General features: G+C 41.9%; 4 protein-coding genes across 7 annotated transcripts in view; 3 read left to right on the top strand and 1 right to left on the bottom strand.

Annotated features, from left to right (window-relative positions):
* Nucleotides 1-8450, bottom strand: part of LOC120058466 (amyloid-beta A4 protein-like) — a 48069-nt gene extending 39619 nt beyond the window's left edge. For both annotated transcript variants that reach the window (XM_039007141.1, XM_039007142.1), the window contains exon 1: nt 8272-8450. In XM_039007141.1, the coding sequence (XP_038863069.1) occupies nt 8272-8331 (60 nt within the window). In that variant the 5' untranslated portion in view covers nt 8332-8450. The remainder of the gene's footprint in view (nt 1-8271) is intronic.
* A 9124-nt stretch (nt 8451-17574) lies between these two features.
* Nucleotides 17575-36135, top strand: LOC120057977 (butyrophilin subfamily 2 member A2-like). 2 transcript variants are annotated; one of them, XM_039006463.1, is made up of 6 exons: nt 17575-17669; nt 24609-24667; nt 33152-33238; nt 33395-33706; nt 34359-34504; nt 34770-36135. In XM_039006463.1, exons 1-6 carry the CDS (start codon nt 17656-17658, stop codon nt 34824-34826), a joined length of 675 nt encoding a protein of 224 aa, XP_038862391.1. In that variant the 5' UTR covers nt 17575-17655; the 3' UTR covers nt 34827-36135. The 2 variants fall into 2 exon arrangements, with proteins under 2 accessions (XP_038862391.1, XP_038862389.1); XM_039006461.1 differs by having other exon boundaries at nt 32927-33238.
* A 16719-nt stretch (nt 36136-52854) lies between these two features.
* Nucleotides 52855-57208, top strand: piga (phosphatidylinositol glycan anchor biosynthesis, class A). Of its 2 annotated transcripts, none has more exons than XM_039006460.1 (7): nt 52855-52935; nt 53324-53837; nt 54085-54355; nt 54506-54638; nt 54722-54854; nt 55950-56156; nt 56314-57208. In XM_039006460.1, the coding sequence occupies exons 2-7, from the start codon at nt 53391-53393 to the stop codon at nt 56605-56607; spliced, it is 1485 nt and encodes a 494-aa protein (XP_038862388.1). In that variant the 5' UTR covers nt 52855-52935; nt 53324-53390; the 3' UTR covers nt 56608-57208. The 2 variants fall into 2 exon arrangements, with proteins under 2 accessions (XP_038862388.1, XP_038862387.1); XM_039006459.1 differs by having other exon boundaries at nt 52868-52979.
* Nucleotides 57209-63862: 6654 nt separating this feature from the next.
* asb11 (ankyrin repeat and SOCS box containing 11) lies at nt 63863-65678 on the top strand. Its single transcript, XM_039006458.1, has 5 exons — nt 63863-64129; nt 64244-64351; nt 64481-64631; nt 64739-65062; nt 65340-65678. The coding sequence occupies exons 1-5, from the start codon at nt 64028-64030 to the stop codon at nt 65462-65464; spliced, it is 810 nt and encodes a 269-aa protein (XP_038862386.1). The 5' UTR covers nt 63863-64027; the 3' UTR covers nt 65465-65678.
* The last annotated feature ends 6411 nt before the right edge of the window (nt 65679-72089 follow it).

The raw sequence follows: 72089 nt of genomic DNA, 5'->3' as shown, positions 1-72089 counted from the left end.
ATGTAAAACAAACTATAGTTTTGGCAAGTCGGTTAGGACATTATTTGTGCATGACACAAGTCATTTTTCCAACAATTGTTTACAGACAGATTATTTCACTGTATCACAATTCCAGTGGGTCAGAGGTTTGCATACACTAAGTTGACTGTGCCTTTAAACAGCTTGGAAAATTTCAGAAAATGATATCATGGCTTTAGAAGCTTCTGATAGGCTAATTGACATCATTTGAGTCAATTGGAGGTGTACCTGTGGATGTATTTCAAGGCCTACCTTCAAACTCAGTGCCTCTTTGCTTGACATCATGGGAAAATCAAAAGAAATCAGCCAAGACCTCAGAAAGAAAATTATAGACGTCCACAAGTCTGCTTCATCCTTGGGAGCAATTTCCAAACGCCTGAAGGTACCACGTTCATCTGTACAAACAATAGTATGCATGTATAAACACCATGGGACCACGCAGCCGTCATACCGCTCAGGAAGGAGACGCGCTCTGTCTCCTAGAGATGAACGTACTTTGGGGTGAAAAGTGCAAATCAATCCCAGAACAACAGCAAATGACCTTACGAAGATGCTGGAGGAAACAGTTACAAAAGTATCTATATCCACAGTAAAACAAGTCCTATGTTGATATAACCTGAAAGGCCGCTCAGCAAGGAAGAAGCCACTGCTCCAAAACCGCCATAAAAAGCCAGACTACGGTTTGCAACTGCACATGGGGACAAAGATCATACTTTCTGGAGAAATGTCCTCTGGTCTGATGAAACAAAAATAGAACTGTTTGACCATAATGACCATCATTATGTTTGGAGGAAAAAGGGGGAGGCTTGCAAGCCAGAGAACACCATCACAACCGTGAAGCACGGGGGTGGCAGCATCATGTTGTGGGGGTGCTTTGCTGCAGGAGGGACTGATGCACTTCACAAAATAGATGGCATCATGAGAAAGGAAAATTATGTGGATATATTGAAGAAACATCAGGAAAGCTTGGTTGCAAATGGGTCTTCCAAAAATGGACAATGACCCCAAGCATACTTCCAAAGTTGTGGTAAAATGGCTTAAGGATAACAAAGTCAAGGTATTTGAGTGGCCATCACAAAGCTCTGACCTCAATCCTATAGAACATTTGTGGGCAGAACTGAAGAAGTGTTTGCGAGCAAGGAAGCCTACAAACCTGACTCAGTTACACCAGCTCTGTCAGGAGGAATGGGCCAAAATTCACCCAACTTATTGTGGGAAGGTTGTGGAAGGCTACCAGAAACGTTTGACCCAAGTTAAACAATTTAAAAAAGGCAATGTTACCAAATAATAATTGAGTGTATGTAAACTTCTGAACCACTGGGAATGTGACGAAAGAAATATAAGCAGAACTAAATCACTCTATTATTATTCTGACATTTCACATTCTAAAAATAAAGTGGTGCTCCTAACTGACCTAAAACAGGGAATTTTTACTGGGATTAAATCAGGAATTGTGAAAAACTGAGTTTAAATGTATTTGGCTACGGTGTATGTAAACTTCCGACATCAACTGTACATTGAGGAGGCTTAATCAAGCGAGTCGTCTAGCCTTCGCGCTGACACCAAAAGGAAAAAATAAAAAATAAAAAAACTTTTGAAAGGGGGCAGAACACAGTCGAACCATCAACTAATTGGCATCCACATTAATTTCCATGTGGGCGAGGATATTGGAAATGTAATCAAAGCCTACTAGATGACGACCTGTTTTTAACCTAGACAAAAGATTCTAAATAACTTTTTCCTGCATAACATACAGTGCATTCAGAATGTATTCAGACCTTGACTTTTTCCACAGTTACGTAACAGTCTTATTCTAAAATGGATTAAATAGTTTTTTTCCCCTCATCAATCTACACACCATGCCCAATAATGACAAAGCAAAAACAGGTTTTTAGAAATTCTGCAAATGTATTAAAAATAAAACTGAACAATCACATTTACATAGGTATTCAGACACTTTACTCAGTACTTTGTTGAAGCACCTTTGGCAGCAATTATAGCCTTGAGTAGTCTTGGGTATAACACTACAAGCTTGGCACACCTGTATTTGAGGAGTTTCTCAGATTGTTCTCTGTAGCTCCTCTCAAGCTTTATCTGGTTGGATGGAGTGTCGCTGCACAGCTATTTTCAGGTCTCTCCAGAGATGTTTGATCGGGTTTAAGTCCAGGCTCTGGCTGGGCCACTCCTGCGTTGTCCAGAAGCCACTCCTGCGTTGTCTTGGCTGTGTGCTTAGGGTCATTGTCCTGTTGGAAGGTGAACCGTCACCCCAGTCTGGAGGTTCTGAGCGCTCTGGAGCAGGTTTTCCATCAAGGATCTCGCTGTACTTGGCTCCGTTCATATTTCACCCGATCCTGACTAGTCTCCCAGTCCCTGATGCTGAAAAACATTCCCACAGCATGATGCTGCTACCACCATGCTTCACCGTAGGAATGGTGCCAGGTTTCCTCAAGACGTGGTGCTTGGCATTCAGGCCAAAGAGTTCAATCTTGGTTTCATCAGACCAGAGAATCTTGTTTCTCATGGTCTGAAAGTCCTTTAGGCAAACTCCAAGCGGGCTGTCATGTGCCTTTTACTGAGGAGTGGATTCGTCTGGCCACCCTACTATAAAGGCCTGATTGGTGGAGTGCTGCAAAGATGGTTGTAGTTCTGGAAGGTTCTCCAATCTCCACAGAGGAACTCTGGAGGGGTTCTTGGTCACCTCCCTGACCAATTGCTTCGACCTCATGGCTTGGTTTTTACTCTGACATGCAATGTCAACTGTAGACCTTAAATACACAGGTGTGTGCCTTTCCAAATCATGTCCAATCAATTGAATTTACCACAGGTGGACTCCAATCAAGTTGTAGAAACATCAAGGATGATCAATGGAAACAAGATGCACCTGACCTCAATTTCGAGTCTCATAGCATAGGGTCTGAATTGTTAGGTAAATAAGGTATCTATTTATATAGAATAAAATGTGCAAAAATGTTGCTTAGTCATTATGGGGTATCTGAGAACGGTGCCGAAGGAGATCGCTGCCGTTTTACAATCCCGTAACCAATTGTGCATGTTTTTTTGCGTTATTTGTAACTTATTTTGTACATAATGTTTCTGCCACCGTGTCTTATGAACGAAAAGAGCTTATAGATATCAAGACAACGATTACTCACCCCGTACTGGAGGAATACTTGTTCTTCAATGAGTCGGACGGGAAGGATTTACTTCAGACGCCCGACAACGCCCTCATCCCCGTAATTCAAATGAGAAAGAGACGGAGATATCGAGGACGAAGGTCCGGGTGCCTTGTAAGTATCCGTTGCCGAGAGGGTAATCTACCATCGGTCCTACTAGCCAACGTACAATCAATCGATAATAAAATAGACGAACTACAATCACATATATCCTACCAACGGGACATTCAAAACTGTAATATCTTATGTTTCATCGAGTCGTGGCTGAACGACGACTAACATACAGCTGGCGGGTTTTAAGCTTTTTCGGCAGGATAGAACAGCGGCCTCTGGTAAGACAAGGGGTGGCGGTCTATGTATATTTGTAAACAACAGCTTGTGCATGAAATCTAAGAAAGTCTCAAGTTTTGCTCGCCTGAGGTAGAGTATCTCATGATAAGCTGTAGACCACACTATTTACCAAGAGAGTTTATATCTGTATTTTTCATAGCTGCCTATATACCACCACAAACCAATGCTGGCACTAAGACCACACTCAATGAACTGTATACGGCCATAAGCAAACAGGAAAACACTCATCCAAAGGCGGCGCTCCTAGTGGCCGGGGACTTTAATGCAAGGAAACTGAAATCCATTTTTACCACCTTTACTCCACACACAGAGACATGTACAAAGCTCTCCCTCACCCTTTATTTGGCAAATCTGACCATAATTCTATCCTCCTGATTCCTGCTTACAAGCTAAAACTAAAGCAGGAAGCACCAGTAACTCAGACAATAAGAAAGTGGTCAGATTTTTCTTTTTCTTCATAAAAATAATATAATAATTCACCTTTATTTAACCAGGTAGGCCAGTTGAGAAAAAGTTCTCATTTACAACTGCGACCTGGCCAAGATAAAGCAAAGCAGTGCGACAAAAACAGAGTTACACATGGGATAAACAAACGTACAGTCAATAACACAATAGAAAAATCTATGTACAGTGTGTGCAAATGTAGCAAAATTAGGGAGGTAAGGCAATAAATAGGCCATAGTGGCGAAATAATTACAACTTAGCATTAACACTGGAGTGATAAATGTGCAGATGATGATGTGCAAGTAGAGATACTGGGGTGCAAAATAGCAACAACAAAAAATAATATGGGGATGAGGTAGTTGGGTGTGCTATTTACAGATGGGCTGTGTACAGGTACAGTGATCGGTAAGCTGCTCTGACAGCTGATGCTTAAAGTTAGAAAGGGAGATATAGGTCTCCAGCTTCAGTGATTTTTGCAATTCGTTCCAGTCATTGGCAGCAGAGAACTGGAAGGAAAGACGGCTAAAGGAAGTGTTGGCTTTGGGGATGACCAGTGAAATATACCTGCTGGAGCGCATGCTACAGGTGGGTGTTGCTATGGTGACCAGTGAGCTGAGGTAAGGCGGGGCTTTACCTAGCAAAGACTTATAGATGACCTGGACCCAGTGGGTTTGGTGACGAATATGTAGCGAGAGCCAGCCAATGTTAAACAAGGTTGGAATGTAAATCAATGAAATGGGGTATCAGTCTACTCTGTGACACCCACAGAACACAACTGTGAAGAGTTTACGCAAATATTAGCGTTGTAGCTGTTATCGCAAGACTGTGACATCACCTCCCCAGTCAACCTATTGTGTGTATTGACATTCATATTGCACTGTACAGTTTTACCTAAGGATTGGGGATCAATGAAATGGGGTAACAGTCTACTCAAAACCCAATATATTTTTTCCCAACGTCCTCCTCAGAGTTTTCAGACTCCAAAACATCCACTCAGTATTGATTTTCCTCAGGAATAGTGTCAATACACACAGGTTGACAATAAATGTGGCTCAATTCACAGTTGTTTCAGAGTCCCGCAATAAGAGCTACGACGCTAATCTTCTCTGGGTGTCACTGTGTAGACTGATACCCCATGTCATTGATCCACAGGTAAGGCTGTACAGTGAAATAAGTATGCCCCCAACGCAATTCTAAAGTATTATACATCCAGTGTGATTTCAACAGATTTGTCAAATTAACAAATTATTGTCTTTAGTTGCTTTTATATAACATTCCAACCTCATTTAGCATGATCTATTCAATTATAGCATAATGCTACTATTTGTATTAATTTGCCTCACTGTCAAAGACATACTTTTATTTTGAAGGCCAACCGCAAAGTCCACTACTGTGGCTAATCCTTATTGTGGCTAGCTTCACATAGATGGGTCCGACCACCATTAATCAAATAAGAACTGTCTTATGAATTCGGGTTATTTTAGATGATGACATCTAGCTAACTATAGCTACTGAAACAGATTGTCGTTTTGCTATGTTTTTGGGGAAGAACATTGTTTGCATCCATGAGCTAGCTAGCTCTTTTTATGACCAGCACTGTAGGTGTGCGAGACAACTACAGTCCCTGGTAATGGGGATGTACGTAAATGGCAACAAAATAACTTTGTGGTCAGTGTGTGTTTGTGTAACCTTTATGTAATTAGGCAAGTCAGAACAAATTCTTATTTAGAATGACGGCCAAACCCGGACAACGCTGGGCCAATTGTGCGCCGCTATATGGGACTTCCGGTCACGGCCGGTTGTGACACAGCCTGGGATCGAACCGCAGGCTATAGTGATGCAGTGCCTTAGACCGCTGCGCCACTCAGGAGGCTAGATTGGGTTTTTATTTGTGATGTTGCTAATGATTAGGCTACTTGGTCTGGCCAGTAAAATGTGCCTACAGTTGTGCTTTTCTTTCTCTATCAGTTACAGGTACACAAAACAAACAGACATATGTACGAACACACACATACACACTGCAACCAAAGTAGACCATTATTTCCCTAAACACCTTCAAAATGATATAAAGATAAGAAAAAATAATAAGTTTAAAGTTATGTTCCTAATAGAGCAGCTGTCAAAGAGAGACTTGCCCATGTCTTTTAGCATGTCGGGGTTGACCAACTGTTCTGGTATGCACACTTTGTTTACTAGTTTACGGTGCAATTATCCGGTTGGTTTTATGCTTACAGTCAAGGCATCAAGGAATGGCGTAAAACAGTCTAGATGCAACATAAGCTACTACTATTGACCCAGGCCCATTTTGAGGCTTTACTCACGAACATAGACAATTTGATGCTGTGTCATAACTCTTAAATCGAATAATGCACTGTTAAAAACAGCAACCTCCTCAGTGCCGTCTAGCCACCGTGTATCTCAGCACTGCAGCACTGACGCCATCTTGCTTGTGTCAAGCTTCACTCTTTTCCATTCTCCACTCCACATAACCCACCAGCATCCACTGGCCGGTTATGTGGCAAATGCAACATTGTATCATGTTAATGTGTTCAATAAGTATCCATATGCACAGCAGTTCCATATTTCCTTGTATCAGAAAAGCAACAATGTATCCTCACTCAAAAGGAGTAGGCTAACACAAACTGATTTATAGACTAAATTAAACCCTGCTATGTGAATCTAACATAGAGATTTGAAAGTGGGTCACAGCATTTATAGTAACCCAGTGAGCAAAATTATGTTGAAAAGACTTTGAAATCGAATCCAACATACAAAGATTATAAACGGGTGTATTTTGGGCTCTGAACGAAAGATGAAACAACGTCGTTTCTGGACGTTGAAAATACGCATTTACTGTACTGAACTATTACTCTGCTATGCTCTACTGTACTGTGCTGTCCAAACTTGTGAAACAAATCTATTGTTGTCAGAACCAAATCATAAATGTCTATGTTTGGGACAAATCGAAGCCGGTCTGGGCCGGACGTCTGTGGACATTGAACACATTTTTACAACTTTTCAATGTCTATGGACATCAGGTGTCGGACGTGCTCACTGGGAGGCCCTACGCTAGTTAAGGCTAAAGTGTAAATGCCCAAAGGATGTAACCTGTAGGTCCTTCATTTGATGTTGATAAGCAGATAGCCTATCATTGCAATAGAATGGCATTTTCATGGTTCATTGCGACTTTAATGGTAGGTTAATTTTAGGCACCGATTTTTGGGGGGGATAATGATATCCCCATTGATAAGCCATGGGTTGCAGCGTCGCTTGCAGTTGAACCGGTTGACCACCTTAAAATGATAGACTGCTTTATGGTCCTTAGGCCTAATTATGTCGTTTATCAGGTCTAAACGCGTGTCTAGCCTAATCTGTTCAATATTCCTGAAAAGGATCACACACCCTTGAAAAATACAAAATGCGGAGTGTATTCATTAGTCAGATTCCGTTGCAAAACATTTTGCAAAGGAAATTGTTTACTCCAAACGGAAAACGTTTTGCAACGGAAGCTATACTTTCTATTGGACAAAATCTGGTATGTCCCTCCCCGTTTTTTTTTGCTCTGTTTGCTTCCGTTTGGTTCCTAGAGTAAATGGTCAATTGTTTCCGTTGCAAAACGTTTTTTAACAGACGAAAGGTTTTGCAACGGAATCAAACTAATTAATACACGCCAGCATACGTTTACCACCATTGAAACAACGCAATCCCACAATATAGCTAGGCCCTAACATTTTCGCATATAGGCTAAATGAGTAGTCTGTCAGTAGAGAAACAGACCAATACTTTAGTTTGTCATTCCAGGTCCCTGTAATCTAGTGCCAAACTGTCAAGCCAGTGTCGTTGACAACGGTAGGGCAATTATAGGCCTAAAAAGAAATATGGAATGTTTTTGCTTTACGCATTTGGATATTCCACTCCATAGTTAGTTAAGGCTACGAGAGTGATAAAAACAAGCTATTCTCGACACTACTACGCAGGCTGCAATTAGCAGAAAGATGGAGTGGTTGGAACAAGATGAGAAATGTAGCCTAGTAATCGCATTAAAACCTATGGTGTTTAACGTATAGTGTCTTAAAAACATTGTAGAATTTTGTAATTTAGTAACATTTCTTTCTGCCTCCAAATGCAATCTTGATTCACCGTGGGTCTGAATTCCGTTATTTTCACTCCTCCTGCCTTCAGTTCACCCTTATCCTCCGCTGCTACAGGGACGGGAACTAGCTTATGGAGGTTCGTGCTTTTCCCGATACACGAAGAACGCTGACCTGTTCTCCCCTTTTCTTACCTCAGATGCCAGCGTCAAGGTCGCAACCCATAACAGCAGAAATGCCGTTCGCTCGCCCATGCCGTTGACCCTAAATCAGTTTTGTCCAATATCTGAAAAATATTCCGATAAATCCGATGCTCTATCCCGTTCCCGTGCACTCCCAGTTGGCGATGGCGTGTTTAATGATGGAAAGCGAGAACGAGGCTGGCCAGCTTCCCCAAAGCCTGTCACCTGACCGGGCCAATAGTGTGTGATTGCGGCCCGAGAGAATAGGCTAGCCTATGGGAAGAAACTTGAGGGAGGCAGGACTGCAGCCAGCTCCGATTTTGGGATATAGGCCGAAAGGTGAGCAGATGTTTAACACACTTAGTCATACACTTTATAGAGAAAGATCTATTTCCCCCCCTCTGTCTCCTACAAACATGAAGGTTTCCTCATGTTTAATCTGCTCTCATTCATTCTTTGTTTATGAAATGTCCCTATAGGCTAGTTCTGATGATACACACACACACAAAGACATACATACCACTAAAACCTAATTTCACAATCCTAAAAGAATTAGGCAATCCCAAAATGCAGCAGTTTTTAACGCAATATCAAATCATTATATATATTTTTTAATTGTTTAATTTAACCTTTATTTAACTAGGCAAGTCAGTTAAGGACAAATTATTATTTACAATGACAGCCTATTTCTGGGTAACATTTAATATTAAGTACCTTACTGTTATTTTTTTTCAATTAAAATTGTCAAAAATGAACAGAGATACACTATATACACAAAAGTATGTGGACACCACTTCAAATTAGTGGATTTGGCTATTTCAGCCATACCCTTTGCTGAGAGGTGTATAAAATTGAGCGCAAAACCATGCCGTTTCCATAGACAAACATTGGCAGGAGAATGGCCTTACTGAAGAGCTCAGGGACTTTCAACGTGGCACCGTCATAGGATGACACCTTTCTAACAAGTCAGTTAGTCAAATATCTGCCCTGCTAGAGCTGCCCTGGTCTACTGAAAGTGCTGTTATTGTTAAGTGGAGTCTAGCAGCAACAACGGCTCAGCCACAAAGTGGTAGGCCACACAAGCTCACAGAACGGGACCACCGAGTGCTGAAGCGCGTAATGCATAAAAACATCTGTCCTCGGTTGCAACACTCACTACCGAGTTCCAAACTGCCTCTGGAAGCAACGTCAGAACAAGAACTGTTCGTCGTGAGCTTCATGAAATGGGTTTCCATGGCCGAGCAGGCGCACACAAGCCTAAGATCACCATGCGCGTGCAATGCCACGTGTCAGCTGGAGTGGTGTAAAGCACAACACCATTGGATTCTGGAGCAGTGGAAACGCATTCTCTGGAGTGATTAATCACGCTTCATCATCTGGCAGTCCGAAAGACAAATCTGGGTTTGGCTGATGCAGGAGAACGCTACCTGCCCCAATGCTTAGTGCCAACTGTAAAGTTTGGTGGAGGAGGAATAATGGTCTGGGGCTATTTTTCATGGTTCGGGCTAGGCCCCTTATTTCCAGTGAAGGGAAATATTAAAGCTATAGCATACAATGACATTCTACGATTCTGTGCTTCCAAACTTTGTGGCAACAGTTTGGGGAAGGCCCTTTCCTGTTTCAGCATGACAATGCCCCCGTGCACAAAGCACGGTATGGAATAACTTGACTGGCCTGCACAGTGCCATGACCTCAACCCCATCAGACACTTTTGGGATGAATTGGAACGCCGACTGCGAGCCAGGCCTAATCGCCCAACATCAGCGCCCGACCTCACTAATGCTCGTGGCTGAATGGAAGCAAGTCCCCGCAGCAATGTTCCAACATCTAGTGGAAAGCCCCCCTTTTCTGCCATCTGGGAAGGACCAACTCCATATTAATTTCCATGATTTTGGAATGAGATATTCAACAAGCAGGTGACCAAATAATTTTAGTCATATAGTGTAGCTTCTTAGCAAAGAGTAATTTCGCAAGCAAGAACTTTGCTAGGACTGTCTATAAGTGGTCTGAGTAAGGGGCCTAATTGGATGAGCCTAATGGGAAAACTAGCTGTTATTGGCAGAGAGGTTTGAAACAATTTTTGTTATTGGTCTATTAATTTATACCGCCAGGTGATGTCGCCAGGCAGGCCAAAACTCCATCCCACCAAAACAGGCTGAAATTTGACAGTCTATTCAAACAGTTCTTGCACGAAAACAGCATTATCGTCATTTTCACAATTACACAGTATTATTCCAACCTCAGTCTGAAAATATATAACACAGGAAAATCACTTTTTGACGTAATGTACTTTATTATTCCAAAGAAACGTGTGAATCTGAAAATAACTGATCTGAAACTGTTTCTTTACCTTACTTTTTAGCCTCACAGTGGCCAGATGGACAGAGGAGAGGTTCCTTCTGCCAAAGAAATCAAATGTTATTTGTCACATGCGCTAAATACCGTGAAATGCTTACTTACAGTAGCTTGCGAAAGTATTCACATTTTGCATTTTTCCTATTTTGTTGCCTTATAACCTGGAATTAAAATAGATTTGGGGGGTTTTGTATCATTTGATTTATACAACATGCCTACCACTTTGAAGATGCAAAATATTTTTGGGAGTGAAACAAACAAGAAATAACACAAAAAACAGAACTTGAGCTTGCATAACTATTCACCCCCCAAAGTCAATACTTTGTAGAGCCACCTTTTGCAGCAATTACAGCTGCAAGTCTCTTGGGGTATGTCTCTATAAGCTTGGCACATCTAGCCACTGGGATTTTTGCCCGTTCTTCAAGGCAAAACTGCTCTAGCTCCTTCAAGTTGGATGGGTTCCGCTGGTGTACAGCAATCTTTAAGTCATACCACAGATTCTCAATTTGATTGAGGTCTGGGCTTTGACTAGGCCATTCCAAGACATTTAAATGTTTCCCCTTAAACCACTCGAGTGTTGCTTTATCAGTGTGCTTAGGGTCATTGTCCTGCTGGAAGGTGAATCTCTGTCCCAGTCTCAAATCTCTGGAAGACTGAAACAGGTTCCCTCAAGAATTTCCCTGTATTTAGCGCCATCCATCATTCCTTCAATTCTGACCAGTTTCCCAGTCCCTGCCGATGAAAAACAACCCCACAGCATGATGCTGTCACTGTGACGATGGTGTTCTCGGGGTGATGAGAGGTGTTGGGTTTGCGCTAGACATAGCGTTTTCCTTGATGGCCAAAAAGCTACATTTTAGTCTCATCTGACCAGAGTACCTCCTTCCATATGTTTGGGGAGTCTCCCACATGCCTTTTGGCAAACACCAAATGTGTTGGCTTATTTTTTTCTGGCCACTCTTCCGTAAACCCCAGCTCTGTGGAGTGTACGGCTTAAAGTGGTCCTATGGACAGATACTCCAATCTCTGCTGTGGAGCTTTGCAGCTCCTTCAGGTTATCTTTGTTCTCTTTGTTGCATGTCTGATTAATGCCCTCCTTGCCTGGTCTGTGTGTTTTGGTGGGCAGGCCTCTCTTGGCAGGTTTGTTGTGGTGTCATATTCTTTCCATTTTTTTATAATGGATTTAATGGTGCTCCATTAAAAGTTTCTGATATTTTTTTATAACCCAACCCTGATCTGTACTTCTCCACAACTTTGTCCCTGACCTGTTTGGAGAGCTCCTTGGTCTTCATGGTGCCCCTTCCTTAGTGGTGTTGCAGACTCTGGGGCCTTTCGGAACAGGTGTATATATACTGAGATCATGTGACACTTAGATTGCACACAGGTGGAATTTATTTAACTAATTATGTGACTTCTGAAGGCAATTGGTTGCACCAGATCTTATTTAGGGGCTTCATAGCAAAGAGGGTGAATACATATGCATGCACCACTTTCACATTTTGAATTTTTTTGAAACAAGTTTATTTTTTTTCATTTCACTTCACCAATTTGGACTATTTTGTGTATGTACATTACATGAAATTCAAATAAAATGTAATTTAAATTACAGGTTGTAATGCAACAAAATAGGAAAAACGCCAAGGGGGATGAATACTTTTGCAAGGCACTGTACAAGTCCTTAACCAACAATGTAGTTAAGAATAAGAGATAAGAAAATATTGATTAAATAAACTCAAGTTTTTTTTAAAGTAACAATAAAATGAAAATAACAAGGCAATATACAGGGAGTACCGGTACCGAGTCAATGTGTGGGGGTACAGGTTAGTCGAGGTAATTGAGGTAATATGTACATGTAGGTAGGGGTAAAGTGACTATGCATAGATAATAAACAGCAAGTAGCAGCAGTGTAAAAAAAAAAGGGGGGGGGGGGGGGGGGGGGGGGTTCAAGGAAAATAGTCTGGGTAGCCATTTGATTAATTGTTCAGCAGTCTTATAGCTTGGGGGTAGGAGCTGTTAAGGAGCCTTTTGGACCTAGACTTGGCGCTCCGGTACCGCTTGCCTTGCAGTAGCAGAGAGAACATACTATGACTAGGGTGGCAGGGGTCTTTGACAATTTTTGGGGCCTTCCTCTAACACCGCCTGGTATTGAGATCCTAGATGGCAGGAAGTGATGTACTCTGTAGCGCTCTTCAGTCGGAAAGTTAACAAGAATATGTGATCCACTTGACAGGAGGAATATAATGGTCAATATCAACTTAATTAGGTATAATACAACTTTGTGTAATTTAATTTAAATGTGTTGTTCGGATTTCAAGGAAAATATAGTGTTTTGTTTGAACACTGTCCCAAGCAATGGTTCTATAATCCTGAGTTTTGGTTCTGGGTTGAGGCAATGTTGACCTTTCTGATGTAGATGTACTGCCCTCTGGTGGCATGTGCGTTAAGGCTCATTTCTGTCAGTGCAAGTATTACTGTACCAATTTATTAGGCTCATGAGCAAAAGACAAGGATGTCTGGATGGCCGATGGAGTTGATGTAGGCTATTCCATCAGATTCCACAGTTATACTGCCAGATACATTTGAAACCGAAGAGATTAACACCTGCAGCATCTCTAGCTATAGCCAACGAAAACGATATGAGGGGAAAACGTCGGTCACTCACCCACTCCTCCATTGACATTACATCCTTCCAGCAGCTAGCTTGCTAAATAAATAGCTAGTTACATAAATTGAGTTTGACACCCTGGGCTAGCCTATCAGAAAAACAATGACATCGCGGCTATTTGTTTTGACAATAAACCGTCCCAACTACGACCCAAACTGGACATATTTTTTCAAATAAAACAAGGTCCCTTTATAACGTTCACTTACACTGAACAAACACATAAACGCAACATGTAGTGTTGGTCCCTTTTTTCATGAGCTGAAATAAAAGATCCCAGAAATGTTTAATATGGACTAAAAGCTTATTTCTCTCAAATGTTGTACAGAAATGTGTTTACATCCCTGTTAGTGAGCATTTCTCCTTTGCCAATATATTAAATCCACCCGACAGGTGTGGCATATCAAGAAGCTGATTAAACACCATAATCATGACACAGACTCAAATCACTGGCCACTTAAAAAATTGATTTAATAATGGTATCACAAGTCACTTTAAATAATGCCACTTCAATAATGTTTACATATTCTACATTACTCATCTCATATGTATATACTGTATTTTATACCATCTATTGCATCTTGCCTATGCCGCACGGCCATCACACATCCATATATTTATATGTACATATTCTTATTCCATCCCCTTACATTGTGTGTATGAGGTAGTCGTTGTGAATTTGTTAGATTACTTGTTAGATATTACTGATATAAATGACGTAAATGTACTGCACTGTCGGAACTAGAAGCACAAGCATTTCGCTACACTCACATTAACATCTGCTAACCATGTCTATGTGACCAATAAGATTTGATTTGACAGGTGCACCTTGTGCTGGGGACAACAAAAGTGTGCTGTTTTGTCATACAACACAATGCCACAGATGTCTCAAGTTTTGAGGGAGTGTGTAATTGGCATGCTGACTGTAGGAATGTCCACCAAAGCTGTTGCCAGAAAATGTAATGTTCATTTCTCTACCATAAAACGTAGTTTTAGAGAATTTGGCAGTACCTCCAACAGCCTCATAACCGCAGACCACGTGTAACTACGACAGCCCAGGACCTCCACATCCGGCTTTTTCACCTGCAGGATCATCTGAGACCAGCCAACTGCACAGCTGATGAAACTGTGGTTTTGCCCAACTGAATCATTTCTGTACAAAATGTCAGAAGTCGTTTTAGGGAAGCTCATCTGCGTGCTCGTCGTCCTCACAGGATCTTGACCCGACTTCAGGTGTCAAAAGTTCACTTTTGCCAGTTTCAACTGTACCTGGTAGATGGCAGACGTGTGGGTGAGCGGTTTGCTGATGTAAATTTTGTGAACAGAACCGAGGTAAAGACAGTTTCAGATTGGATATTCGACGGATATTCGTGCTTTCAAACCTCAATAGCTTTCAAACTACTTGAGCCACAGACTCCAAATAAGTGTCATGATGTTGGAAAAATTGTGCACAACATTGCACAGGTCTTAATTTCAAGATTTGGACATTAATTTGTTTTGTAAAACTAATAAACGTGGAAATGTGCGCAGCATTGTGTATTCCTAGTTGAATAAGTTTGGGAGAGTAAACAAAGTACAAACTTTTTTTTACATTTGAATTTCAATAGCTCCTTGGTCATGTGACCTACTGACTTCAAACAAGGTTTAGAATGTACACTCAAGGGGCCTACACATTGCACACCCTTTAGTTTGTCCATTTATCTCACAATTTTACATTAATTTATGTTTTTCAATGTTTCTAATTTCAATAGCTCCTTGGTCGTGTGACCTACTGGACTCAAACAAGGTTCAGAATATCCACTGACTAAACTTCTATATTGCACACCCTTTAGTTTGTCCCTTTTCATCTCACACGATTTTACATTAATTTTTTATTTTTTTTAAATTTCAATAGCTCCTTGATCATGTGACCTACTGACTTCAAACAAGGTTCAGAATGTGCAGTGAGTGGGCCTACACATTGCACACCCTTTAGTTTGTCCATTTTCATCTCACACGTTTTTACATAAATTTTTCAAACGTTCAAATTTCAATATCTCCTTGGTCATGTGACCTACTGACTTCAAACAAGGTTCAGAATGTACACTCAAGAGGCCTACACATTGCACACCCTTTAGTTTGTCCATTTATCTCACAATTCTACATGAATTTTCTATGTTTTTCAATGTTTCTAATTTCAATAGCTCCTTGGTCATGTGACCTACTGGACTCAAACAAGGTTCAGAATGTCCACTGACTACCACTGAGTGCCCCATGGTGGCAGTGGGGTTTTGGTATGGGCAGGCATACGCTACGGACAACAACACAATTGCATTTTATCGATGGCAATTTGAATGCTCAGAGATACCGTGACGAGATCCTGAGGCCCATTGTATTGCCATTCGCTCCCCTCACCTCATGTTTCAGCATGATAATGCATGGCCCCATCGCAAGGATCTGTACACAATTCCTGGAAGCTGAAAATGTCCCAGTTCTTCCATGGCCTGCATACCCACCAGACATATCACCCATTGAGCATGTTTGGGATGCTCTTGATCGACGTGTACGACAGCGTGTTCCAGTTCCCGCCAATATCCAGCATCTTCGCACAGCCATTGAAGAGGAGTCGGACAACATTCCACAGTCAACAGCCTGATCACCTCTATGAGAAGGAGATGTGTCGCGCTGCATGAGGCAAATGGTGGGCCCACCAGATACAGACATTTGGTTTTAAGGTAACTGTGACCATATCTGAATTCCTAGTCATGTGATACTCAGATTGTGGCCTTATTTATTTAAATTGACTGATTTCCTAAACTGTAACTCAATAAAATATTTTAAATTGTTGCGTTTATATTGTTCTGCGTATGTACGTAGGATGCTGTATATAGCATTTTCATATATTAAAACAAAAGCGACAAATAATATTTGTCCATCCTTTGCTGCTATGTATTGTAGTTGAGTAGCCAAGGCTACTTGTAACGATGTGCGCTCAGAGTCAGGAAGCAAGTTCAGGGAGTGAGTGTTTTAATAAATGAAACGTAATACAAAACAAGAAACACGAACAATGCACAGACAGGAAACTGAAACAATGAGGCATGGGGAAGTAACCAAAGGGAGTGACATATATAGGGCAGGTAGTCAAGGATTTGATGGAGTTCAGGTGAGTGTCGTTATGCGCTGATGTGCGTAATGATGGTGACAGGTGTGCGCCATAACGAGCAGCCTGGTGACCTAGAGGCCAGAGAGGGAGCACACGTGACACTACTGCTCAAATGTTGCTGTAATAGGCCAACATGTTTCTCTTTTGCATGGTGTTTTGTTGCAGGTTTTGTTGTTCGGTTATTCATTGTCAAGCTTTAAAACCCGAAGCCAGACTGCAACATTTAGTAGCCTAGCTATGACGGTGGCATTTGTACACTTTCTCTCTGCTGCTTGCTGAATATGCCAGCGCATCAGGCTGTAGTTTCACAAAGTAGATGACTCAACTGTTGACTCGTTTATGTGTCCTATTCGGCATGCGGGCCTTGTTTGACACGTGCGCTAGGCTATTGGACACGTTATGACTGACTTGTGATCTTTGCCCTTGCTTGTTTGCTTCTATTGACATTCCCCAGCCTTAGTTAGCTTCTCAGAGTTACCATCTCAGTTTTTGTTCAAAATATTGAGTCATTACTGAAACGGTGTATCGCGAATGGGTGGGGGCAGCAAATGTAACAGTATAGCTTCCATCCCTCTCCTCGCCCCTACCAGGGCTCGAACCAGGGACCCTCTGCACACATCGACAACATCTACCCTCAAGCATCGTTACCCATCGCTCCACAAAAGCCGTGGCCTTTGCAGAGCAAGGGGAATAAATACTTCAAGGTCTCAGAGCTAGTAACACAAACAATGTACCAGGCAGCTGTGATTTACAACCTGATAGCAATATTTTTTGGGACTACCAAGAAATGTATTAGTGAATTATATGAATCATGGATTGAACTGCATCCATCTATTCTGCCAACAATGCCTTACTGTATGTCATGGAATTATGTGTAAAATATAACTTATTTTTAAAACCTCGTGTAAAGGTGTGTTCTTAAGAGCAATGCTCTGGGCGTTAGTTAATTCAGAGCGTTATCAGATTGTCCGGTCATAAATTCTGAGCGTTTCGCTCTTGGAGCATTCAGTGAGTGCACACTGGAAACTAGCTGAGGAGTAGGAATGATCCGAGCGTTCTGATCTCAACGGCAGTTAAATACACAAGCTAATTGCCCAATTTCTGGAACCGTGACGTCAAAGGAAAAAAATTCGACAGTTGACACTGCTGACTTTCACTCTTTCCACGTTTGCCGTCCATCGCGGATTCACGCCAAACTTTGATCTCCTGCTTACATTCATTATAATTTCTTCAGAAAATGGAAAACTATAGGTAAGTTAATGATAATATGTTCATGCAATATACTTTGACTAGAACGGTAGTAAGAAATGGAAGTGAATTTAATGTATTATGTGTGGGCGGAGGGAATTAAGCTATGATTCATATTTCACATCACAAAACATTATTCACTTCATTTTAAGGGGTCTTTATTACAGTGTGAATACACGTCTTGTAGTTAATTGTCATTACAACATGTAACTAACTGGTGTTAATTGCAGTGTGTAATTACAGGGGTTTTAACAACAAATGTTTGTTACCATGCTTGTCACAAATTCACAGATTTAGTGTTTAGTTTCATAACTGCATCCGATTAATTAATAACTGTCACAAGCTTTTAATATCATGTGGACAGATACACTGGGTGTCCAATATTACAAGGGTTGGGGGGTCAATAGGCTCTAATTACCTACCAGTGAATGTGCACTCTTCAAAATCTCTTCAAAGTCGTTGCTAGCACATGCCCCCAAAAAGTGTACCATGTGGGTTAACTTGGTTGTTACATTACAACCTTATTATAAATTGGATTTTTTTTTTTAAATCCCCCTCATCAATCTACACACAATACCCCATAATGACAAAGCAAAAACAGGTTTTTAGACATTTTGGAAGAAGAAAAACAAAACTATGAAATATCACATTTACATAAGTATTCAGACCATTTACTCAGTACTTTGAAGCACCTTTGACAGTGATTACAGCCTTGAGTCTTCTTGGGTATGCAGCATTGTTGCACAGCTTTTTTCAAGTCTCTCCAGAGATGTTCAATCGGGTTCATGTCCGGGCTCTGACTGGGCCACTCAAGGAGAGAGAGACTTGTCCCGAAGCCACTCCTGAGTTGTCTTAGATGTGTGCTTAGGGTTGTTGTCCTAATGGAAGGTGAACCTTTGCCCCAGTCTGAGGTCCTCAAAGCAGGTTTTCATCAAGGATCTCTCTGTACTTTGCTCCGTTCATCTTTCCTTCGATCCTGACTTGTCTCCCAGTCCCTGCCAATGAAAAACATCCTTCACCATAGGGATGGTGCCAGGTTTCCTCCAGATGTGACGCTTGGCATTCAGGCCAAAGAGTTCAATCTTGGTTTCATCAGACCATAGAATGTTGTTTAGGTGCCTTATAGGAAACCAAATGGGCTGTCATGTGCCTTTTACTGAGGAGTGGCTTCCGTCTGGCTACTCTACCATAATGGCTTGATTGGTGGAGTGCTGCACAGATGATTGTCCTTCTGTAAGGTTCTTCCATCTTCACAGAGGAACTCGGGAGCTCTGTCAGAGTGGCCATCTGGTTCTTGGTCACTTCCCTGATCAAGGCCCTTCTCCCCAGATTTCTCAGTTTGGCCGGGCGGCCAGCCAGTTCAAGGAAGACTTGGTGGTTCCAAACTTCTTCCATTTAAGAATGATGGAGGCCACTGTGTTCTTGAGGACCTTCAATGCTTCAGACATTTTTTGGTACCCTTCCCCAGATCTGTGCCTCGACAAAATCCTGTCTCGTAGCTCTATGGACAATTCCTTCGACCTCATGGCTTGGTTTTTGCTCTGACATGCACTGTCAACTGTGGGACCTTATGGTGTGTGTGCCTTTCCAAATCATGTCCAATCAATTGAATTTACCCCAGGTGGACTCCAATCAAGTTGAAGAAACATCTCAAGGATGATTGATGGAAACAGGATGCACCTGAGCTCAATTTTGAGTCTCATAGCAAAGGTTTGGAATATTTATGAAAATAATGTATATTTTTTATAAATTTGCTAAAATCTCTAAAAACCTGTTTTCGCTTTGTCATTATGTGTGTAGCTTGATGAGGAAAACAATTAATTTAAGAATTTAAAATAAGGCTGCAACGTAACAAAATGTGGAAAAAGGGAAGGGGTCTGTAGACTTTCCGATTGCACTGTAGATGCCCTCACCCACTAGTGACATAATGCTGACTTTACTTTGGTCTGACCCCGCTACAGGCTTTCCAGCAAGAACCAGGCAGATGTGTCCATATTCAGAGGTTTATTCTCTAGTTCACCACCACACATTAGCACACACACACAGAAGTGATTTTTGTGTGGTTCTAAGGAAAGGCAGAATAAACCATCATTAGGATCCATATACAAGAGGCTAATGAAATATACATACAATAGTAAAGAGATTACGTGATATATATGGCATGCTGTTCTAACAGTGGATGTTATAGTATAACATGCAAACACTTGGATATTCACACAGCAGGAATATAGAAGTACCCAGAGAGAGAAATAGAAGGTCTAGGCACTTAAGATTTATGTCCCTCTCTCAGGCCTGGCTACAGATCTTATCTGATCTTAGAAGGCACTGTTACTAGGCTCCTAGGTCATTAATCAAAGTGCACATGCAAATAGTATTTGTCCCTTCTGGAACCTCTAGAAACTCTGCAATGTTGCCCTCTGATACAGCAGTATCATCTCTAGGCTATACATTGCAGCGGTAACATACAAACAATATAAACCTTGCTGATACACATACTGAGTATTCAGCAATGATAATGACCTTAACACTTATTACAAATGTAGTAATGATAACCACACTAAACCGAGGTAGCATGCACGGGATACACACAAACAATGCTATCATTAGCTGGAAGCTATCAAAATAATATTACTTATCTACAAATATCTAGCGCAGGGCAGCTATAAACAACAAAACGCCTGGAGTGCGTCCAAGCGCACTGATTGGTTGGATGAACAGAGGCGTGAAGGGTCTGAAGGCCATTCAGATTGAGAGGGCCGGCTTTTTTCTTTTTACAGCCGCCCCTGGATTTCTGGTGGATATCCACACATCTTAAAAGGCCTCAATGCGGACTTAGTCCTGAAAGGGCCTAGTTCTATCCAGCAGGACAGGTAGGGCAGAGGGGCAGAACAGCGAAGGGACCAGACAAGGCCGGGTCCTGTCCTAGTGTGCATCTGGCCGAACTAGAAGGGCAGCTGATCACTTTAGAGGACCATGCGGGCCAGTAGGGTACTGGCTCCTGTGTGCATAAGGGTCTTAGGGGCCGCCCCGTGAAGAAGGTGCATGGAGACGCAGGGACAGTCCTGGGCCACTCCATGGAATACCACGGGTGTGGCGGAGGATCCTCTGACTCAGTTGTTGCAGGGCAGCTGGGGCCCATCCGTGAGCACTGAGTACAATGCTGGAGGCTGGCTACAGCTGGAGGAGGTAGCTCGCCTATTGCCGTGACGAAATGTGGCATTTCGGCCACAGCTGTCGTTTGCAGCTCACTGGTTGGTGACTCTCTCCCCACTGCTGAAGACGATGGCTCCCATGGTGGAGCAGGTGGGGACCCCTGGGTGAGGCTTATCAGGGATCTGGAGGCAGGTAATGGCTGGGCTCCAGAGACGAGGTCAGGTGGTCTCTCGTGTGGCAAGGGCTGAGGGTCGTCCAAGTCAGGGGGCTGAGGGCCTAGCAGGGCAAGAAACTCAGGGCCTGACAGGGCAGGGGACTTGGAACCTATTACTGAGACTGGGGACTACAACCCAGGTATGGAGGGAAGCTGCAAGCCTAGCTGAGCAGGGAACTTTTAGCCTAGCGCTAGTGTAAGTGAATGGGCGCCGGCTGAGGTTGGGGGCTACGAACTGGCTAGGGACAGACTGCATATCTAGAGAAGCAGATAACTCTGAGCCCAGCGGGACAGGAAACCCATGGCCTAGAACAAGGGCAGATGGTTTGGCGTGTAGCACTGAGGGAGCTGACTGCTTGCTGAATGAGGCTGCAGACCAACTGAGGTCAGAGAACCTATTGCCTAGCGGAGCAGTGGACTGAAGGCCGACTAGAGCTGGAGACAGCAAAACTAGAACGGCTGAAGGCTGGGAGCCTAGTGCTGATAGCGTTGGGCCTGACAGGGAAACTGACTCTGGACCTGACATGGTCAACGACTGAGGGCTAGTAGAGCTGGAGAAACTGGTACCTTTGAACCTAGCGGGTCAGGAGCCTGATAACCAACCTGGGCTAGGGACTGAGGGCCGACTAATGCTGGAGATAGCTGACCTAATGCAGCTGGAGACAGGACCTAGTGCTATGGACTGAGGGCTGAGGACTGAGAACACAACACATGTAACTTGTGGTTTAGCAGGGCAGAAGGCTGTAAGCCTCACGGTCTAGGTGTCTGTGGACTGACTGTTTCTGGAGACAGCGAGGCTAGTGTAGCGAACTTGGGGCCTAGTAAGGCAGGAGGCTTTAAACCTGGTGGGATAGGCAACTGCCTGCCAACTAATGCAGGGGGCTGCGATCTGAGCAGGGCAGGAGACTGCAGACCTGAAGATGGGGCAGATAACTTAGGGCCTAGCATGGCAGGGGGCTTTAAGCCTGGTGGAATAGGATGCTGCATACCCAATAAGGAGGGGTTTGCGGTCCATGCAGGGCAGGATACTTAGGGCCTGGCAGAGCAACAAACGTAGGGGCTACTAGTGCAGGGAACTGTAAACCTAGAGACGGCAGAGGACTGGGGTCTAGCACTATGGCATGAGTCAGAACAATGTGAACCTGCAACTAGGGCCAGAAACTGAAGGCCAGGTACTGGCAGAAACTGAGAACTTACCAAGGGGGCAGGATAGACTGGACCTACCGGGAAGGTAGGGAGCTCTAGACTTACTTGAGAGGCAGGAAACTTAAACCCTACAAGAGAAGTAGGGAACTCTAAACCTGACTTTCCCAGGAAGGAGAGTTCCCTTCCCTGACCCTACCGGGATGGAAGGGAACTCTGACCCTGTCCAGGAAGGAATGGAACTCTGACACTACCAGGAAGGAAGGGAACTCTGACCCCCCGGGGGAGGCAGGGAACTGGACAACTAGCTCAGGGGGACATCAGGGGTGACTTCTGATGGGTCACCTGCAGTGATGTCTAGCGGGTCCCCTGAGGCAAGGTCTGAAGGTAGCAGGACCCTCTGGGCTGGAACTAGCACGGTGTTGGCAGGCGGGGCTGGAGAGGCCCCAACTTCCTGGCTGCACTTGACATCTGCAATAGCTGCAGGCTGTGGCACTATTCTAGGAGCGGGTGAAGAATCCACTGCGGGCTTGGGCCTGGAGCAGGGAGGGGCTCCTGAGGGAGAGCAGGTGGAATCTTTGTGGCTGAAGGTTCCAGGGTAGCAGACAGTCGAACCTCGAGCACCAGAGTGTCTGTCTCGGCCAGCAGGGGGCCCCCACTGGAAGGAGAGGACAACTCTGCAACTGCAGCCAGAACAGGCCCCATGGCAGCGGCTGGCTGTGTCTCCACGACTGGAGCAGGAGTCTACTCAACTGTGGCTAGTCGAGAAGCTGGCTGAGGGGGGGGGGGGTGCAGACATAGGTGTCATGGACTGTGCACTCTGGAGTTGCCTTTATCTGATGGGGAGCTGGGCCGCCCTGGACAGCAGAAGCGGACCTGGCGATCTGTTGGGTTGGGAGGACCTAACAGGACGTCGGTCAAAATAACCTTTTTGTGCAGCTCATGAAACATAGGACCAACACTTTTTATGTGGTGTTTATATTTTTCTTCGGTATATGGCATGCTGTTCTAACAATGGATGCTATAGTATAACATGCAAACACTTGGATATTCACACAGCAGGAATATATACAGTATGTAGCCAGAGAGAGAAATAGAAGGCCTAGGCACTTAAGATGTATGGCCTTCAAGCCTCCCGAGTGGCGCTGCGGTCTAAGGCACTGCGTCACTACAGATCCTGGTTCAATCCCAGGCTGTGTTGTAGCCGGCCGCGATCGGGAGACCCATGAGGCGGCGCACAATTGGCCCAGCGTCGTCCGGGTTAGGGGAGGGTTTCGCCGGCTGGATTGTCCTTGTCCCATCACGATCTAGCGACTCCTGTGGTGGGCCGGGCACAATGCACGCTGACACGGTCGCCAGGTGTACGGTGTTTCCTCCGACACATTGGTGCAGCTGGCTTCCGGGTTAAGCGAGCATTGTGTCAAGAAGCAGTGCGGTTTGGCGGCGGCGTGTTTTGGAGGACGCACGGCTCTGTTTTAGAGGACGCATGGGACAAGAATGTAACTACCAATTGGGGAGAAAAAGGGGTACAAATCAAATTTAAATAAATAATATTAATAAAAAAATATTTAAAAAATACTCAAATTAAAAATAACAACAAAAAATAAATATTTATGGCCCTCTCTTAGGCCTGACTACAGATCTTATCCGATCTAAAAAAGCACTGTTACTAGGCTCCTAGGCCGTAAATCAAAGTGCACATGCAGATGGGATTTGGCCATTCTAGAACCTCTAGAAACTCTGCAATGTTGCCCTTTAATACAGCAGTATCATCTAAGGCTATACATTGCAGCGGTAACATACAAACAATTTAAACCGGCTAACCACACTAACCCGAGGTAGCATGCATGCAAATGGACGCACACAACACTTTAGTAAGGAAACAGCATGTCACCTGCCATCTTTCTCAAGACGGCAGGTGAACACGCTCTAACTTGGTGTATGAACAGAGGTGTGAAGTGTCTGAAGGCCAATCGGATTGAGAGGGCTGGCCTTTTTTACAATACCCGCACTGTATCTGCGAGCTGTTGGCTAGAACGCACGTACGATGGAAACCCAATTAACTTGTATTTTTTATTCGGTACATGGGAATTTAACTACAGAAGTAATTTTTATATGTACTACTATAGGTAATTACGCACAGCATTTTACCAGCAACAAGGCAATTTGATGGAAAATGCGCAAGAACATTTGCATATTGTTGTTATGCAGATTTTAGAATATTTGTGTGAAAATCTGTCGCCAATTGGATGGAAACCTAGCTAGTGTCTCCTTTTTACATTTATGTTCTAAACAATATCCTAAATCTAAAGCAATCCACCAATCAGACAATATTAACCCACCACCTATCCTGCATTGCAATTTGTGATTCTATTATGGTTCTTCATGTTAATCAGCAAGCCTCTGACATATGTATCCATTTTCACCTTCAGAACACACATTGTCATGTGGACTGTCCTGTGGTTAGTAGCAGTCTTCCTGTGTGCCTCAGGTAAGTTATTCTCATTGCCTCAATAGAGACATGGTGTAGATGCAAAGTTTAGGAGGGGTGGTAATGGTCAGCAATACATCTCAATTGCTTATAGTGTTATGTTGTCTTAAACTCATGTCTCTTGTTGCAACACATCCTCAACCTCTGTGGATATTCAGTATATCTTCAACTGAGACATGGTTCTGAGGTGAAGGTTGTTGTTTCTGGTTTCCTCAATGAAGACTGTTTATCAAGCAGAATCTTAATAATTGCAGTTGTCTCTCCTCAAACCTTTTTGTCACACCCACACATTCTCCCACACATCCTCAGTTCTGCTTTCTACTCCCCCTCGTGTGTGCGTGTGTGTGTGTGTGTGTTTAAAGTAACATCCCATTCATCCATCTATGTGCGTGTCAAATCAAATCCAATCTTGTCACATGCTCCAAATATCCTTCCACATGTCACACATCCTCAGTTCTCCTTTCTACTTCCCCTCCTGTGTTTACAGTAACATCCCATTCATCCATCTGAGTGTGTCAAATCAAATCCAATCTAATGTTATTTGTGAAATGCTTACTTACCATGCCGTGAAATGCTTACTTACCAGCCCTAAACCAACAATGCAGTTTAAAAAAAATAGAGTTAACTAAATATTTAGTAAATAAAATAAAAAATAAAAGTAACAATAAAATAACAATAATGTGGCTATATACACATGGGTACTCAATGTGCGGGGGTACAGGCTAGTCGAGGAGTTTGTGTCTGTTTACAGTAACATCTCAGTCATCCATCTAAGAGTTTGTGTTTACAGTAAAATCCCAGTCATCCATCTACAATACTATTATTATTTTCACATGCACGTATACACTTCTCTTTGAATATCAAGCAGGCCCACACACATTGTCCTTTGAGAGAGAAAGATATCACTTTTGCTATTGCTGCTTGACAGCTTCAGGACAAGAAGAGACTTGATCAGCAGAAAGTTGTTTACTCCGAATGGGAAACATTTTTTTATTTTATATGTTTATATTGGACAAATTCAGCCTGGGTCTTGCCAAGACACACAGCGAGCCCTGCCACAGGCATCCTGTGTAACACAGCTGAAGTCAAGCCTGGGTGGGGGGGCTTGACTTACTACAAGTTTAGATAGCTGTCCGCTAGACAAACTTACCAATCTAAAAACATTTAGCTGACAGGGGCTAATTGAGTGACTGTTGATGCACAACCAAATTCCGAAATTGCACCTTGTATATTCTATCTCTCAACAGTAAGTTGAGACCCCAACTGAGTTCCTGTGTGTGAAACTGGTCCGCGGGCCTACAGAAGGGGGGCCGCATGCCAGTTGCCCATCCCTGCTCTAGGCCATTGTCATAGTCCTGGAGGGCCGATGCCGCTCGTTTTATAGTCAATAAATCCATGAATTCCCTTAACCAAATGTCCATGCTAAGCACTGAGGTTTACACTCTTTCCAATTCATAAGTATTGTCCGTTTGACTGTTAGGAAGGCCAATGCAATGATACGTTGTGTGGTTCTAGGTTGGATATTGTCCACCCTACTTCCTAACAGGCACACCACAAGACAAAGTGGGATACATACACTCAACATATAATCTACATCAGGCAAATCTTTTAACGACTGGACATTTCCAAAACAGATTCATTGGTGTACCAACCTCACCGCATCCATGCCAACACACATCTGAAAGGCTTTGATCCATGTTTTTCAACCTGTGAAGTGTGATATAATCCCTGTGCAAGTCCTTCATTTTAATAATTGTATACCTTAGACAGTTGGATATGGATGTTGTGTTTTTCCATATTGCATCCCACTGTGCTGCGGTGAGAGATATACCTAAGTCCTGTTCCTAGTGTATCGGAGTAGGGATGTTGCTGTTAAAGGAGGAGAGGCCAATGGGCTTGTATAAGGCAGAAACCATTCCTTTCCCATTAGCAGCATCCCTCAGTTTGTTGTCCACCACACTTTTAGATCCCACATCAATACCCTTTGAGGAAATACATTTTATTATTGACTTGAGCTGTAAATAGGGTGGAAATGCTATATCATTCAGGCCAAACTCTGCAATCAACTTTTTAAATGGTATGATATCACCATCCCTTACGACCTGCCCCACATGACTGATGTTTTGGCATTGCCAGGTAATATTTGCCAATGTCTGTTTCCCAGCAGTAAACAAGGGGTTGTTCCCTATTGGACATGAAGGGAGGGATGCTCCATTGATAGATAACCTTTTATGAAGCATCTTTGCCACTGCACATGGAAACTCCAGTAGTAGGTTATTTATCTTACAGTGGATCTTGGGGTAATACCGTAGTGATAAGGAGATTGACTTATGTTCTGTCACAGTTTTCTCCTCTAGCCACTCCCAGCTGCCTGCTATTGTCCCATTTCTATTCCCCCATGACAATAGGTATATTGCATTACAAAACAAGTAATACTAATAAACATCAGGAACACCTAATCCACCCTTGCTTCTTGACATGGACAGTTTTTATGGTTAATTCTTGGTTTCTTCTCTTTCCACAACAAGCCAGAAAATAAACTACGTATCTCTTTAAACCAGTACTGAGGGAACTGAAGTGGTATAGCTGACTTAAGGAACGATAGTCTAGGGAGTATGTTCATCTTTATCACTGCTCTACCCCATAGTGATGAAGGTAAAACTGTCCATCTCTTAATCTCAACCCTAATGGTTTTTAGGAAACCTGGTCCATATAGATCAAATATCTTACTGATCGGTGACCTGATATTTATCCCTAGGAATTTCATACCTTGTGGTTTCCATATGAAGGGAGGTGTGGTTCAGAGGAATATCCTCACTCTTACTCTAATTCACTTTATATCCAGAAAATTGGTCAAATCCTCTTATAAGCTGTAGCACCTCGGTAAGGAACAGCTGGGATTTGAAGGTGTTATTAAGATATCATCAGTGTATAGGTTGCTTTTCAAGTCATGACCATGTTATGTGCTATACAAATTTGACAGACACAAGATGGGGACTTCAAATAGGCCTATTGCACGTCAAGAGAACTGTAGCCTACAGATGGGTTTAATGGAAACTGAAATCTGGACACTGACTGTAGGTCTAACCTCTCATATAGCCTTAATTTTAACTCCTGCAGAATTAAGCATTTATTGCAGTAAAATTTTACACCAAATGTAGGCAAATATTTGACTTGGCAACAGGAGAGGAAAAATATGATTTATTTCCTTCAGCATCTTGAGAGAATGCAAATGCACCTATACAGACGTTATGTAGGTGTCACCTATACAGACGTTATGTAGGGGTCACCTATACAGACGTTATGTAGGGGTCACCTATACAGACGTTATGTAGGTGTCACCTATACAGACGTTATGTAGGGGTCACCTATACAGACGTTATGTAGGGGTCACCTATACAGACGTTATGTAGGTGTCACCTATACAGACGTTATGTAGGGGTCACCTATACAGACGTTATGTAGGGGTCACCTATACAGACGTTATGTAGGGGTCACCTATACAGACGTTATGTAGGTGTCACCTATACAGACGTTATGTAGGTGTCACCTATACAGACGTTATGTAGGTGTCACCTATACAGACGTTATGTAGGGGTCACCTATACAGACGTTATGTAGGGGTCACCTATACAGACGTTATGTAGGGGTCACCTATACAGACGTTATGTAGGGGTCACCTATACAGACGTTATGTAGGTGTCACCTATACAGACGTTATGTAGGTGTCACCTATACAGACGTTATGTAGGTGTCACCTATACAGACGTTATGTAGGTGTCACCTATACAGACGTTATGTAGGGGTCACCTATACAGACGTTATGTAGGTGTCACCTATACAGACGTTATGTAGGTGTCACCTATACAGACGTTATGTAGGTGTCACCTATACAGACGTTATGTAGGGGTCACCTATACAGACGTTATGTAGGGGTCACCTATACAGACGTTATGTAGGGGTCACCTATACAGACGTTATGTAGGGGTCACCTATACAGACGTTATGTAGGTGTCACCTATACAGACGTTATGTAGGTGTCACCTATACAGACGTTATGTAGGTGTCACCTATACAGACGTTATGTAGGTGTCACCTATACAGACGTTATGTAGGTGTCACCTATACAGACGTTATGTAGGTGTCACCTATACAGACGTTATGTAGGGGTCACCTATACAGACGTTATGTAGGTGTCACCTATACAGACGTTATGTAGGTGTCACCTATACAGACGTTATATGTAGGTGTCACCTATACAGACGTTATGTAGGTGTCACCTATACAGACGTTATGTAGGTGTCACCTATACAGACGTTATGTAGGGGTCACCTATACAGACGTTATGTAGGGGTCACCTATACTCCCTCTCCGGCACCAAAGGGGAGCATCAGGGAGTGGTTTTTTGTGTGTGTTGGAAGGTGACGTCGGATCAGAGTTTACACACCAATCATTTTTTTTACCACTACATCACTGTCTAGCGGTAGACCTATTTGAAGTTCATGGTAAGGGTGACCATCCCGTTTTCCCCGGGACAATTTCAGCCCAATTTCAGGTGTCCCGACTTTTCAGGTTACAAAAAAGGTAAATTTGTCAGTTTGAAGCATCAATTAATATAGGCCTAATCAATGTAGGCTTAATCAATGGCAATCGCCGAATGTCATTAGGCACACATTTTGGTGTTTTGTAAACACCCAATAGAGACCCCCCCTAATTGAAATCCTATGCAGTCTTGTCTGTTGTTTTGTAGTTTGATAATGAGCTTTGTAATTTATGCTTTGGTGTAATTTTTATGTATTGAAATCTCAACACTAATATTCAACCTTAAATTTTGGGTTAAGTTTTTTTGGAGGGGAGGATGGTTGAGGTGAGGAGGAGGATTATTTAAGATACTGTTTGAAGAGGTAAGGTTTCAAATAAAATCTCATTTTATTTGTCACATGCGCCGAATACAACAGGTACAATACAAATACAACAACCTTACTGTGAAATGCTTAGTTACAAGCACTTAACTCTTATTTTTGGCTAAGAAAATATTTACGAAATAACAATAACGAGGCTATATACAGGGGGTACCATTACCGATTTCAATGTATGGGGGTAGAGGTTTGTCACGATCCTCTTCCTGGAAATGACTGGACCAAAGCGCAGCGTGGTACGTGTTCATGATATTTTATTAAATCAGAACAATTGAACAAAAATAACAAAGAGAAAAACGAACAGTTCTGTAAGGTAACTAAACTATACAGAAAACAACTACCCACAAAACACAGGTGGGAAAAGGCTGCCTAAGTATGATTCCCAATCAGAGACAACGATAGACAGCTGCCTCTGATTGAGAACCACACCCGGCCAAACACAAAGAAATAGAAAACATAGAAATAAAGAAACTAGAATGCCCAACCTAGTCACAAGGTTGACAAGGGCGTGACAAGGTTAGTGGAGTTAATTTAGGCAATATGTACAATAAGGTAGGTGTAAAATGACTGCATAGAGAATAAACAGTGAGTAGCAGCAGCGTTTTAAAAATAAATAAATAAATACATACATTTAAAAAAGGGGGGGCAATGCAAATAGTCCAGGTAGCCATTTGATTAGCTGTTAAGAAGCCTTTTGGACCTAGACCTGGCGCTCTGGTACCGCTTGCCGTGTGGTAGCAGAGAGAACAGTCTATGACTAGGGTGGCTGGAGTCTTTGACAATTTTTAGAGCCTTCCTCTGACACCACCTGGTATAGAGTTTGTTTTTGGAAGATGGGAAGGGACTCTGCAGTCCTAGCTTCAAGGGGAAGCTGGTTCCACCCTTGGGGTGCTTGGACTAAGCTGAGCGGGAGCGGGGTGACATGAGAGAACTTGGGAAGGTTGAAAACCAGGCAGGCTGCAGCATTTTGGATAAGTTGCTGGGGGTTTGATGGCATAAGAGGAGCCCAGCCAACAGCGAGTTGCAGTAATCCAGACGGGAGAGGACAACTGCCTGGATTAGGACCTGCGCCACTTCCTGTGTGAGATAGGGTCGTACTCTACGGATGTTGTACAGCATGAACCTGGAGGAGCGGGTCACTGCTTTGATGTTTACAGAGAACGACAGGGTGTTGTCCAGGGTCACGCCAAGGTTCTTTGCACTCTGGGAGTGTCGACACTGTGGAGTTGTCAACCTTGATGGAGAGGTCTCTGAGTGCGCAGGCCCTCCCCGGGAGGAAGAGCACTTCAAGGTTGCGCTTAAGGCGGTGAGCCAACATCCAAGTTAAGATATCTGCCAGGCCTTCAGAGATGTGTGTCGCCACCTGGGTGTCAGAAGGGGGGAAGGGGGGAAATGCGTGTTATCCGCATAGCAATGATAGGAGAGACCATGTGAGGATATGACGGAGCCGTGTGACTTATAGAGAAAAGAGGAGAGGGCCTAGAACCGAGCCCTGGGGGACACCAGTGGTGAGAGAGAGAAAGGGAAACAAAGTAGTGATCAGAGACCTGGAGGGGGGTTGCAGTGAGATTAGTAGGTGAGTAGCCTCTAGTAAAGATGAGGTCAAGCATATTGCCTGCCTTGTGAGTTGGAGGGGATTGGGGAAATGTGAGGTCAAAAGAGGCAAGGAGGGGAAATAGTTGGAAAGAAATGAATCGAAGGCCGACGTCATGAGGTTATGTGTTTAAAGTAATAACCTATCATCATTTCTAATCTCTCAAAACATGAGATGTCAAATATGATCTCATACATCACCTGCACCGCCAGCTAAGAGAAACAAGAGTCTCTGGTCGGATTAAACCAAGATTGAAATCTTTGGCCTGAATGCCAAGTGTCACGTCTGGAGGAAACCTTGCACCATCCCTATGTTGAAGCATGGTGGTGGCAGCATCATGCTGTGGGGGTGTTTTTCAATGGCAGGGACTGGGACACAGTCAGGATCGAGGGAAAGCTGAATGGAGCAAAGTACAGAGAGATCCTTGATGAAAACCTGCTCCAGAGCGCTCAGGACCTCAGACTGGGGTGAAGGTTCACCTTCCAACAGGACAACGACCCTAAGCACACAGCCAAGACAACGCAGTAGTGGCTTCGGGACAAGTCTTTGAATGTCTTTGAGTGGCCCAGCCAGAGCCCGGACTTGAACCGGATCAAACATATCTGATGAGATCTGAAAATAGCTGTGCAGTAACACTCCCCATCCAACCTGACAGAGCTTGAGAGGATCTGCAGAGAAGAATGGGAGAAACTCCCCAAATACAGGTGTGCCAAGCTTGTAGCGTCATACCCAAGAAGACTCGAGGCTGTAATCGCTGCCAAAGGTGCTTCAACAAAGTACTGAGTAAAGGGTCTGAATACTTATGTAAATGTAATATTATGTATTTTTTAAAACCTGTTTTTGCTTTGTCATTATGGGGTATTGTGTGTAGATTGATAAGGGGGGGAAACGATTTAATCAATTTTAGAATAAAAATACCTAACAAAATGTGGGAAAAGTAATGGGGTCTGAATACTTTCCCGAAGTCACGGTAAACATTCAAAATCCTATTTTCCCTAAACCTGACCGTAACTTTAACCCCAAAATCTAATCTTAACCCTAACTCCTAAACCTAATTCTATCCCTAACACTAATTCTACCTTAACCCACTAGAAATAGCATTTGAGCTTGTGGGGACTAACAAAATGTGTTTGTGTTAGTTTACTATTCATGTGTGGCATATACCCAGTTAAAGTTAAACACGTCCATAGATGGATGACTGGGATTTCACTGTAAACACACACACACACACAGGAGGAGTAGAAAGGAGAACTGAGTGTGTGTGTGTTTACAGTGAAATCCCAGTCATCCATCTATGGACGTGTTTAACTATACTTGTGGGAGGAGTAGAAAGGAGAACTGAGGAAGTGTGGACGTTTGTGTGGGTGTGATAAAAATGTATAGATACAATTGACTAAGTCAGATTTAAGATTCTGCTTGATAAACAGTCTTCATTGAGATATAAAGTGTGTGCGCTTGTGTGTGTGTGTGTGTGTGTGTGGTTGCAATAATGTGCGGTATCATGTTCATTGGCAAACAACGTGTTGTGATATTGCACAATAACCGTTATGAGAGAAACCACATACCTCCTTTTTAAAGTTTGGTTCTTCTTGTTTACTGTGCTCCTCTGTACCAAGGGGAGATTTTGTTGTTATTGCCATTTCTCAATGTTTTTTCTTATCTTGTTAAAGACCAATGCAACTTCCCTAAAACATTATTGAAATTAACCTTGAACCTGCTCAACTGGGCTTTAAAAAAATATTCTAGCCCATTTGGAGCCGCTCCAAGCTATTGTGGGACAAAACGTCCTCCTGCAATGCCCCTGCAAGAAGAGAAACGAGAGAATGGACATTAAATGGCAGTTAGAAGACCATACCACCGTGCTTCACCACAGTGGAAGACATAACACCACAAACATCGGGGAGGGATATCAAAACAGGGTCAGTCTCTTTCAGAATGAAGATAAGGACAACTGTTCCCTGCTCCTCTCAGGCATCACTGTCGCAGACAATGGGATGTACAAATGCTTCTTTCAAACCGAGACTTTGGTCTACATTCACATCACTCTGCATGTGATTGGTAAGACATTTGTTTTGCTTGTTTGTTTTTTTGTTGTTGTTCATTGTCATTCTGCTAATGGTTGATTTATTTGTGTTCTCCCGCCCCCTTTTCTACTTCATAAATGACTCCATTTCAGGCATGCTGTAGTTGATTTATCTCCTCTCTCCTCTCCAGCCAACTACAGTGTCTGTATGTACCAGGTACTAGACCAGGCTTCGGGGGGTTCCGGATGGGGAGAGGGGTTCGTGGTGTACCAGTGTAAAGCCAACGGGGGATTCCCAAAGGGCCAGATTCACTGGAAGATGGGTGGACATCCTCTCGTGAACACCTCCAGGAGGGATGAGACCCACCTGGATAACTCTACAGGACTCTACAGTCTGACCAGCAACCTGACCATGGATCAGAGTCAGGGTGAAAAACTGCAGTGTATGGTGGAGAACACAGACCAGGCTTCTAAACTCAACTCCACCTGCAAGGAAAAGCCTGGTGAGTACAGGAGACTAGTGACACCAGTAGCCATAACACTGCAGCAGTAAATCATGGTACTGTAGTCAGGGTCAGGAGTTTCAGTCCCATAGTGATTTCATTGAAGAATGTTGGTTAGAGTCTCAGCTTGTACCCAAAAATCCAAAAACATCTGCATAGGAATGCATGAGAATGAAAAGCTAGGAGTGGGTGCATGCGTATGTGTGTGAAAGTGCATGAGGGTGGGGCAATCTAGGGGCAAGCATAGGCATAAATACAGAAAAGGAAAAACAAACTCTAAGCTAGAGTGAAACTACAGAGAAACAACAGCGTTATCTTTGGGACTAAACTATTAGCATTACCAATGTGTAGATAATAGTGTTTCCTCTGACTGAACACAAATGTTTGGATAAAAATAAAGAAGCTGGAATACACAGTGATGTGTTGAAGAGTAGTAGACAAAGAAAGTTACACTGCTGTGACAAATAGGGAGGAAGTTAGAGTTTCATTTGGAAAACCTTCTCACCACTTGGTCAAGTTACACTAAGAGGTCTGCCTTTTCAAATTCCTCAGCTTTTTGGCCTCTCCGTCTCTCATCTAAAACACGTTTTTGGAGCATTTCATAGTTTGTATTAACTATTTCTAAGTTTTCTGTTTCCTCTCTGCTTTCCAGTGCACATTAGAGAGAGTATATTTGAGAGTCCTGATAAAGTAGCAGTAGCAGCAGGTGTGTCTGTCAGCATGGTTGTGATGCTGGTTGCGGGAGTCCTGCTGGTGATCTTCTTACTGGCTAGATGTCACCGGCGTGAAACGTCAAGGGTGAGCCCTTGTCCTTATTATACCACTGTGATATGTGTCCAAGTATTAATGCTGCTTGGATCTAGAAAAAATGCCAGTATCTGGGCACAAATCAGAGCGCATACTGCAAAGGTGTTCGAATTACAAATAAAAAAAGACTAATAAGACTAACAAACCTCATACCGTACTTGCACATTCAATTTGATATTGATGCACCTAAATAGTGATTGAATAGATCAGTTTCAGTCCTTGTGTGTGATTCATGTTTTGTTTTCCCTGGAAGAAGCAGAGAGACACGGAGGAAAGAAGCGTGACCCAGCAGTTGAACATGTATGAACACTGAGTGTGTGGAGCATCTTCTCCCTCTGATACAACAATCTCTCCTCAACTGACGGACGACAAAATGGAGGGATGGTGACTTGCAACAAGACAAACTTAAACTTAAAATAATGCCTGTGTTCAAAGTAGCAATGTGGAGCAGCATTGAGCAATGTATTGTACTGTCATGTCTGAACTATATTCTGTGGCCGTTATGAAACGAGGCAGGAAGTGAAAGAAGTGGAGAACAGCATGATGGGAGAAATGACTGGTCAATGGACTGAACATGAGCTGAACTCAGTAAATGAAGTCCAGAGAAATCCCAAGAAATAAAGTAGACCTAAGGCAGCCTGTATATTGCAATTATAGAGTTTACTAACTACAGGTGCATTCACATTTCTAAGAAGAGAAGCAGATGATACAGGACTACTATAATTAACAGCCATCATGGAAACTCTTGTTACATACATCTACCGCATGTTCCTGCTGTTACCCATTTGAATCAGGTTGATAATTCATGTTGATAATTCGTTTTCATGTACAGCAGTCATTTCACCATTTAAATGTGAATTTAATTATCTGAATATGTGAAGAATTTGACATGATCAATGTTTTCATTGCTGCTTATTATTATTATTATGTAGCTTGCTGTGAAACAAGCATGCCATGGAATGACTAAATCAAAAGATTAGTAACATTTTGGTCCAGGGTCCGTTTTGTTGTATTATTAACCATATTGGTTAAGCTTACAACACAGGAAGAGCTGATCGGAAATCAGGGAAATAAAATGACTTTTTATAGGTCTTGTCCCGAGGGACTAGAGGGACCAGTACAAGTTTCACATCTGTGTTCATATTTATTTTGTGAGAAGACAAAAAAAACTACAGACATTATACAAATACACATATATACTATATCCTCCCACCCCTTTCCACCCACATGACCTGCTTATTTGAGTACAAATATCAAAGTAGTGTTTGATATTTGTTGATACTTGGTTGCCTGGGTGTTAGGTACAGTGTAGTTAGTCATCATTAAGCAGTAAGAGATTGGCAATACAAGGGATTGGTTTAGATAAAATGCTTGATAGTGATGAAGCCACAGATTGCCAAAAGGAGAACATCTGTTTTAATACTTTTATACCACTTGTATTTTATGCTGTAAGTGACAATATTGGCTGTTTTTCTGTGTGTGAAAGTATTGTTTAGTCGTTTTTATGTGTTTGTAGTGTTGGAAAGCAGCTGAAATTCTCTTCCCTCTTGGTGTTTCTTTTTCAAATAAACTGTATGTACTGTGAATATGAAATGAGATATTAAATGCCATAATAAACCCTATATTGAAGCACAGCATTGATTGTCACTGCTACGCAGATGATACACAACCTCACATTTCTGTGTCACCAGAGGACTCTAGCTCCACGGATACATTATTAGACTGTTTTAGTGAGTTAAATACTTGGACGGCTCACAACTTCCTCCAGCTAAATCAAGACAAGACCGAGGTACTTATTGTTGGAGCCAGAGCACAGCGAGAGAATCTAGCAGCATATTTTAATTCACAGGCAATAAAGATAAAACACCAGGTAAAAAACCTAAGTGTTATTTTTACATTCTGAAGTAAATTTTGAATCACACATTAGGAATGCGACCAAAATAGTTTTTTACCACCTGGGGAACATTTCGAAGGTGTGGACGTTTCTCTCAGGCTGATACAGAGAGACTCATCCATGCTTTAATTACATTCAGGTTTGACTACTGTAATGCTCTCCTGTCTGGTCTACCAAAGAAAGCCATTGGTCAACTGCAGAACATACAGAATGCTGCAGCATGGGTACTGACCAAGACCAGACGGAGAGCACACATTACACCGGTTTTAAGGTCTCTACTGGCTGCCTGTGAGTTCTGTAAAGCACATTGCGTTGCAGTCCATGTCTGAAATGTTCTGTATAAAAAAAGCTTGATTTGATTAAATGTCAAAATAAACGCAATATCAAATGCTACATTCTAATTGTCCCTCTGTCTGAGATTCCCTCTGCCACATTGACTTTAAGGATTTGCTCTTTGCAAGAGTCAATTCAGTTTCAACACTATATTTCCGAGACCAAGTAAAACCTCATTAAATTGTTGACTTAACTATGGCATGCCATCAGGTAAGGTAAGTCAAGTAAGTCAACAATTGAATGCGATATCTCAGCTTACTCATCATCATAAATCAACCTTGGCCTGATTTCTACTAGAGCGGACGGGTATATTGTAGTCCTGTTCATGTAAACAATAAAGGTTTCACGTTAAGCTATACTAGACCTCAGCTAAAAGCTGCAAAAGAAGGAGTTATCTTACTATAACCTTAATCACAAGTTTTAGATAGTTTTATCTATAGTTTTATAATAGATATTAAACGATGTAGCTATATAGTTTACACAGGGCACACCCATACTCATAATAGTTTATACGCGTGTTACAGTAACCACAGGAGTATGTCAACCTCCACCTTCACTGGTTTCTCTTCTAATACTACTAACAGATGGTATTACCTACTATCCATCTACTATGTACTTTGAATGTCAATATTTGACTAATAATAACTTAAAATATATACATCCTTGACAGATGTCTTTGTACGTGTCCTGGAAGTTTCATGATCAAGATAATGTTCTCTCGAGATACAATGATCTTTGTTCAAGATAATATCAAAGAATAAAATCTGAAAGGTCAAGAGCACAGGAGGTTGGTGGCACCTTAATTGGGGAGAGCAGGCTAGTGGTAATGGCTGGAGAGGAATAGTATCAAATACATCACACACATGATGCCATTCCATTTGCTCTGTTCCAGGTATTATTATGAGCCGTTCTCCCCTAGTTCCTGTGGTGAAGAGTGGATATGAGAGGGTTAGCTACTTCCTGGTTTGCCTAGTTTGATCATAGTCTGTTGTGGCAGTGGGAACTCCCTCTGCCTCTGTCTAGAAAAGCCTGTTTGTATAATCCTCAGAGGACAACTTCGGCTTAACATTTAGTAATCAAGGGTAATCAATGCTTCCCACAGTCGTGTCAAGTTGGCTGGTAAACCATTCTTGATACGCTCGGGAAACTGTTGAGCATGAAAAATCCTGTAGTGTTGCACTTCTCTACACAAACTGGTACGCCTGGCACCTACTAGCATACCTTGTTCAAAAGCATTTAAATCTTTTGTCTTGCACATTCACCCTCTGAATGGCACACATACACAATCCGTGTCTCAACTGTCACAAGACTTAAAAATCTTTCTTTAACCTGTCTCCTCCTGTTCATCTACACTGATTGAAGTGGATTTAACAAGTGACATCAATAAGGGATTATAGCTTTCATCTGGTCAGTCTATGTCATGGAAAGAGCAGGTGTCCTTAAATGTTTTGTACAATCAGTGTATATACAGTATACAGTTGAAGTCGGAAGTTCACATACACTTAGGTTAGAGTCATTTAACTCGTTTTTCAACCACTCCACAAATTTCTTGTTAACAAACAATGGTTTTGGTAAATCGGTTAGGACATCTACTTTGTGCATGACACAAGTAATTTTTCCAACAATTGTTTACAGACAGATTATTTAACTTATAATTCACTGAAGTTTACATACACTAAGTTGACTGTGCCTTTAAACAGCTTGGAAAATTCCAGAAAAATATTTCATGGCTTTAGAAGCTTCTGATAGGCTAATTGACAATATTTGAGTCAATTGGAGGTGTACCTGTGAATGTCTTTCAAGGCCTACCTTCAAACTCAGTGCCTCTTTTCTTGACATCATGGGAAAATCAAAAGAAGTCAGCCAAGACCTCAGAATTTTTTTTTTTTAGATCTCCACAAGTCTGGTTCATTCTTGGGAGCAATTTCCAAATGCCTGAAGGAACCACCTTCATCTGGTCAGTTAGGATCACCACTTTATTTTAAGAATGTGAAATGTGAGATTAATAGTAGAGAGAATGATTTATTTCAGATTTTATTTCTTTCATCGCATTCCCAGTTGGTCAGAAGTTTACATACACTCAATTAGTATTTGGTAGATTTGCCTTTAAATTGTTTAACTTGGGTCAAACGTTTCGTGTAGCCTTACACAAGCTTCCCACAATAAGTTGGGTGAATTTTGGCCCATTCCTCCTGACAGAGCTGGTGTAACGGAGTCAGGTTGTAGGCCTCCTTTCTCGCACACACTTTTTCAGTTCTGCACATAAATGTTCTATAGGGTTGAGGTCAGAGCTTTGTGATGGCCACTCAAATACCTTGACTTTGTTGTCCTTAACCCATTTTGCCACAACTTTGGAAGTATGCTTGGGGTCATTGTCCATTTGGAAGACCCATTTGCGACCAAGCTGTAACTTCCTGACTGATGTCTTGAGATGTTGCTTCAATATATCCACATAATCTTCCTTCCACATGATGCCATCTATTTTGTGAAGTGCACCAGTCCCTCCTGCAGCAAAGCACCTCCACAACATGATGCTGCCACCCCCGTGCTTCACGGTTGGGATGGTGTTCTTCGGCTTGCAAGCCTCCCCCTTTTTCCTCCAAACATAACAATGGTCATTATGGCCAAACAGTTTTATTTTTGTTTCATCAGACCAGAGGACATTTCTCCAAAAAAGTACGATCTTTGTCCCCATGTGCAGTTGCAAACCGTAGTCTGGCTTTTTATGGCAGTTTTGGAGCAGTGGCTTCTTCCTTGCTGAGCGGCCTTTCAGGTTATGTCGATATAGGACTCGTTTTACTGTGGATATAGATACTTTTGTACCTGTTTCCTCCAGCATCTTCACAGGGTCCTTTGCTGTTGTTCTGGGATTGATTTGCACTTTTCACACCAAAGTACGTTCATCTCTAGGAGACAGAACGCGTCTCTTTCCTGAGCGGTATGACGGCTGCATGGTCCCATGGTGTTTATACTTGCGTACTATTGTTTGGACAGATGAACGTGGTACCTTCAGGCGTTTGTACCCCCTGTATATAGCCTTGCAGGTCCACCTGACCTGCTCCAGTTTCAACTGTTCTGCCTGCGGTAGCGTAACCAGGAGGTGAGGACTCATTTAACACAGTAAATTCATCAGGCTTAAGCCATGTTTCAGTCAGGCCAATCACATCAAGATTATGATCCGTGATTAGTTCATTGACTATAACTGCCTTTGAAGTGAGGGATCTAACATTAAGTAGCCCTATTTTAAGATGTGAGGTATCACGATCTCTTTCAATAATGGCAGGAATGGAGGTCTTTATTCCAGTGAGATTGCTAAGGCGAACATTGCCATGCTTAGTTTTGCCCAACCTAGGTCGAGGCACAGACACGGTCTGAATGGGGATAGCTGAGCTGACTACACTGACTATGCTAGTGGCAGACTCCACTAAGCTGGCAGGTTGGCTAACAGCCTGCTGCCTGGCCTGCACCCTATCTCATTGTGGAGCTAGGGGAGTTAGAGCCCTGTCTATGTTCGTAGATAAAATGAGAGTTGTGAGACTCTGCTGTAGAGCTCATCACTTCCCCTAACTGGGAGGGGGCCAGAGAATTACTCGATGCCGACATCTTTCTAGCTGATTTACACGCTGAAGCTATGTTGCGCTTGGTGACCTCTGACTGTTTCGTCCTAACATCGTTGGTGCTGTAGGAGTAATTGATACATATGTAGGTAGATATCACACTATTAAACAATAGACAGGTGTACACTAGAAAATAGGAGAAGAAGGCAGACGTGAGTGCATTTGCCATTCTGGTAAATACAGGAAACCAAAGATTAGCAGATGGCCAAAGTCATACGTGCTTTAAAGTGCATGTATGGAAAAAGCAGGACACCATTATGAAGATAAAATTGACAGGAACAGCCATAAGTGCTTAGGGTAAAGGCCATAAGTGCTTAGGGCAAGATAGACATATATTAATTTTAGGGGACAAGGGGGTCCTGCCCCCATTATAATCTAATCAAGAGCGGATACAGGCGTTATTGGGCGTAGACAAGCAGGAAGCCTGAAATGAAGGATAATGGTGGCAGATGACCATAGGAGAAGTAATTTAATTAATGTATGTAATGATCTCATGTGTGTGGATGTGTATAAAGAGCGAACCAGTGCTCTGGGAAGGGCTGGGATCCGCGGATCGTTCCGGCTTGTGATACATAGTATTAAAAGTCTATTTGAATTTACAAGTTCTTGTAAGTGTTATGGTTTGAACCGATTTTCCACGACATATTTGGCGAACTTGCCAGGAGGGACAGGGACTGAGGAATGGCGTTCAGGGCTGGAGATAGTTTCTTTGGACAATCTGACAAACAAGGGTGGCCGCCCAATTATAAGAAGGTAAGCAAGTTCTTACAATAGTTGAAATGTTTGTGTAGATTGCTTCAGAGATCCTGTCTCAGCGAGAGGGGCGCCATGTAAGTCTCTCTTTCAAATTTCCTAAAAAGAAACCAGTAAATACTAGAGAACTTTTGAATTCAATGAATTTGCATGTATGTGTAATTTGGGGAATTGTATTAAATATAAATGTATGCGCATGTAGTATAGAGACTGAGTGAATAGGCGCTGTGAACTTTGCTTGTGTTAGGTGTTTAGCGGAGTGGGCATGCATGCGCTCGTTCTGATCAGACCGTTCGAATGTGTAGCTTAAATGATGCGGTTGTTTGCGCATCTGGCTGAGATGGCTGGCTATAATAAGGGACAGATAATGTAGGTAGAAAATCCTGTGATACCTCTTCAATAAAATTAGTAGAAGGAATGCTTGGACAGGTTACTTATGAATAACGGCTCTAAAAATAATAGAGAACTGCATAAATAAGTAGTTAGGAAGCCACGATACCGCTCTTTGAAAAAGGAACATTTTTAAAGAGGTCTGCTTGGGTGGGATATTCACGGCAGAATAATCTGTGGGTGGATATTTAGTAAATAAATATTTCATGGCTACCGCCCCAGAACGGGGGACTGAACGGGTGAAATATTTAGGACGCAGGAAAAACGTTTGCCCGATTGTGCGGCGTTCAACTGCAAAAGTAGCTTATACGGTTAAAACATAAATCAGTAGTTAAATAAATATTCATGGTTACCGCTCTGAAAGGAGGACTGTACGGGTGAAATATTTAGGTTGCAGGAAAAACGTTGGCCCGATTGTGCGGCGTTCAAATGCAAAAGAAATCCTGCGAATAAAAAGCGCTCTGTCTAGCTAACGGGGTTTTGTAATTCAGTAGGTCACGCCACAATACTACTCTAAAATAGAAGAAAAGATCAGTATTGGGGGTTGAATAGGATATGAAGACAAGCTGATCCGATTAGACAGTAGTCTCGTCATATCGTAGAAATCCTATCAGTTTAGGCTTATGTTGAAGAAATGGATTACGTCAATAAAGACAGACTGTAAGTTGTTTTTAGGTAAAACAAAGGGATTGAATGAACTAATGGAAAAATAAACGAATGTATGAAAATACTGTAAGAGAATGAGTGGATCTGTGTAAAGATAGAACATTAGGAATAAGGAAAGACAGGTTGTGTGTGTGTAGGCAGAACGTCCAGAAGAGGGAGCGCGCAGCCCTCCTGTGAATAGAGTATAGAGTTGTAGAAGGGTGCAGTTAACTGCTATTAGGCAGATGGAATGAAGTTAAGAAACATCGAAGTAAAAGAAGTTATAAGCAAGGATAAAAACACTGATGTGATAAAGTGGTAAGAGACCGCGGTAAAAATAACAAAAAGGTGTCAAAACAAATAATAAATAAAAATACTTAAAAAGGCGTTAACCGAATAGTATAATACGGATAGGAAGTAGGTAACAAAAGAGAAAACAGAATTGCCAATAAACTGAAATTGTACTATAACGTTAAAACGAATCTAGGTTAGCTAAGATAAAGAGTGATAAATAGTGAAATCCAGGACACATTAAGAATTCACGAACGGTGTAACAAAAAAAAAGAGGAAAAAACAGGCCGTCAGTCACTCTGTGTCTACAGAAGCTACGGTCTAAAAATAGCCTGAAGGGCAGAGAGGGGTGCAAAATGGAGTGGCCAGGATAAAACAGGAGAACAGGGGAGGCTTGACTCACTAGTAAATTGACCATAGGATCAAACAATAAGAATATAGAGAAGAGGTAAGAAAGTATAGACAAAATAAATAAATAAAGGTAAAAGTAAGACGTTAGATAGAGATCTTAATGGAGCGGGCAGTGGACCTGTGTGGCTCAGTTGGTAGAGCATGGTGCGTACAACGCCAGGGTTGAGGGTTCAATTCCCACGGGGGGACCAGGATGAATATGTATGAACTTTCCAATTTGTAAGTCGCTCTGGATAAGAGCGTCTGCTAAATGACTTAAATGTAATGTAAATGTAATCTTAAAAATTGATTAGAACTGTAACAACGAATAAAATGAATAAATAATTATATCTGTAAAGGGAAAAACATAGTGATATTTGAAGTACTGTACTAGAAAAAGACATTAAGTCCTCTGTAGTATTCAGAAATAATGTCTGTACTATATAGAGTAGGCTTCGATAAAAGAAATTAAGTGATGTGACAAATGAATTATTAATTGGAAAGGGGATTAGCTCTACCTCGGAAAAATAGTAAATAAAAGGTGTATAACAGAAGTGGAGTATTTAGGAAAAATAAATAAATAAATAGTGGCATGAAAACAAAAATGATTGTTTCTCTCTAGCATAGAGGGATTAAAAAAGCCATGGAGTCAATGAAAGAAGCGCACATTAGTTCTACCGAATTCGGATTGAATATGAAAAAACTGGATAATGGAGGACGCTATTACCTGATAAACAGAATAAATAGAATAAGGGAGGCACAGTCGCATGGGACCAAAATGTGAAGCTCGATTTGCAGGCGTTCTGATGTCAACATTCTATCATCAGAAAATACATTGCGATGAGGTACAAATGTGGTTCCTCTAGTCCTCGCAGACGTGCGGGTGATTAGCAGAACTATTGACAATATCTAAGAACGAATAAGAAAATAGCTCCCTGTTTTGAATATGGGTATAGCGGGTATGGGGAAAGTTAGTGTAATGTGACACTAGAACTTAGTGCGGTAGCAGGAAATGCCGCTATACAAGAGTTTGTATCCTTGTCAAAATAACAAACAACTAATTGGTTTGAGGTTAGTGGGTATGGAATTTTCACATGGCGGTGTATAGTCTCTGATTGATCAATGAGTGGTTCATAGAGATTACAGTTTATATGTGATGGAAAAAGTATTAGATCATGTTTTTACCTAACTTCTAGTAGAGTACCGATGGAATTTTAATTGTTAGACATTCTATACCACAATTCTCTGGAACTGTTAAAGACGCTTTAGAATAAAATCTATGGATAAGTAAAAATTATTGGTTTGCTGACTAAAAGGTAACATTGTGAATATTAACGATATGTATGCTTTCTTTTCCAGGAAAAAAAGGGTTTAATCTTCTCTGGTCAAAATATCATTGGAGACTGCATTACTGTGGAAAGCAGTTAATTAAAGTCAGCCGCTTTAAAAATAAAAATATCTGGATAAGGCTAAAAATGGAGTTCTGGATGAGTGAGTCCAGTCCCTTTGTGTTATTGGCTTATGGTTCACTAGTAAGTACACCATGTACTGGGAATGAATATGCATTAGTAGATTTATTGGAAGGGTTTTTTCCAATTCAGTTTCAAATTGGGTATGCAAAAGGATGGAAATGTTTTTGAAAAATGTATTTAAGTTGTTCCTAAAGAAAGGGGGAGTGGAAACATATTAATGGTGTCAAAATGCCCTGAATCCTAAGAATTTCCTGTGAAAGACTGATCACCTTTTACTAGAAATTGTTGGAACAGGTGGGATTTACTTATAAAATGATTAAAAGACACCAGACTCTATTCAAACTGTATAATTACTTTGAAAATCTATTATGTCCCTGGGAAAATTATGAAGAGTTGTACCCTTAAATTGAATAAGTTATTCAAATAGGTTTATTTTAATTTTTATTTTGATATAACATGGGTTCATAGGTAAAATTATCAGTTCCTTGGGGTTATGGTCTTTGGGTAAATACACAAATGTGCTTTGTTCATTCTGCATATAAAAAGTGATGAAAGTTACTCCAAAGGGTTTATTGGAGTGTGGGTCTCTGTGAGGGTTATGTTGATAAATACATCATCTGTAATTCGTCTGAGAAATCACCGGTAGAATAAGGGAGTTATCATAGAAGGTGACGTCAGAATGCTTTAAGGCATGGGAGAGAATATCACCACAAGTGGGTGTGGAGCTCAAACCCACCCTAACCGACTGAATAGTGAGGGACAACTGTGTCTGATGACCTGTGAACTGTATCTAAAAATTGACATGCTGACATTATATTTGTTGGGAGAATAATGACTTAAAGGAATTGGGGTACTGACCTTTTTATTATCAGGCCACTCATGAGAGAAAAACTGAGACAAAAGGGCTATTGTAAAATAGATAATACTGGTATTTAAAGTGTTTAGTATAAATGTTAATTATTAAAGGGATGTTGTGTATTGAATAGATAAGGTCAAATTTGAGTTAAAGTAAACACTAAGGACTGTTATCCTGAATATTGGATTGGAAAAAGTATTTAAAAAAGAACTGTTTAGTTATTTGGATATAGAACTGTTTAACGTTAATAGGCTTAGGGAAGCTCTGGAAACTAATCCTGAGACAAGGAGGTTGACAAAACTTACAGAATATTAGATTAAAGGTTTTTTGTTTCTTTTGTTTTATAATGTCATTGGAATTGTAATGATAAAATGTAATGTTTAATTGAATAAAAAGGTAGTCTGTTGTGCGATGATACCCAAGAATGAAGAAGAAAGAGACCAATAATAACATGGGCATAGAATGAAACAGATGGACGTTTTCTCCAGGTTTAATTACATTACAAATAGTGGTAATATTGCAAATGTGCAATTATTATTATTATTTATTTATTTATTTTTTTTATTTTTTTTCGTTTGGTCTATTTATTTTTGTTTTGAGGAACATAAGGTTGTGTATATGTTCCTGAGGAGGGACTGATACTGATATAAATGATATATAAATTGACTTAAGGATGTTTTAAGTATGTATCAAACAATGGCTGTTATGGGTTAGGGGACTCATAAATGAAGGTAATGGTAGTGAAGGGGTGTTATTTCTAGAAACTATGTATAAAAATAGAGATAATTCACAGAAAAGGAAAGACAGCTGGCTGTGTAAAATATAGGGACAATTCTAAAGTAAATAGAACAATTCACATATCTAAAGATATGGTAAAAAGAATAAGTGGTGGCATTTTGAACATTAGAGCAAAAGTTTAAGAAACTTATGACTTAGTTTTGTTAGGATTGGATATTAATCCAACTGGAAGACACTTGACTGATTATATGTTATTTTACAGCAGTTGCTGTAGGGACCATCATTTGACTATCATTATGAATATTTCTGTGGCAGGAGGCCAGGTATTTGAGGCAGAATGGTTACATAGGGCTGTTATTAAAAATTAAGATTTAGTGATCTTGCTATAAGAAGAAAGTCTGTTGTCAGGGAATAACCCATGTGTTAGTGTGTATGTCCTCAGGAAAAAAAAACAGCCAGAAATGGAAGGGCTTGGGCTGCATTCTGGAGACTGAGTGTACATCAAGATACACCAGGCTGGTGGTATACTTCTTACAACACTGCAGTGGTAAAGTTCTTCATGTCTCTCTTTGGTGGGTACATAAGTCTCACGAGAAGTGAGGTCCAGCTGAATAAGGGGTGAGCTTGAAAACACCATGACAGAGGACGTGGAATCAGAGAGAGAGAGAGAGAGACTAGATTCCACTTTAGACATACTGGGTTGTGTTTGGGGGCTACTTGTTTCATTTTTTAATGCATCATGTGAAAAAGAATAGATGATATGATATTATACTCTAAAACAAACATGTTAAAGGAATTGATGTGAAAGCATATACAGTGTTGAATTACATCAAGAAGAGATAATGTTGATTAAGGTTATGCACATGATTATCAGTTGAAATGGAGTAGATGGGAAACTAAGTAAAAAATGACATGATTTGAGAACACCTCTCAGAACCTGGGGCCAAAAGGGGAAGACTGGGTGGAAGCATGAGGAAGCTTTTTAGGGCTTTTATTTTTGTGGAGTCCAGCAGAAAAGTATCCTGGAGGCATAGAGTCAGGTGAAGAGAGAGTGGGAATTGTCATGGTCTCAGATTTCAGTTTTCATGAATATGTTTATGCATAACACATAACATTGTCAATGCTGTTATGTTTTGTCGTTTTCCAAGTCTTATGTTTAGGAAACCAGAAGGAGAGGGGTTCGCCAGCTTCAGCTGGAATGTCTGTTTGTTGTGTGATGAGTGATGGAAGTAAGAGGATGTATGGTGCAATCATAGAACAGAGGCCATAAGTCTCTAAGTATGAATGCCTCACAGAAAGTAGGCAGAAACCTGAACCAGGACGAGAGGTTCTGCGTCTGATGATCCAAGGGGACCAGAAGGACCTCTCCCAGTGATACCAGGAGATCTAGTCCACGTTCGAGGGTTCCGGAGGAAGTGGGATCCACTGAGGAGAGAAGGACCCTATGAGGTGGCCAAAGCAACAAGAACGGCCGTCCAAGTGAAAGGAAGCCAGACGTGGTACCATCTGAACCACTGCACCTGAGGCCCAACAGAGAGAAGGACACAACCATATAGAGATGAAGACACAGAGGATGCTGATTCACCAGGAAGGAGCCAAGAAAACAGCAAATCAAGTGAAGCCAAAATGTGACAGGTGCACCGACTAATGCACCCAGAAGAGGAGGAGAGGCCTCACAAGGAACAGAATGAGAACATCTCTTCCCTAAAAATTGAAACCCTTCCAGATGGAAGCTAAGTCCTGCCTGAGGAGGGAGCCTCAGGTGAAGAAAGAGGAGGAAAAGTCCCGCAAGCTGAAGAAAATGGGGATTTCCCCACAATTGACTTTTCGGCTCTTGAATGGTCTCCTTTACAGACAATTGAAGTTAGAACAACAAAAGAATAATGAACATTGACATAACAGAAGTAACAGTGAATGCTAGTATAGAAACAACAGACTCATGCACAATCAAGATATATGGTGGAAACAGGAAGAGAAGAGAGGAACCAGTTGAACAATCCAAAAAGACTGACAAGGTTAGAATCTCTGTTTCACCTCAACTCATAACAGAAGCAGCAGAACTGAAGTCTACCTCAATCATAAGGATCAAACCTTTACCGGAGATGGCACTCTGTGGATGGACACATCACCAAACAAAGGGAGAAGTCATTTGGGACCCAAAAGGATGTGACCTGACATTAATCAAAGAAAAAGACGAGTGGGTGCTCATCATGAATCAGATTGAACCAGTTGAAGGTGAAGAATTAATAGTTGAAATAACAAAAACAACAGTGACCAAAGGGAGTAGCACCACGGTCATTAAGATTGATCCTACCCCTGCACCTGAACAGGAAGAACCTGTGACAACGACAACAACAATGGTGGCAGCTGCTGTGAAGAATACAGTAGCTACCACTAAGATGACATCGACTGCCCTTACAAGCAGACCACCCTACCCACAAAGCAACCTGAGACATCAGAGTCAGGAGAGTTTTTTACTGACATTTGGAACTTTCTGATAAACTCTAATGATCTACCTCAAGATAAGAACATTGTAAAAGCGACAGAACTAGATGTATCAGAATTAGAACCACTCAAGGACAGCACACGAGAAGAAGTAGTGAAGAACGAGTGGTACGAATGGGCTAAGTATATGGCAAACAAACACAGAATGGACAATTGTATTTTGTGTAGAAAATCACCTTTGCCTGATCTTTTAATAGTCTCTGAACCGGCATCATTTAAAAACTGTGTAAGTTGGAAAAATGACCATTGTACCAATAGAAAGTATTCTATTCCCTTGTGTGACATAAAATGTAGGATTGCTCTGGGTAAGCACTAGGGGTAAAAATATGTTGAATGAGACCATGCTGGGAGACAATGATTGTGCTGCCTATAACATTAGAACTGAATTAAATGGACCTCAATTAGACAGAAGTACCGTGGTTAAAGGAAAATATGAATGTTTTTACAGACACCACACCGAAGGAATTGATGTAGGAAACACCACTGTAGAATGTGATACTATTTGGGTGTTAGAGAATGTGGGAGTTCGTAAAAGTAATGATAAAGGGTTGATTATGAATAGAAAAGGGTTGTGTAGTTACATAACTCAGGTTGCGCCATCTCTTACTATGTTGAAAAATCAAGACAGAGGTATTGCTGATAGTTTCTGGATGTGTGGAAAAAACTAACTGTTGAATGTATTGCCTGATGGATGGATTGGTCTTTGTGCCTTAGTTAGAGCAATTAAATAGGATACTATTATTAAATCACCCCATGATGACTATGTTAAACCTAGAGTTAAAAGGGCTTATAAGAAGGATCCTGAGGTATACCTTGATGCAATTGGACAGCCTAGAGGTGTACCTCGGGGATTTCAAGGCCAGAGAGGAGGTTAAATCAGGATTTGAATCTGTATTCTTGTGGATAACACCAAATAAGAACTTAGAGTGGATTAATTATATATGCTATAACCAACAGGGATTCATTAACTATACTTAATTGGCTCTTAGTGGAGAAGGGTGGAGTTTGTGTCATGTTTGGGGATGACTGTTGCACCTTTATTCCCAATATTGCTATGGCCAAACTCAAAGGATTACGAGCAGAAGTAAAGGCTAATTCTGGTTTAGACTCTCATGTTTGGGATTGGTTGGACCTAGCATTAGGAAAGTGGGGAGCCATGTTTGCTAGGATGGCCATCATGTTGGGAGGAGGGTTGTTGGCTTTGGGTATTGTATTTTGTTGTGTTTTACCCCTGGTAAAGTCATTTGTGGTTCAGACAACAGTTAAACAGATGTCTGTAAGGAGAGATGACCCTCCTGTGGTGATTGATCCTGTACCGGGAAGCCCAGGCAATTATACCAATAAGTATGGAAAGCCTTGCAATGCGGTTGGAGGACCTCTTGACTGTCCCTTTGGTAACCCTAACTGTCTCTATGAAGTGATTGGGGGGGGGGGGGGGGTCATGCGTGTCACGGTTTCCCTGTATATGTTCAATGAATGTTTACTCATACATGTCCACAAAAAGTGTCATTTGCGTCACAATTGCAAGTGGTGTACAAAAATTCATGAGGATGGTCATTATCATCACCTAGAACCTTTTTTCTGTGCAAAGTGTCAAAGAGGAGATTGTCTTATTTGTAAGGATGAGGACTGTGCTCCTAGATAATGGGGTTTTAGCATATCTATTTTGCCTAATGCTTTGTGTTCTTTGTAACCTCAGGCAAGGCTACATACTACATGCTCATGCTTCATCAAAATATAATGGTCGATTATAAGTGTTTTTGTTTTAACTAGATCTTTCACTCCTATTTTATGTTATTAATTGGAGATGTTTGGTCTAGTTGGGTTTTGTAAGTGTATTATGTTTCAATTGGATCTTTTTATTCCTGTCTGTGTTTATGTATTGGAGATGTTTGGTCCAAGTGATTTGTAAGCTTTATTTTGATAATGTTTTAGTCAATTGTTGGTATTGATATCTACTCTCTATATGTCATTTTAGTATAGTTTTTGAGGCTAATTACCCTCAAGAGGAGGGATTATGTAGGAGTAATTGATACATATGTAGGTAGATATCACACTATTAAACAATAGACAGGTGTACACTAGAAAATAGGAGAAGAAGGCAGACGTGAGTGCATTTGCCATTCTGGTAAATACAGGAAACCAAAGATTAGCAGATGGCCAAAGTCATACGTGCTTTAAAGTGCATGTATGGAAAAAGCAGGACACCATTATGAAGATAAAATTGACAGGAACAGCCATAAGTGCTTAGGGTAAAGGCCATAAGTGCTTAGGGCAAGATAGACATATATTAATTTTAGGGGACAAGGGGGTCCTGCCCCCATTATAATCTAATCAAGAGCGGATACAGGCGTTATTGGGCGTAGACAAGCAGGAAGCCTGAAATGAAGGATAATGGTGGCAGATGACCATAGGAGAAGTAATTTAATTAATGTATGTAATGATCTCATGTGTGTGGATGTGTATAAAGAGCGAACCAGTGCTCTGGGAAGGGCTGGGATCCGCGGATCGTTCCGGCTTGTGATACATAGTATTAAAAGTCTATTTGAATTTACAAGTTCTTGTAAGTGTTATGGTTTGAACCGATTTTCCACGACAGTGCCGACGTGGATAACAATATCCCTATACTCTCTACACTCGCCAGTTTTAGCTTTAGCAAGCACCATCTTCAGATTAGCCTTAACGTTGGTAGCCCTGCCCCCTGGTAAACAGTGTATGATCGCTGGATGATTCGTTTTAAGTCTAGTACTGCGGGTAATGGAACCAGGCCAAAGACCCCTCAGAGACACCAATACTCCTAAGCCGGCCCACAAGAATGGAATGGTCTACTGTATCAAAAGCTTTGGCCAAGTCAATAAAAATAGCACAACATTGCTTAGTATCAAGGGCAATGGTGACATCATTCAGTCCTCCTGTTAAACCTTTCCCAGGTAGTTTTTATTGGCAATGTCAGCTAGTTTGGAGCATGGTGCTAGTTAAAACTTGTAAAATAAAGTAGTTTATTTCGATGGGCGGGGCAGAAATAACTTCTGGATTTTAGTTTGAGTAGGATAGCAGCCTACACGAGAAATAACTTGTAATATTGGTAGTAACTATTTGGATGTCACTGTGATATCAAAGATAGTACAGTATATAGGCAGAAACTTATTCTCCAATAGAAATCCCAGATCAAGCTTGTAGGCGATGTCATGGCGATGTCATGCAGATAAACATGTCTTCGGGTCCAACGGTCATCTCGTACCGAACTGCCCATGTCTAAGCCATCAAATCAAAGACACTCCTACGATATAAAGTTGTTTTTGACGAAAATGTAAATGTTTCAGTTTGTCTCTTTTACGAGGCTGGAGTAATAACATGTTCAACTACTTAATATATTGGCTCGAATCTAGGTTGTGCTTTTGGATTGAGAAAATTACCATCTAAAATAGAATTCTTCACTTCTCTAATTGACTTCTCAAACTCCAAACGCCGGCCTGGTCAGCTTGGTCTGCTTCGCAAGCGTTCCAGGAAGTCTTGCCATGTTGCGCCTTGTTGAACTGAAGACATTAACACAAGGGTTGCGGTCCAAACACTTAAAAGACACACCCCATCCCCTAAGACATAAAATGAAGTGGACACTTCTGATGACGTATCATGATGTCTGACAAGTATACACTTGCAGGGCAAGGGGTGAGGGAGGAAGGAATGATTTTTAAATGGACCACCTTTGGCCGGAAATTCATCACTCGTTCATCCCACTATGATTTTGTTTTCAGCCACCGGTAGCTTGTGGGTGCTTTATATGGGCTACAGTCAATTATGAGTGCATGTCTACTTATATTAAAAATATCATTATTAAAATACGCCTACTGTATGATAGCTAGCAAATTAATTAGCTAACTAACATTAGCCTGCCTAGCTGGAACTTCTGAAGGAAAATGTTTTATTTATACAATTTCCAAAAGATAACCAAACAAAAACACATTTACTTTTTATGTAGTAGCAAAATGTCTACCTTATTTGCATTCGTTTTTACTTACACTTGTATGTTGACTTCTCCATTGATGTTGTTTTAACATTTTCACAGACTTTTCTTAGCAGGATGTACAATCGTGAATTGAATTATGGGGAGTTTCAGGCCGTAGTGAACATAATTGTACACTTGCAAAGCGGACTAAAAACGAGGGCTGAGGGGCTTACATTGCAAACTTCCCTTGCTTGGCTAATCATTTAAACCACCCTCCAAGATGGCGACGGGGATTCCCCCAAGGGCATAAGGCGAGGGTAAGCGGACAAGGGTGTGTCTTTTAAGTGTTTGGACCGAACTTTTAAGTGTTTGGAACACACATTTAAGTGTTTGGACCGCAACCCAGGTGTTGAACGCACCAGAGGCAGTGAGGCTATTCCTGACTACTACAGCAGGAGGCAGCAATAACACCAGATTCTAGAAGAAGAAGAAGAAGAAAAGAAAGAAGAAGAAGACGATCTGAAGCGGACCAGGAAGTGAAGAGGTTGTTTTGATTGACAGAAATTTGAATGAAGATGGACTGAGACAAAATGTAGGTTTATATCAAACAAAAAACAATTTCGCTTTGTTTTGAAGGTAAGGTCGTAGTCTCTCAAGTCCCAATCATCTAAATGTTCTCGGAAGCATTACAGCAAACATACTAGCTAGCTTACCTAGCCTCATTTCTAACTTGCGAGCTACGTTAGCATGCTACCTCCAAGCCACAAATGAATCGGTTATCTATGGGAATCGTTGTCCAAGCCACTACAAAGATAATTCCTCGACTTGCTAGCTTACTTGCAACTGCTTATTCATAGATAACCTTTCCATAAACTTCATTACCAAAGTGTATGTTGTAGTTAGATCAAGTCCTAGGTTAATCTGGGCAGATTATGTAGTTGTAGCTATCCATTGTAATGTTTATTTCATTGTTTACTCAGGTGCATGGTTGCTCTAAATGTAAGACGCCTGTATGAGTGACGCACACCACCATATAACTCCACCACCATGGGCCAGCGAAGGAGGGTGGCAGCTGTCCACGCTCCCCCAGCCAACAGACACCCTGATGGGCTCACAGTGGCTCCCCAGGCCCCTGCCAGGAAGCACAACATCTGCATGGTGTCAGACTTTTTTTACCCCAACATGGGTGGGGTGGAGAGCCACATCTACCAGCTGTCTCAGTGTCTGATAGAGAAGGGTCACAAGGTGGTGATCGCCACCCACGCCTACGGCTGCAGAAAGGGGGTCCGCTACCTGACCAACGGGCTCAAGGTGTACTACCTGCCCCTGCAGGTGATGTACAACCAGTCCACAGCTACCACCTGCTTCCACAGCCTGCCGCTGCTGCGCTGCGTGTTTGTCAGGGAGCGTATCACCGTGGTGCACGCCCACAGCTCCTTCTCTGCCATGGGCCACGATGCATTGTTCCACGCCAAGACCATGGGCCTCAACACGGTGGGTAGCAGTCTAACAGAGTTGTGGGTAGCAGTCTTAACAGAGTTGTGGGTAGCAGTCTTAACAGAGTTGTGTGTGGTGAAACTAAGCCAATTTTGACCGAAAGTGGTGCACTTTAGGAAAGATGATGCCATTGCAGGCGCATCCTAGAGCAAGATGAGAGCAAGATGAGAGCATATAAAGTTCCTAAAATAGTTTTTGTGTGTCCATTTAGTATAAATAACTAAAAGTTGTTGTCTGTTTACAGGTGTTTACTGACCACTCCCTCTTTGGTTTTGCTGATGTTAGCTCAGTGCTGACCAATAAGCTGCTGACGGTGTCTCTGTGCGACACCAATCACATTGTGTGCGTGTCGTACACCAGTAAGGAGAACACCGTGCTTAGGGCAGCACTTGACCCCGAGATTGTTTCTGTCATCCCCAACGCTGTCGACCCCACAGACTTCACCCCCGACCCTTCCCAGCGCTATGACGACAGGATCACCATCGTAGTGGTCAGCCGCCTCGTTTATCGTAAAGGTAAGGAGGGGTGAGACTATATAATGATAAATGTAGACCCCACATAGCAAAAAGATGAACTATGTGCGCTTGTCGTTTATCAATAAATAAAGCCTGTAGATATGATTGTAGGAATGTGAAGTCTCACCTGCTGCTTTTACACTGTTTTAGGAATAGATCTTCTGGGTGGGATCATCCCAGAGCTGTGCCTCAAACATCCCGATCTACATTTCCTGATTGGTGGAGAGGGACCAAAGAGAATCGTGTTGGAGGAAGTGAGAGAAAAATACCAGCTACACGACAGGTAGAATTAAACAGTGATGTGTGTGGGTTGGTATATGTTTGTGGGTGTAGGTGTGTGTCTGATTTGCTTCTCTCTCTCCCCAGGGTGCGTCTCCTGGGGGCCCTTGAGCATAAGGATGTGCGGGGGGTCTTGGTCCAGGGACATATCTTCCTCAACACCTCCCTGACCGAGGCCTTCTGCATGGCTATAGTGGAGGGGGCCAGCTGTGGACTACAGGTCTGTTTGCCTACTGAATATTAATCGATATTCATCCTCTTGCCCATACCTGGACACAAACTAGAAGGTGGTTGTACTGTTAATAGCTGTTTATAGCTGGCTTTTTGGCAAAACAAAAAAATTATACAAATGCTGATAAATACAATTGCTGCAGGCCAGTTGTCTGGCAGAAGAGAAATAATACTTTTTAGCCAATTTATTGCTGTAAATACCGGTTGATGTAAATACATTTGGCTGGTCCTGCTTATAGGTCTTTAGGTTCATTCACAACATTTTGTGGATTTAAATTGCCGCATGTGTACAGTATATTCGTTATGTATCTTATTTATCACGTGTACAGCATACAGATACAGAGTCTGAGCGGAAAATCTGTCAGACAGCGCAAGAGCTACTGCTAAAACATCACAAACATTAAATGCATATGCAATGGAATCAATCAACGTGACACACACCACTTTGCAATGAGCTGGAGGCAGTATCCATTTTGAAAACATATACTTTATTGTTTGAAATCTGAAAGTTTTACTACATATTATGAGGCATGTCTTACCATGCTTCAAAGTAGCCTAGCCAAAATCAGACCATATCCGTAGAGGCAATTATTTAAAATCCTTTCTTTCTTTCATTGTCCATTAGCCAAATGCACAATCCTATTAGCAACACATGTTAGTTGTTGCGTATTACATCTCCCCTCTTTCTACATTTCTAATGGATATTTTCATCTCTGTCACATGAAATCACTCATGTGCGGTGCGCTTTGGACAACACTGTTTTCCCGCTAATTGCATTACAGAACGAAACATTTCTACTATAGTAGATTGACAGACTAGTGATTTTGTTGTTTGTTACTGGTCTTGTTGTCTGAGGAAAAGTTCATGTGGATAGTTATTCTAACATCTTCAAAGTGCACATCAGAGTTCAGTAAAAAAGGACCGCACATCGTTGCACCTTCAACTTTTAATATGAATGACCATATTACCACAAGCGCCGTGAGTGTACATCCTAATCGGGTTATGCACCCAATGCATATGGGTCTGGGAATTTTGTCATTGAGTATGTGTGTGGTTAATGAGGTTCATGGAAGTGTGTGTGTAGGTGGTAAGTACGCGTGTTGGAGGGATCCCTGAGGTTCTGCCTGAGGATCTGATCACCCTGTGTGAGCCCACCGTGCGTTCTCTTTGTGCCGGCCTGGACAGTGTCATCGCTAGGCAACGATCGGGCAGCGTCGCCTCCCCAGCTTCCATCCACGCCCACGTCTGCACCCTCTACACCTGGAGGAATGTTGCAGAGAGGACAGAGAAGGTAGGCTCATACATGCGTAATATATTTTGTATGTTTCCTAAATCTAGACTGTGATACACTGCCGTAATACCTTTAATTGACACAGACTGGGATATTGATGAGATTTAATTCATTGATACTAACACTATGTGTGTGTATCTTCTCTCTGTTCTGTCAGGTGTATGACCGTGTGGCTGGGGAGAAGGTTCTTCCTCTTGACAGACGGCTGCTCAGATTGAGAACCCACTGTGGCCCTGTGGCAGGCTCCATCTTTGCCTTCTTCGCTGTCCTCGACTTCCTCTTCCTGATCCTTCTCCGCTGGCTCCTCCCAGACTGCCTCATAGACGTTGCCATGGACGCCACGGGCCCCCAGGGGCTGTGGAGGCAGGGCTTGGGCGATAGGAAAGGAACTCACTCTAAAAGTGCCATGTTGACAAAGGAGGAGCCAGGTGGTCAAAAGACCAAGCTATGATGATAACTCCAAGCAAACACAACTCCTTATCCTCAACCTTAATATAACTGCTTAAAAAAATCTTAACTTGACCTCTGACCCAACACCTAATCACCTGTGGATACTGACCACTCATTGCAGAATGTTTTAAGGGGAACCCTGATGTTTACAATAGGATGAGTGTTCTTGCTCAGGTTAAGACGGTTATAGATATACTTTTTATTCTTTGTAACCCCGGAATGAACTACAAAACTGAAGCACTAATGTTCCACTCCTAGTTTTTGTATTTTAATTTCTTTATCAATGCTTTGCACTGAATAAAGAAGGATATAGGTTCACAGATAATTATTTGATTAAGGAAGGAGGTTGGGGGGTATACCGTTATTACAAAAATGCCACAATGAATGCCACTGGTTGCCATAGACAGCAGTATAAACTTTAAGGGGAGTCTAATAGCATAGTTTTGTATTTCAACACCACCCACTAACCAAGTTCCCTTCCTTGTCCTTTTGTGCTTGAATTTCATTTTTTGTAGTTCTCAACTTCTTAAGGACAGGGGGTGCTGTTTTCACTTTTGGGGAAAATCGTATCCAATTTAAACGGCCTCGTACTCAATTCTTGCTAGTACAATATGCATATTATTATTAATATTGGATAGAAAACACTCTCTAGTTTCTAAAACCGTTCTAATTATTTCTCTAAGTGAAACAGAACTCTTTTTACAGCCCATTTCCTATCCGGAAGTGAGATTTCCAAAAGCGAGGTCTCTCTTCAAGAGCTTGTCTATAAAAGGGCATGTCACTTATGACTGTAGAAACACGTCATACACCTTCCCCTGGGTGTCATGCGGAAGTGAGAGCAGAAATGACTTGATTATCTCGTTCTGGGATTGAATACAACCTCTTGGAGTGAGAGGTCCGCCATTATTTTTTTTTGGAAGGCGCGAAGTTGGACCTGGAATCGCCTCCTGGAAAACCGTCGTTATAGGTGAATATGATCTCCGGCTTCGATTTTATTTGATACATGTCACAATATCATCCTAAAGTATGTTTTTTCAATATAGTTTAATTATATTATTGAAATTTATTCGGGACTTTAGACGTGATGCGTTGGAGGAATTTGTTCAAGAAGGAGAGGTTAGCGCCGCACGGCCAGTGTGCTTGCTAATTCAAGAGGGAAATAGTTCGTTCTGGATCCAAACAAAGACGGTTCTGAACAAAGGACCCCTTGTACAACATTCTGATGGAAGATCAACAAAGATAAGGACCCAATTTGGGATGCTATTTCATATATCTGTCGAACTGTGCTATCGCTACCGTTTGCCTTGAATCAATGCTGTTGTGTGATAGCTATTGTAGTAAGCTAATATAACGATATATTGTGTTTTCGCTGTAAAACACTTCAAAAATCGGAAATATTGGCTGTATTCACAAGATCTTTGTCTTTCATTTGCTATCCACCATATATTTCTCTGAAATGTTTTATGATGAGTAATTAGGTAGTTGACGTTGGTGTCTGTATTTACTCTGGCTACTCCCGTGCTATTTCTGACTGTAGCTATGATGGTAGCAGTAATGTAAAACTGATTTATAGCTCAAATATGCACATTTTTTGAACAAAACATAGATTTATTGTGTAACATGTTATAGGACTGTCATCTGAGGGAGTTGTTTCTAGGTTAGTTAGGTTGGTTCTAGGTTAGTTAGGTTGGCTTTGTGCATGCTACCTGCATGCTACCGGTGCTGTGAAAAATGTCTGTCTGTCTTTTGTATTTGGTGGTGAGCTAACATAAATATACGTGGTGTTTTCGCTGTAAAACATTTTAAAAATCGGAAATATTGGCTATATTCACAAGATCTTTGTCTTTCATTTGCTATCCACCATATATTTTTCTGAAATGTTTTATGATGTGTAATTAGGTAGTTGACGTTGGTGTCTGTATTTACTCTGGCTACTCCCGTGCTATTTCTGACTGTAGCTATGATGGTAGCAGTAATGTAAAACTGATTTATAGCTCAAATATGCACATTTTTCGAACAAAACATAGATTTATTGTATAACATGTTATAAGACTGTCATCTGATTAAGTTGTTTCTTGGTTTCTTTGGTTTGTTCTAGGTTAGTTTGGTTGATTTTGATTTTGCTACCTGTGCTGTGAAAAATGTCTGTGCTTTTTTCTATTTGTTGGTGAGCTAACATAAATATATATTGTGTTTTCCCTGTAAAACATTTAAAAAATCGGACATGTTGGCTGGATTCACAAGATGTGTATCTTTCATTAGCTGTATTGGACTTGTTAATGTGTGAAAGTAAAATATTTCTAAAAAAATATTTTTTGAATTTCGCGCTCTGCCTTTTCAGTGGAATGTGGGAGGAGTTCCGCTAGCGGAACGGGGGGGCGAGACAGGTTAACTTTTTTACTCATATCATGCTTTGCCAATGTCTTTGTTGGGTGGTTCCTCTCCTTTGGAGATTGTTTATTTTTTACAAATGTTTGTGAGCTCATGCTTAAGGCTGTGTGTACCCTAATGATGCACTGATTCCTGAACCTTGACCTATGATGGAAATAAGGAAAGTAAAGTCTGTTTCAGGATGACCTATTTTATCACCCTTTTTTCTGATCATGGATTTTCAATAGCTAGGGCCTCAAACTTCTTGTACGTCCTGGAACAAAAACATCACAGTTTTCACTGTAAACATCTTGCCAGACGAAACACATAGCAATGAAAGGGGAGGAGGTAGGAATGGCATTCCTATCTTTTCAAGGGTGAGGGTAGTGCACCATTCACACATCGTTAGGGTTGTAGTCTGGGTAAATAGCATCATTGTTGTCACTATAGAAACACATTTTCTGCCTAAAGTGGTTTTAAGGTATTCATGAGGGTCAAATGTTTCAAAGAGATGTAGGAGAGAGTACTGCATGCAAGGGAGGTTCGAGAGGGGCTGGACACACCCAGCACCCCTATACATGTAACATACTAATCTAGCTCAATAGTTTTAGAACAAGTCTGAAAAGTCAATATGGTATGTTATGTAGCCCTCATTCAGACTGTGAAGACTGAACCACGGTTTGGTAAAAACATGTTGGTAAAAACAAGTTTTTACTTTCAAAATAGCCAACTATTCACATTCCAATGTGGATGTACTACAGGCACCATGTTTTGACTGGCTGTTTTGAAGTGATGTCCCTGAAGGAAACAGTGACCCGGACTTGAATGATGTAACGACACAGATATGCAGATAGCTTTACTACTCCACTCTTAAAATGGGCTTTTAGAAAGTCCTAAACAGATTTCTTAAATTCAATCGCACCTTATCCAATAATTTTTTTCTTACGCCATAAGGTTGTCCTCTGCACATGTTGAAATACCACACCTTATCACCTAGATATCAGAATAGACACAGATGTTCCATTTGTGTGTGTCTGTGTCTGTCCGTCCTATGCTTACCTCTATTGTCATGCAACGGTTCCCCAATTCCACAGAAAGGGGGGTTGTAGGGGTGGTACTCCTTTCCTCAGGGTTGGGGGAGGAGGTAGCTTGGGGCCTGATAAGAGGTCTGGGAAGGCCAGCAGTGGGCAGACAGGTTTGTGGATCCCACCCATAGCTGGTTCATTCACTGTGGAGGAGGCTGCTGTTGTTTGACCATGGCTGGTGTGCAGACGGAGATTGCCCTGTGCAGTCGGCCTTGGAGGGGACCCTTCCACATCTATGGTGGACTGGCATGCAACTCGCTCATGGCTGGTATGGTTTTCTCTTTTTCTTCTGCTGCTTTGACAAAGTAAATACTGTTTAGCAAGTTTGTGTTCTGTGAGAGCAAGAAAGTTACACTTACAATTTGAGAGGCCAAGAGATCTTCAGTGTGTTCTGTGCTTTTGTCTGTGGTATTGGTGTTCAACAGAGAAGGTTGGTGTCCTGAATAAACACATTATACAGTATGTTTTCCTAAGAGTTGAGAACCAGAGTTGTTTCAGATATTTCAGGAAGTTGGTTGAGGCGATGAGAGATAGAGAGAGCAGTTAGGTCAAGATATATTGGTGTGTTTTTAGAAGAAGAATACTGTCTACCTACTGGTTGATTCAATGTTGTTTACATGTAATTTCAACACAAATTTTTTATGTGATGACGTTGAATCCACGTGGAAAACTGATTGGATTTGAAGAACAAAAGTAAACAACTTAAGGGAATTTTGTATTTTTAAAAAACATAAATCCAATGACATGGTGAAATATTTTTGTTGACAAATCCAACCAAATGTAAATCAAAACTAAACATTGAACTGATATCTGTGCACAGTAGGTAGCCGACTGATGTATGTCCTGAATAAATATACTGCATATCATTTTCTTAGTGAAAGTAAGGGAACCAAAGTCTAGTTTAGTAATACCCAGTGGTGGAAAAAGTAACCAGTTCCCATACTTGAGTAAAAGTAAAGATACAGTGCATTTGGAAAGTATTCAGACTCCTTCAATGTTTCCACATTTTGTTACATTAGTCTTATTCGAAAATGTATTAAATTACAAATGTTCCTCATCAATCTACACACAATACCACGTAATGACAAAGCAAAAACAGGTTTTTAGAATTTTTTGAAAATGTTGTTTTTCTCGTGTAGTGACATCATCGCGGGGGGGGTATAGTTAATCACGTCCACAGACACACACACTTTTATTTCAGTCCATTTCCCATCTTCCGTTTAACCATTCCCCCCACAGAGAGACAAACATATTTGCATGAGGGGTGTAGAAATTGATAAGATATATTTGTGATGTTAGCCTGTAGCCTACTGCTTCTCCATGGGACATAGATGTGAGAGACTATTACATTTAGGATGAAAACATTAGCATTGCCGGTGTAGTCATTGGAAATCAGATTACCCGCTGCTGATGCATTACATGGATCTCTGAATCTGTGGGAGCACCGCAGGCAGACAAGCAGGAGAGGTGTTGTTCAGCATATCCTAGTAGTAAACGAATGGATATGAGGGATACCCTGAGCGACCACTGGGATCACTTAACATAAATTGTAGCATTGGGGGTAGAGATGCCTGGGGGCTTTAACACGAAACCCAAACCGGCTGCGCTATCACGATACGCAGGTTAAAATATCAAAACAAGCTGTTGTTTTGATATTTTAACCTGCGTGTCGTGATCGCGTTTGGTGTAGGGGGACAAAATACATTTATACACGATGGCGCAAGCGCGCAGCCAGCTTGGGTTCCGTGTTACAACCTTTGATTGGCTTGTGCCATTATTACCGTGCTTTAGCGATGGCCGGAAACCTTCGCTTAATCTTACACCAAACACGTTGAGCACTCGATATGTGAGTTCGCGACAGAATCAAGGCAATCTAAAAAACTAGTTGTACTACATTCTTCTCAATTTCCCCCCCAACTTTTCCCACATTTTGTTACGCTACAGCCTTATTCTAAAATGGGTTAAATAAACACATTTCCTCAGCAATCTTACACACAACACCCAAAAATGACAAAGCATTTTTTTTCCTCAAATGTACTAAATATTTAAAAAAACAGAAATACCTTATTTACATAAGTATTCAGACCCGTTGCTATGAGACACGAAACTGAGCTCAGGTTCATCCTTTTTCCATTGATCATCCTTGAGATGTTTCTACAACTTCATTGGAGACCACCTGTGGTAAATTCAATTGATTGGACATGATTTGGAAAGGCAAACACCTGTCTATATAAGGTCCCACAGTTGACAGTGTATGTCAGAAAGAACCAAGCCATGAGGTCGAAGAAATTGAATGTAGAGTGCTGAGACAGGAGTGTGGTCAGGCACAGATCTGGGGAAGGGTACTAAAAATGTTGGCAGCATTGAAGAGCCCAAAGAACACAGTGGCCTCCATCATTGTTAAATGAAAGAAGTTTGGAACCACCAACAACCACCAAGACAAACTGAGCAATCTGGGGAGAAGGGCCTTGGTTAAGGAGGTGACCAAGAACCCGATGGTCACTCAGAGTTCCTCTGTGGAGATGGGAGAACCTTACAGAAGGACAATCATCTCTGCCGCACTCCACTGATCGGTCCTTAATGGTGAAGCATGGGGATGGCAGCATCAGGCTGTGGGGATGTTTTTCAACTGCAGGGACTGGGAGACTAGTCAGCTCCGTTCATCTTTGCCTCGATCCTAAGTACAGTGAGATCCTTGATGAAAACTTTCTCTGGAGTGCTCAGGGCCTCCGACTGGGGCAAAGGTTCACCTTCCAACAGGACAACAACCCTATGCACACAGCCAAGACAACGCAGGAGGGGCTTCGGGACAAGTCTCTGAGGGGCCAGATCCCGGACTTGAACCCGATCAAACATTTCTGGAGAGACCTGAAAATATCTGTGCAGCGACGCTCCCCATTCAACCTGACAGTGCTTGAGAGGATCTGCAAAGAAGAATGGGAGAAACTCTCCAAATACAGGTGTGCCAAGCTTGTAGGGTCATACCCAAGAAGACTCAACGCTGTAATCACTGCCAAAGGTGCTTCAACAAGGTACTAAGTAAAGAGTCTGAATACTTAATTTATTTTCATATAGAATTTGTAAAAATCTGTTTTTGCTTTGTTATTATGGGGTATTGTGTGTAGCTTGATGAGGGGGAAAAATGTATTTCATCTATTTTAGAATAAGGCTGTAATGTAACAATGTGGTCATGGTCTGAATGCAGTGTATGTTACAGATACATCAGCATGTAGATATGCAGAGTAACAATACAGTACCTTAATAGAAAATGCCTCAAGTAAATGTGAAAGTCACCCAGTAAAATACTACTTAGTAAAAGACAAAGTATTTGATTTTAAATAGCAAAAGTATAAGTCATTTAAAATTCCTTATTAGGCATATCAGATGGCACAATTGTATTTACAGATAGTCAGGGGCACATTCCAACACAGGCATAACTTACAAATTAAGTATTTGTGTTTAGTGAGTCTGCCAAATCAGAGACAGTAGTGATGCACAGGGATATTCTCTTTAAGTGTGATTTTGACAATTTTCCTGTCCTCTTAAGCATTCATAATGTAACAAGTACTTTGGTGTCAAAGAAAGTGTATGGAGTAAAACGTACATTATTTTCTTTGGGAATGTAGTGGAGTAAAAGTTGTCAAATAAATTACCCCCCCCCCCCCCAAAAGAAACTGCTGTAATACTTAAGTATTTACACCACTGGTAGTACTTGAGTATGTGAGACCACATTTCCCTTACAGTGCCTCTCATTTGCACATGAACTCTCCTGGCTGTTCCAACAGGTTTCTGATGTATATTCATTTACTTCTATTGATGAGACGAGACAGTTAGTACAACCAGTTTGGGGGGAGAGAGAGGAAGTCAGTGTGGTTGTTTAGTTCTACCAGGTAGTGTTTATTTGTGATACTAGTGCAGGAACTGGGCTTCAGTGTCTCTGAGGTCCAGGAGGTTGATTGTCTGATAATGATGTGCTGTGTTTGGACAGACTTGTGGTCAGACAGGACCCCTCTTCACGATGCCGCCTACCAGGGTAGACTCCTGATCCTGAGGACTCTGGTCTCACAGGTAGACAGTCAAAACCATGTCTTACAGTATAAAGCTGCCATAAAAATGACATGCTGACACTAAACAAAACACACATCATATAGACATGAAGTCCTCCATCTTCTCCACTCTCAGGGGTTTCCTGTGGACATGCTGACAATGGACAGGGTCTCTCCCCTCCACGAGGCCTGCCTCGGAGGACATTACGCCTGTACCACGTTCCTACTGGAGAATGGGGCCAATGTAAGGACACCCTTTTTCTTCTTCTCTCGCTCACACTAGGAAGAATCAAAGGTGATGAATGATTGTTTTTACCAATATAGGTAGCGTCTAACCTAAAGTCGTTTGTGATTGCTCCCTGTGTGTCTGCAGGTGGAGATGGTATCGACTGATGGAGCCACACCCCTCTTCAATGCCTGCAGCAGTGGGAGTGTTGCCTGTGTCAGACTGATTCTACAGCACAGCCCCAACACACATGCTGTCCATCACCTGGCATCACCCATCCACCAGGCTGCAAAGAGAGGTAAGTGTGCATGTGGATTTATTTTATGTGCAGTGTGACTCAGAATGACCATTTCATGCAGCATAATGGTAAATATTGTACTCAGTAAAAGTTGTTTCCCTCCCCAGGTCACAGGGAGTGTCTAGAGGTGTTGCTGTCCCATGGATTCCACATAGACCTGGAGCTGCCTGGTGTGGGAACCCCTTTGTACACAGCCTGTCTGGCCCAGGCCACCGACTGTGTGGAGAGACTGCTGCAATCGGGTGTTGATGTCCAGGGTGGGTGTGGTCATGACACACCATTACATGCTGCAGTGCTAGGGGGAGAAGTCAGGATGGTGGAGCTTCTGATGGACTACGGGGCTGATGGGAGTTGTAGGAATTCAGACGGGAAGACTCCTCTGGAGCTGGCAGCTTGCGACAGTACAGTCAGAACTACAATACAGAAAAGAGGTGAAAATACTTGTTTATTAATGCATTCACACGCACATCCACGCATACATGACTCTACCCAAACGTCCCACTGGCAACACAATGTTTGAATCAACGTTGTTCCCACTTCATTTCAATGAAGTTAACTTGAACCAACATGGAATAGACGTTGAATTTACATCTGTGCCCAGTGGGCTATTAGTATGTCTACTGATGGAAGGCTATCAACATGTTTTCCATGTCTGACATATCTCCTTCTCCTTCCTACCTCCTTACTGCCTCACCTCTTTCTCCCCAGGTCCCTGCACTCTTTCTCAGCTGTGTCGGTTCTGCATTCGGAGGAGTTTGGGACAGGCTCGTCTGGACAGAACATCAGCCCTCTTCCTCCCTTACAGACTCCAGGCTTTCCTGCTTTACCAGTAACACTGAAACTGCAACCTTTTTACAAATGTTTGGTAATTTGTGTTTTTTTATATCTATTTTAATCTACTTCTACTTGTTCAATGTTTTTAGCAGTGAGTTAGTGACTGAACAAATTAATGGTTTTGTTTTTCTTGGTTTAATAGAAATTGGGTTGACTGACTTTTGTAGCTTTTCTCAGGATGCTGTATTTGTCTAATAAAATGATCATATTCAACATATCCAAAATAGCTTTTCTTTTGTCTTAAACCCCTTATGTTGACGTGGACATGTATTTATTGTAATTGGGTAACATAAACAGTAGGGGAAGCCCCATCACATACTGTATCAACCCCTGAGGCATTGCGAGTGCATCTCAACAGTCACCAGCGGCTTCTTCTCCTTGATGCCTTTCCTATATCTGTGAGAAGAGGGGGATTAACCTGTCTAGGACTGGGGTTCCGCTAGCAGAACCCCTCGCCAATGAAATTGCAGGGCGCCAAATACAAATCAACAAATCTCATAAATCAAATTTCTCAAACATACAAGTATTAGGCACCATTTTAAAGATACAATTCTCGTTAATCCAGCCAGTGTCTGATTTCAAAAATGCTTTACAACGAAAGCTCCACAAACAATTGTTAGGTCACCAAGTCACAGAAGAACCCAGCCATTTTTCCCCACCAAAGAGAGAAGTCACAAAAAGCACAAATAGAGAAATGTATCACTAACCTTTGATCATCAGATGACACTCATAGGACTTCATGTTACACAATACATGTACGTTTTGTTCGATAAAGTGCATATTTATATCCAAAAATCTAATTTTACATTTATGTTCAGTAGTTCAAAAACATGCTATGATTTTGCAGAGAGCCACATGAATTCACAGAAATACTAATGTTGATAAATTCAAGTGTTATGCATGGGACTTTAGATGCACTTCTCCTTAATGCAACCGCTGTGTCAGATTAAAAATACGGAAAAAGCATAATCTGAGAACGGCGCTCCGAGCCCAAACCAGCCAAAAGAAATATCCGCCATGTTGCGCCGTCAACATTAGTCTGAAATAGCATTATAAATATTAACTTACCTTTGATCTTCATCAGAATGCACTCCCAGGAATCGCAGTTCCACAAATGTTTTTTTTGTTCGATAATGTCCATTTATGTCAATTTATGTCAAAATAGCTTCTTTTGTTAGGGAGTTTGGTAAACAAATCCAAAAGCGCGTTCAGGTCCAGTCGGACGAAAAGTTAAAAAAGTTATATTACAGGTTGAAGACACTTGTCAAACTAAGTATAGAATCAATCTTAAGGATGTTTATATCTTAAATGTTTAATGTTCCAACCGGAGAATTCCATTGTCTGTAGAAAAGCAATGGAACGAGAGATACTTCTCATGTGAAATGCGCGTGACAGAACGAGGCTGCTGGCAGACCCCTTAGTCAAACAGCTCCCATCCGGCCCCCCTTCACTGAAACGACGTTCTAAAGACGATTGACATCTAGTGGAAGCCGTAGGAAGTGCAACATAACCCATATCCCACTGTGAATTCGATAGGGGCTGAGTTCAAAAACTACAAACCTCAGATTTCCCACTTCCTGTTTGGATGTTTTCTCAGGTTTTTGCCTGCCATATGAGTTCTGTTATAATCACAGACATTATTCAAACAGTTTTAGAAACTTCAGAGTGTTTTCTATCCAATACTAATAATAATATGCATATATTAGCATCTGGGACTGAGGCAGTTCACTCTGGGCACGCTATTCATCCAAAAGTGAAAATGCTGCCCCCTATCCCAAAGAAGTTAAGGCGCTGACTGACAAAGGAACAAGGGAAGAGGCATAGCAGATGGAGAGGTGTGGCTCCAGGGTGTTTCCTGTCCTCGTATGCCAGTTTAGATTGAGATTGAAAAGGTCATATCATCAAATCCCTGATGGCCAATCAGGTCTCCTGAAACAGATCACCTATGGCTCATTAATGACATCATGGGATGCTGGAGTAACCATAATGTTTGTTGTGATAATAATCAGAGCCAAAATATCACTTAGGATCTAGACCAAACTATGAATTACCTTGAGGGAGTCTGTGCATCCCACTGTGTGTAGGTGTCCAGAGAGAATCTGCCCTAAGGCCTTTACCATGGAGACGGAGTATGTTAAAATTCACTGGAGTAAATCGGTTGCACCAGATGTCTTCCACTCAAAAAAAGTTTGGTTGTTTGGAACGTTGCGTCATTCACTTCTATTGGTCAGGCAGCTCAGCGGGACTCCAGCCAGTGTTACATTGACTAAATAGATTTTCAACAACTAGTAAACACTATTATTGACCCTGTTAGTGTGTCTGAGTGTCACTAAAAAGGAGGGTTTACACATGACAAGAATTGAACACCTCCAAGAAAGTCCAACTGCCTTGGAAGAACTGAACAAATAAATATGGCTTACCTACATGTCACCATATATAGTATAAACGGTAGGTCTATAGAGCTAATCTACATCAGGGTTTCCCAAACTCGGTCCTGGGGCCCCCGCTGGGTACGGGTTTTTGTATTTGCCCTATCACTACACAGCTGATTCAAGTAACCAACTCATCAATCTTTGGTTATTTGAATCAGCTGTGTAGTGCTAGGGCAAAAACAAAAACATGTACCCAGGACCAAGTTTGGGAAACGCTGATCTACATGAGGTATTGATTTGCCTGATAGTGTTTTGTGCAATGTTCTCAGTTGTGAATGAAATAGAACAGAGCAACATTCAATCGATTTCCAGAATCAAAGTGTTGAATGACTTTGCAACATCTTCACATTCTATAATCTATATAGATTCCCAAAGATTGGAAAGCAGCTGCGGTCATCCCCCTCTTCAAAGGGGGGGACACTCTTGACCCAAACTGCTACAGACCTATATCTATCCTTCCCTGCCTTTCTAAGGTCTTCGAAAGCCAAGTCAACAAACAGATTACCGACCATTTCGAATCCCACCATACCTTCTCCGCTATGCAATCTGGTTTCAGAGCTGGTCATGGGTGCACCTCAGCCACGCTCAAGGTCCTAAACGATATCTTAACAGCAATCGATAAGAAACAATACTGTGCAGCCGTATTCATTGACCTCGCCAAGGCTTTCGACTCTGTCAATCACCACATCCTCATCGGCAGACTCGATAGCCTTGGTTTCTCAAATGATTGCCTCGCCTGGTTCACCAACTACTTCTCTGATAGATTTAATTGTGTCAAATCAGAGGGCCTGTTGTCCGGGCCTCTGGCAGTCTCTATGGGGTGCCACAGGGTTCAATTCTTGGATCGAATCTCTTCTCTGTATACATCAATGATGTCGCTCTTGCTGCTGGTGAGTCTCTGATCCACCTCTACGCAGACGACACCATTCTGTATACCTCTGGTCCTTCTTTGAACACTGTGTTAACAACCCTCCAGACGAGCTTCAGTGCCATACAACTCTCCTTCCGTGGCCTCCAATTGCTCTTAAATACAAGTAAAACGAAATGCATGCTCCTCAACCGATCGCTGCCTGCACCTGCCCGCCCGTCCAACATCACTACTCTGGACGGTTCTGACTTAGAATATGTGGACAACTACAAATACCTAGGTGTCTGGTTAGACTGTAAACTCTCCTTCCAGGCTCATATCCTTTTCTCAATAGGGGGGGCGCTGTTCTCACTTTGTAAAAAATCATTCCCAAATTAAACTGCCTTGTACTCAATTCTTGCTCGTACAATATGCATATTATTATTACTATTGGATAGAAAACACTCTCTAGTTTCTAAAACCGTTTGAATTATATCTGTGAGTAAAACAGAACTCATTTTGCAGCAAACTTCCTGTCAGGAAGTGAGAAATCTGAAATCGGGGGCTCTGTTCCAGGGTCAGCCTATTAATTTGCATGGAATCTATGGGTCTACATGCACTGCATACGCCTTCCACTAGATGTCAGTAGGCAGTGAGAGTTGGAATGGGGTGTACAGCTCTATCTGAGGCCGAACAAGACCTGTTGGAATGACGCGACCACTCTTTCCTTTATTCTGCATGGCGCGAAGGGGACCCCTGGATTGCGTTCTGAAAAGCTTTCGTTATAGGCGTTAGATATATCCGGCTCTGATTTTATTTGATATATGTGTTAAAAACATCATCAACTAGTTATATTAAACCGACTTATATCAGTTTATTCCGATTTTCGGTATTTTCTTTGTTATGCGTTCTGGTGAGTTGGACACTTCTGTGACGCATGGCTAGCGTTGGCTAGCGTTCTACAGATGAAGAGGGCATTCTACAACCAAACAACGATTATTCTGGACAAAGGACCCCTTGTACAAGATTCTGATGGAAGTGTACTGTCTCTGTCTTTTAGATGTTAGCAGGGTGAACAGCCCGGATGTTGGGGGATGTGTTGAGGAAAAGTACAGGACAGCAACATTGAAACACCACACACCATAATTTTTCAACCATTTAATCAACACTAAACATCATAATGTAGCCCAGGGGCGAAAATCTGATATCAACCTTGGAGGGGACAATTACATTAAATTTTCTCAAGAGCAATTCCTGAGGGGGACACCAAAAGTAGTGCTGTAACACATAGCCTACGTTGTAATATGTTAAATGTATATTGAGGAACCATAAGCACTACTACTGGATAATTGATAGGTACAGTAGTTAACTGAAGGGTTTTCCCAACTTGTTCAAATGTTTAAATCATTATAATACTACTACTAATAATAGTTATAGCAGTGCTCCTTACCAGTCCAGTATGTATGCAGGTATTTGTACTTACAAACAGCAATACCAAGAAAGGCCAGTATATGGCAATGGTACAGTACACTGTATGGGTGCAGTTTTCATAAATACAATGAACATGGTGTGATCTCATCTAAAAGAATCTCCATTGAGAACCATCACAAAGTTTGTCTCCGTATTGAATTGACCTTTTAATTTGACTTTTTCTGATACATTTATATAGTCATTAAATATGTGCACCTGGCCTGAGTCTACTACAATATCTTTACAAGAACAAAACGCTCAAAATAAGTACAGTTCTAAAAGCAAAATAACTACTTCAATGAAAAACCCAAATAAATCAAACAAAATATCCTTCAGTCAGTGTCTCAACTCTTCAAACAGCAGCTATGGACAAGTATGTCGCACAAAGAATGCAATTTTAAATTAAATAACAGGAAATAAATAATTTGTAAGTGTACTGTCATGTACTAAAAACTGAAAACTACTAAACAAAAGAACAAATATCAATTACACCAGGGGTTCTCAAACAGGGGTCCATGGACTAATTGGGTTTCCAGTAAGTTTACATATAATATAGAGTGGAGGTCCCTGAGGACCACTCAAAACCTTGCCTGCCTTGCCTCAAAATATGCAGGGGTTCCAGTACCCAAAAAAGGTTGAGAACCACTGCTATACACATTACTGAACAAAAGAACCGAACATATGTTTGCGGGTTTCAATGGATCCAACAAATTGCTGGCAGATATTTTCCCTCTTGAGACTGTCCAGCCTGTCTTTATGTACATTACAGACAACTACGCCGTTCAGTCTCTCTTGGCCCATGCTAGCCCGTAGCCAAGTCTTTAACCTGCGGAGTGCACTGAAACTCCTCTCAGCCTCACATGAAGACACTGGCACCACAAACAAAATTCTGATCAGCACCTCAACTTGGTCAACCAACCCCTGCACCTCCACTGGAAGCCTCCTGAGGACCTCTGCTGCCTCTCCACTGCTGCTACAGGGGTATTTGTTGTGAAAGAGAGGGATCTGCACTGAAAGAGAATCTATGTTCACCTCTGGGTACTGATCTAGAGACTCATCCAACTCCCCCGTGAGAAGCGCTCTTTCCAACTTTTGCAGGACGTTTAGACTGTCCTGGTCAAAACGGTCGCCAAACTGAACCTCTACACCATCCAACACTTAAAAGAATTCTGCCCTATAGGGATCCACTGCTTTGCCAGCAAATTGTCTTGAGTGTGACTCAATGGATTCAATGGAGTCAATCAATGTTGTTGCTTTCTCATACAGTGCAAGGTAGCTTTCGTCATTTCTCTTGCCCCTAAGAGATGACCGCACACACTCGACTGCAGCCTGCATACCAGAGACAGTCTGAGTTTTCTTCTGCAGTGAAATGTTTAGACATTCAAGCTCTCCAAGAACAGCAGAGGCAAGTGTGAGGCCCAACACAGTCTTGCCTTTGCTGAAGTGCTCGAATAAGCCACTGGCAGTTGAAGCTGTCTTGGATGCAGATTTTGCCATCTCCTTTAGGTTGCTTAGTACCCGCTCATGCTGCCCTAGCACAGCTCTAATAGCAGTATTCAGCACAGTCCACCTTGTTGGACATAGGGGTTTCAGGGTGGTCAGATTTGTATCTTTGGACGTGGAAATTGATTCAAACATGCTCTTAAACTTTCCTGACTGGCCATAGAGGACACCTAACTGATGGACCCAGGAAAGGGAATCCCCGATCAGTGGGGAGGCTGAGCAGCCAGCCTGTGTAATCAGATTTACTGTGTGCTCCACAATGTACATAGAGGGCTAATGGCTGCTGCGTCCTCACAATTGCCTATGCACCTGTGTATTTTCCTGCCATGTTTGAGGCACCATCGTAACTCTGCCCACGTAAGACAGACATGG

This window comes from Salvelinus namaycush, chromosome 13 (genome assembly GCF_016432855.1).
Source record: "Salvelinus namaycush isolate Seneca chromosome 13, SaNama_1.0, whole genome shotgun sequence".
NCBI lineage: Eukaryota > Metazoa > Chordata > Actinopteri > Salmoniformes > Salmonidae > Salvelinus > Salvelinus namaycush.
This window is presented reverse-complemented; position numbering and strand designations above follow the sequence as displayed.

Bases quoted from the DNA above. Each gene is read 5' to 3' on its own strand.
- LOC120057977 (XM_039006461.1), top strand. The intron at 24,668-32,926 runs GTAAGTTATTCT...AAAATATTCTAG, and splicing joins AGTCTTCCTGTGTGCCTCAG to CCCATTTGGAGCCGCTCCAA. The intron at 33,707-34,358 runs GTGAGTACAGGA...TCTGCTTTCCAG, and splicing joins CACCTGCAAGGAAAAGCCTG to TGCACATTAGAGAGAGTATA.
- piga (XM_039006460.1), top strand. From the start codon at position 53,391: ATGGGCCAGCGAAGGAGGGTGGCAGCTGTCCACGCTCCCCCAGCCAAC. The intron at 53,838-54,084 runs GTGGGTAGCAGT...GTCTGTTTACAG, and splicing joins AGACCATGGGCCTCAACACG to GTGTTTACTGACCACTCCCT. The intron at 54,639-54,721 runs GTAGAATTAAAC...CTCTCTCCCCAG, and splicing joins AAATACCAGCTACACGACAG to GGTGCGTCTCCTGGGGGCCC.
- asb11 (XM_039006458.1), top strand. From the start codon at position 64,028: ATGATGTGCTGTGTTTGGACAGACTTGTGGTCAGACAGGACCCCTCTT. The intron at 64,130-64,243 runs GTAGACAGTCAA...CTCCACTCTCAG, and splicing joins TGAGGACTCTGGTCTCACAG to GGGTTTCCTGTGGACATGCT. The intron at 64,632-64,738 runs GTAAGTGTGCAT...TTCCCTCCCCAG, and splicing joins CCACCAGGCTGCAAAGAGAG to GTCACAGGGAGTGTCTAGAG.